This window comes from Phocoena phocoena, chromosome 15 (assembly GCF_963924675.1).
Source record: "Phocoena phocoena chromosome 15, mPhoPho1.1, whole genome shotgun sequence".
NCBI classification, from domain to species: Eukaryota; Metazoa; Chordata; class Mammalia; order Artiodactyla; family Phocoenidae; genus Phocoena; species Phocoena phocoena.
In genome coordinates, this window is record NC_089233.1 from 50859136 (window position 1) to 50931224 (window position 72089).

At 38.0% G+C, this 72089-nt stretch overlaps 1 protein-coding gene across 1 annotated transcript; it reads right to left on the reverse strand.

Moving 5' to 3' along the window:
* Positions 1-19785: 19785 nt before the first annotated feature.
* Positions 19786-37490, reverse strand: ANKEF1 (ankyrin repeat and EF-hand domain containing 1). Its single transcript, XM_065893078.1, has 9 exons — positions 37145-37490; positions 31760-31959; positions 30833-30982; positions 29691-29814; positions 25565-26387; positions 23442-23668; positions 22101-22264; positions 20784-20921; positions 19786-19944 (listed from the first exon to the last, which is right to left on the reverse strand). The coding sequence occupies exons 1-9, from the start codon at positions 37488-37490 to the stop codon at positions 19786-19788; spliced, it is 2331 nt and encodes a 776-aa protein (XP_065749150.1).
* Positions 37491-72089: the final 34599 nt, after the last annotated feature.

A 72089-nucleotide genomic window follows, 5' to 3' on the forward strand; every position in this document is an offset into this window, starting at 1 on the left:
AACAAAACCCAAATTCAGCAGAAGGAAAGAAATCATAAAATCAGAGCAGAAATAAATGAAATAGAAACAAAGAAAACAATAGCAAAGATCAATAAAACTAAAAGCTGGTTCTTTGAGAAGATAAACAAAATAGATAAACCATTAGCCAGATTCATCAAGAAAAAGAGGGAGAGGACTAAAATCAATAAAATTAGAAATGAAAAAGGAGAAGTTACAACAGACACTGCAGAAATATAAAGCATCCTAAGAGACTACTGCAAGCAACTCTATGCCAATAAAATGGACAACCTGGAAGAAATGGACAAATTCCTAGAAAGGTATAAGCTTCCAAGACTGAATCAGGAAGAAATAGAAAATATGAACAGACCAATCACAAGTAATGAAATTGAAACTGTGATGAAAAATCTTCCAACAAACAAAAGTCCAGAACCACATGGCTTCATGGCTGAATTCTATCAAACATTTAGAGAAGAGCTAACACCCATCCTTCTCAAACTCTTCCAAAAAATTACAGGTGAAGGAACACTCCCAAACTCATTCTATGAGGCCACCATCCCCCTGATACCAAAACCGGAAAAAGATACTACAAAAAAAGAAAATTACAGACCAATATCACTGATGAATATAGATGCATAAATCCTCAACAAAATAGAAGCAAACAGATTCCAGCAACACAGTAAAAGTATCATACACCATGATCAAGTGGGATTTATCTCAGGGGTGCAAGGATTCTTCAATATACACAAATAACTTAATGTGATTCACCGTATTAACAAATTGAAGAATAAAAACCATATGATCATCTCAATAGGTGCAGAAAAACCTTTTGACAAAATTCAACACCCATTTATGATAAAAACTATCCAGAAAGTGGGCATAGAGGGAATCTACCTCAACACAGTAAAGGCCATATATGACAAACCCACAGCCAACATCATTCTCAATGGTGAAAAACTGAAAGCATTTTCTCTAAGATCAGGAACAAGACAAGGATGTCCACTCTCACCACTATTATTCAACATAGTTTTGGAAGTTCTAGCCACAGAAACCAGAGAAGAAAAAAAATAAAAGGAATACAAATTGGAAAAGAAGAAGTAAGACTGTCACTGTGTGCAGATGACATGATACGATACATAGAGAATCCTAAAGATGCCACCAGAAAACTTCTAGAGCTAATCAATGAATTTGGTAAAGTAGCAGGATACAAAATTAATGCAGAGAAATCTGCATTCCTATACATGGAAGACGAAAAATCTGAAAGAGAAATTAAGGATACACTCCCATTTACCACTGCAATAAAAGGAATGAAATACTTAGGAATAAATCTACCTAGGGAGACAAAAGTCCTATATGCAGAAAACTATAAGACACTGATGAAAGAAATTAAAGATGATACCAACAGATGGAGAGATATACCATGTTCTTGGAATCAAAGAATCAATTTTGTGAAAATGACTATACTACCCAAAGCAATCTACAGGTTCAATGCAATCCCTCTCAAATTACCAATGGCATATTTTACAGAACTAGAACAAAAAATCTTAAATCTTGTATGGAGCCACAAAAGACCCCAATAGCCAAAGCAGTCTCGAGGGAAAAAAGTGGAGCTGGAGGAAACAAACTCCCTGACTTCAGACTATACTACAAAGCTACAGTAATCAAGACAATATAGTATTGGCACAAAAACAGAAACATAGATCAATGGAACAAGATAGAAAGCCCAGAGTTAAAACCACACACCTATGGCTAAGTAATCTATGAAAAAGGAGGCAAGGATATACAATGGAGAAAAGACAGTCTCTTCAATAAATGATGCTGGGAAAACTGGACAGCTGCATGTAAAAGAATGAAATTAGAACACCCCTAACACCATACACAATAATAAACTCATAATGTATTAGAGATCTAAATGTAAGACTGGACACTATAGAACTCTTAGAGGAAAACATAGGAAGAACACTTTTTGACATAAATCACAGCAAGATCTTTTTTGATCCACCTCCTAGAGTAATGGAAATAAAAACAAAAATAAACAAATGGGACCCAATGAAACTTAAAAGCTTTTGCACAGCAAAGGGAACCATAAACAAGACCAAAAGACAACCCTCAGAATGGGAGAAAATAATTGCAAATGAATCAACAGACAAAGGATTAATCTCCAAAATATATAAACAGCTCATGCAGCTCAATATTAAAGAAACAAACAATCCAACCCCAAAATGGGCAGAAGACCTAAATAGACATTTCTCCAAAGAAGACATACAGTTGGCCAAGAAGCACATGAAAAGCTGCTCAACATCACTAATTATTAGAGAAATGCACATCAAAACTACAATGAGGTATCACCTCACACCAGTTAGAATGGGCATCATCAGAAAATCTACAAACAACAAATGCTGGAGCGGGTGTGGAGAAAGGGAACCCTCTTGCACTTTTGGTGGGAATGAAAATTGATATAGCCACTATAGAGGACAGTATGGAGATTCCTTAAAAAAACTAAAAATAGAATTACCATATGATCCAGCAATCCCACTACTGGACATATACACAGAGAAAACCATAATTCAAAAAGACACATGCGGATAAGTGACCTGGAAGGTAAAATAGTGGAAATAACTACTGCAGAGCAGAATAAAGAAAAAAGAATGAAAAGAACTGAGGACAGTCTCAGAGACCTCTGGGACAACATTAAACGCACCAACATTCGAATTATAGGGGTTCCAGAAGAAGAAGAGAAAAAGAAAGGGACGGAGAAAATATTTGAAGAGATTATAGTTGAAAACTTCCCTAATATGGGAAAGGAAAGAGTTAATCAAGTCCAGGAAGCACAGAGAGTCCCATACAGGACAAATCCAAGGAGAAATACGCCAAGACACATATAAATCAAACTGTCAAAAATTAAATACAAAGAAAGCATATTAAAAGCAGCAAGGGAAAAACAACAAATAACAAACAAGGGAATCCCCATAAGGTTAACAGCTGATCTCTCAGCAGAAACCCTACAAGCCAGAAGGGAGTGGCAGGACATACTGAAAGTGATGGTGGAGAAAAACCTGCAACCAAGATTACTCTACCCAGCAAGGATCTCATTCAGATTTGATGGAGAAATTAAAACATTTACAGACAAGCAAAAGCTGAGAGAGTTCAACACCACCAAACCAGCTTTACAACAAATGCTAAAGGAACTTCTCTAGACAAGAAACACAAGAGAAGGAAAAGACCTATAATAACGAACCCAAAACAATTTAGAAAATGGGAATAGGAACATACATATCGATAATTACCTTAAATATAAATGGACTAAATGCTCCCATCAAAAGACACAGATTGGCTGAATGGATACAAAAACAAGACCCTTATATATGCTGTCTACAAGAGACCCACTTCAGACCTAGAGACACATACAGATTGAACGTAAGGGGATGGAAAAAGATATTCCATGCAAATGGAAACCAAAAGAAAGCTGGAGTAGCAATTCTAATATCAGACAAAATAGACTTTAAAATAAGGACTATTAAAAGAGACAAAGAAGGACACTACATAATGACCAAGGGATCAATCCAAGAAGAAGATATAACAATTGTAAATATTTATGGACCCAACATAGGAGCACCTCAATACATAAGGCAAATACTAACAGCCATAAAAGGGGAAATCGACAGTAACACATTCATAGTAGGGGACATTAACACCCCACTTTCACCCATGGACAGATCATCCAAAATGAAAATAAATAAGGAAACACAAGCTTTAAATGATACATTAAACAAGATGGACTTAATTGATATTTATAGGACACTCCATCCAAAAACAACAGAATACACATTTTTCTTAAGTGCTCATGGAACATTCTCCAGGATAGATCATATCTTGTGTCAAGCCTTGGTAAATTTAAGAATCTTGAAATTTTATCAAGTATCTTTTCTGACCACCACACCATGAGACTAAATATCAATTACAGGAAAAGATCTGTAAAAAATACAAACACATGGAGGCTAAACAATACACTACTTAATAAGGAAGTGATCACTGAAGAAATCAAAGAGGAAATTTAAAAAATACCTAGAAACAAATAACAATGGAGACACAACGACCCAAAACATATGGGATGCAGTAAAAGCAGTTCTAAGGGGGAAGTTTATAGCAATACAAGCCCACCTTAAGAAGCAGGAAACATCTCGAATAAACAACCTAACCTTGCACCTCAAGCAATTAGAGAAAGAAGAACAAAAAAACCCCAAAGCTAGCAGAAGGAAAGAAATCATAAAAATCAGATCAGAAATAAATGAAAAAGAAATGAAGGAAACAAGAGCAAAGATCAATAAAACTAAAAGGTGGTTCTTTGAGAAGATAAACAAAATAGATAAACCACTAGCCAGACCCATCAAGAAAAAAAGGGAGAAGACTCAAATCAATAGAATTAGAAATGAAAAAGGAGAAGTAACAACTGACACTGCAGAAATAAAAAAGATCATGAGAGATTACTACAAGCAACTCTATGCCAATAAAAGGGACAATCTGGAAGAAATGGACAAATTCTTAGATATGCACAACCTGCCAAGACTGAATCAAGAAGAAATGGAAAATATGAACAGACCAATCACAAGCACTGAAATTGAAACTGTGATTAAAAACCTTCCAACAAACAAAAGCCCAGGACCAGATGGCTTCACAGGCGAATTCTATCAAACATTTAGAGAAGAGCTAACACCTATCCTTCTCAAACTCTTCCAAAATATAGCAGAGGGAGGAACACTCCCAAATTCCTTCTACGAGGCCACCATCACCTTGATACCAAAACCAGACAAGGATGTCACAAAGAAAGAAAGCTACAGGCCAATATCACTGATGAACATAGATGCAAAAATCCTCAACAAAATACTAGCAAACAGAATCCAACAGCACATTAAAAGGATCATACACCATGACCAAGTGGGGTTTATTCCAGGAATGCAAGGATTCTTCAATATACGCAAATCTATCCATGTGATAAACCATATTAACAAATTGAAGGAGAAAAACCATATGATCATCTCAATAGATGCAGAGAAAGCTTTTGACAAAATTCAACACCCATTTATGATAAAAACCCTGCAGAAAGTAGGCATAGAGGGAACTTTCCTCAACATAATAAAGGTCATATATGACAAGCCCACAGCAAACCTCATCCTCAATGGTGAAAAACTGAAAGCATTTCCACTAAGATCAGGAACAAGACAAGGTTGCCCACTCTCACCTCTCACCACTATTATTCAACATAGTTTTGGAAGTTTTAGCCACAGCAATCAGAGAAGAAAAGGAATCCAAATCGGAAAAGAAGAAGTAAAGCTGTCACTGTTTGCAGATGACATGATACTATACGTAGAGAATCCTAAAGATGCTACCAGAAAACTACTAGAGCTAATCAATGAATTTGGTAAAGTAGCAGGATACAAAATCAATGCACAGAAATTTCTGGCATTCCTATATACTAATGATGAAAAATCTGAAAGTGAAATCAAGAAAACATTCCTATTTACCATTGCAACAAAAATAATAAAATATCTAGGAAGAAACCTACCTAAGGAGACAAAAGACCTGTATGCAGAAAATTATAAGACATTGATGAAAGAAATTAAAGATGATACAAATAGATGGAGAGATATACCATGTTCTTGGATTGGAAGAATCAACATTGTGAAAATGACTCTACTACCCAAAGCAATCTATAGATTCAATGCAATCCCTATCAAACTACCACTGGCATTTTTCACAGAACTAGAACAAAAAATTTTGCAATTTGTATGGAAACACAAAAGACCCCGAATAGCCAAAGCAATCTTGAGAATGAAAAAAGGAGCTGGAGGAATCAGGCTCCCTGACTTCAGGCTATACTACAAAGCTACAGTAATCAAGACAGTATGGTACTGGCACAAAAACAGAAAGATAGATAAATGGAACAGGATAGAAAGCCCAGAGACAAACCCATGCACATATGGACACCTTATCTTTGATAAAGGTGGTAGGAATGTACAGTGGAGAAAGGACAGCCTCTTCAATAAGTGGTGCTGGGAAAACTGGACAGGTACATGTAAAAGTATGAGATTAGATCACTCCCTAACACCATACAGAAAATAAGCTCAAAATGAACTAAAGACCTAAATGTAAGGTCAGAAACTATCAAACTCTTAGAGGAAAACATAGGCAGAACACTCTATGACATAAATCATAGCAAGATCCTTTCTGACCCACCTCCTAGAGTAATGGAAATAAAAACAAAAATAAACAAATGGGACCTAATGAAACTTCAAAGCTTTTGCACAGCAAAGGAAACCATAAACAAGACCAAAAGACAACCCTCAGAATGGGAGAAAATATTTGCAAATGAAGCAACTGACAAAGGATTAATCTCCAAAATTTACAAGCAGCTCATGCAGCTCAATAACAAAAAAACAAACAACCCAATCCAAAAATGGGCAGAAGACCTAAATAGACATTTCTTCAAAGAAGATATACAGACTGCCAACAAACACATGAAAGAATGCTCAACATCATTAATCATTAGAGAAATGCAAATCAAAACTACAATGAGATATCATCTCACACCAGTCAGAATGGCCATCATCAAGAAATCTAGAAACAATAAATGCAAGAGGGTGTGGAGAAAAGGGAACACTCTTGCACCATTGGTGGGAATGTGAATTGGTTCAGCCACTTTGGAGAACAGTATGGAGGTTCCTTAAAATACTACAAATAGAACTACCATATGACCCAGCAATCCCACTACTGGGCATATACCCTGAGAAAACCAAAATTCAAAAAGAGTCATGTACCAAAATGTTCATTGCAGCTCTATTTACAATAGCCCGGAGACGGAAACAACCTAAGTGCCCATCATCAGATGAATGGATAAAGAAGATGTGGCACATATATACAATGGAGTGTTACTCAGCCATAAAAAGAAATGAAATTGAGCTATTTGTAATGAGGTGGATAGACCTAGAGTCTGTCATACAGAGTGAAGTAAGTCAGAACGAAAAAGAAAAATACCGTATGCTAACACATATATATGGAATTTAAGGGAAAAAAATGTCATGAAGAACCTACGGGAAAACAGGAATAAAGACGCAGACCTACTGGAGAACGGACTTGAGGATATGGGGAGGGGGAAGGGTGAGCTGTGACAGGTTGAGAGAGAGTCATGGACATATACACACTAACAAACGTAGTAAGGTAGATAGCTACTGGGAAGCAGCTGCATGGCACAGGGATACTGGCTCGGTGCTTTGTGACAGCCTGGAGGGGTGGGATAGGGAGGGTGGGAGGGAGGGAGACACAAGAGGGAAGACATATGGGAACATATGTATATGTATAACTGATTCACTTTGTTATAAAGCAGAAACTAACACACCATTGTAAAGCAATTATACCCCAATAAACATGTTAAAAAAAAAATAAATAAATAAAAATAAATAAAACTATACCACATTATGAAAAAAAATTAAAACTGAGGAATTTTTATATGGGAAAAAAAAAAGACACATGCACCCTAATGTTCATTGCAGCACTATTTACAATAGCCAGGTCATGGAAGCAACCTAAATGTCCATTGACAGATGAATAGATAAAGGATATATAGTACATATATACAATGGAATATTACTCAGTCATAAGAAGGAACGAATTTGGGTCATTTGTAGAGATGTGGATGGATCTAGAGACTGTCATACAGAGTGAAGTAAGTCAGAAAGAGAAAAACTAATATCATATATTAATGCATATATGTGGAACCTAGAAAAATGATACATATGAACTGGTTTGCAGGGTGGAAATTGAGACACAGATGTAGAGAACAAACATATGGACACCAAGGGGGGAAAGCAGCGGGGGAGTGATGGTGGTGGTGTGATGAATTGGGCAATTGTGATTAACATGTATACACTGATGTGTATAAAATTGATGATTAATAAGAACCTGGTGTGTATATATATATATATACAGAAGCAGTATTCTAAAAAATTCAATGAAGACTTAAAAAAACGGTCCATATCAAAAAAATCTAAAAATAAAGTAACATAAAATTCAAAAAAAAAAAATCCCCTTGCCCATTTCCCACTGTTAGGATCTGATTTAATTAACCTGGGGTAGGGACTGTCTGAGAATATTTTACAAAGCTCCTCAGATGGTTCTAACAGTAGCCTAGGTTGAGAACCACAGACCTAGGAAATAGTTAAAAAGTGTCCCAAGACAAGGTTATTACCAAAAAGTTCAATTTATTAGATTAGGAAAATGGGAAAACTGTAACATTGCTATATCAAAAAGAACAAAAAAAGATAAATTGTAATAAAGCATTTGATTCCTTAACCTACCAAATTTGGTTTCTGGCCCACAATTTTGCCAAGGTCTACAAGTACTGCCACATTGCCAAATCCATCCTATCACTGGTTCTCAATATTGTACACAGGAATACTCTGGAAATCTTTTAAAATCTAGACTTAAAGATACGCAAGCCCAATTAAATCAGAATCTTTTTGGGTGGACACCAAATAATCCAATAAATCAAAAACTCCGTTTTATTAGACATTCACCAGTTGATTCCAAAATGCCGCCAAGGTTAAGAATGACTGTACTACTTTCTTTTCAGTCACTATTGTACTAAACTTCTCAGCAACTTCTGACACCAGCTTCTTCCTCCTCCTTGGGAAACTATTATCTTGGCTTCTGTGACTCCACATTTTCCCATTTTCCTCTTTCTTCCAACTTCTCTAACCATTCCCCCCTCAGCCCTCATTCTCATGTGTCAGTTTCTCTTCTAGATTTCTACATTATGAAAATCTTCAGACTTCAGCTCTTGAGGCAGTGTCATCATCCTTGTCTAGTTGATATAATTTATTCCTATGATTCTAAATACCATCATTAAGCCAAAATCCCCCCAATTTATATCTGTAGCCCAGATTAATTTTTTTCAGCTTATTTATCCTCTTGGATGTTTTACAGGCATCTTTAAGTAAATGTTTTCAAAACTGGACTCTTGACCTCAGATGTGCTCCTCTTTAATACCTTCCTTACTTTCACTATATAATGTGATCTCCCCATTTTTACAGGCCAGAAATCTGGGAGGTGTTCTCAATTCTGCTCTCCTCAAACTCCACCCACAAATCCAGACCTTTATCACATCTCATCAAGTGTACCTCCAAATATACTTCAAATACACCTTCTCCTCTATGTGTACACAACTAAGTTAGTCATTTCTTGTTGCATCGTACATGGTCCTAAAACTTAGTGTCTTAAAACAATGATGAGCACTTAATACCTAATATAGTTTTTTTTAACATCTTTATTGGAGTATAATTGCTTTACAATGTTGTGTTAGTTTCTGCTGTATAACAAAGTGAATCAGCTATATTGTATACATATATCTCCATAGCCCTGCCCTCTTTTGCCTCCCTCCCACCTCCCTATCCCACCCCTCTAGGTGGATACAAAGACCGAGCTGATCTCCTTGTGCTATGCAGCTGCTTCCCACTAGCCATCTATTTTACATTTGGTGGTGTATATATGTCAATACTACTCTCTCACTTTGTCCCAGCTTACCCTTCCCCCTGCCTGTGTCCTCAAGTCTATTCCCTGTGTCTGCATCTTTATTACTGTCCTGCCCCTAGGTTAATCAGAACCAATTTCTTTTTTTTTTGGATTCCATATATATGTTAGCATACAGTATTTGTTTTTCTCTTTCTGACTTCACTCTGTATGACAGACTCTAGGTCCATCCACTTCACTACAAATTATTCAGTTTCATTTCTTTTTATGGCTGAGTAATATTCCATTGTATATATGTGCCACATCATCTTTATCCTTTCATCTGTCGATGGACACTTAGGTTGCTTCCACGTCCTGGCTATTGTAAATAGTGTTGCAATGAAAAATGTGGTACACGTCTCATTTTGAATTATGGTTTTCTCAGGGTATATGCCCAGTAGTGGGATTGCTGAGTCATATGGTAGTTCTATTTTTAGTTTTTTAAGGAACCTCCATACTGTTCTCTACAGTGGCTGTATCAATTTACATTCCCACCAATGGTGCAGGAGGGTTCCCTTTCCTCCACACCCTCTCCAGGACTTATCGTTTGTAGATTTTTTTGATGATGACCATTCTGACCGGTGTGAGGTGATACCTCATTGTAGTTTTGATTTGTATTTCTCTAATGGTTAGTGATGTTGAGCATCCTTTCATGTGTTTGTTAGCAATCTGTATATCTTCTTTGGAGAAATATGTTTAGGTCTTCTGTCCATTTTTGGATTGGGTTTTTTGTGTTTTTTGATAATGAGCTGCATGAGCTGCTTGTAAATTTTGGAGATTAATCCTTTGTCAGTTGCTTCATTTGCAAATATTTTCTCCCATTCTGAGGGTTGTCTTTTGGTCTTATTTATGGTTTCCTTTGCTGTGCAAAATCTTTTACGTTTCCTTAGGTCCCATTTGGTTTTTTTTGTTTTTATTTCCATTTCTCTAGGAGGTGGGTCAAAAGGATCTTGCTTTGATTTATGTCATAGAGTGTTCTTCCTATGTTTTCCTCTAAGAGTCTTATAGTGTCTGGCCTTACATTTAGGTCTTTAATCCATTTCAAATTTATTTTATTTTGTCAGCTGTACATCCCATCTTACCCTCTGAAAAGAAAAACTCTTGTAAGGTCATTTGCAAAGAGCTTTTTGAGACTACTTCCTTCTTGTTTATTTACCAGTCATTCAGAAGAAGTGAAGGGATTGTGATTTTTATACATCTTGGGGTCTGGAGTGGAGTTGAGACTCAACTAGGAGAGCAATGGGGTAAGGGAGCCCCTCTATGGGTGGGTACTGATTAGAAGCTTCACACAACTAGCTATGTTTTGAGTGGCAAAATGGAAAGCTAATATAGTTCAGTAAAAAGAAACAAAGAAACACTCTAAAGAAGAGATGCAGCAACTCAGGGGTATAAGAGTCAGGGATGAATTAGCACAAGAGCAAACTTCTCTTTACATGTGACTAGGCACTAAAAGAGCACGTGCATAATTTTTAGTCTGTATAATGACTAATTTTTAAATAATTTAAGTTTAGATGATGTTATATTTTCAGCATAGCAGGAAAATCCCTGGAGGGGTTGGTAAAGCAATCATATGGATTTGGGGAAGTGATGGTCTTCTATTTGATTCTGCTGATTCCTCCACCATCCTAGGAATTTCCTTGACTTTGGTAACACGACAGTTCCTGGTACTTCTCAATATCCTTTGCAGGGCTTTCCTTTTAGTGTTAGGACTCTTAATGTAATAGGGAAGAATAAATCTGACTCTATATCAGATCTGTTTCTTTTACTTTAACCTTTGTATTCCACTGCTTTTGCTACAAGTTAAGAATGTTGCCTATAGCCTAAAATATAAAGGAGAGCCCATTCTCAAGGCTCTGACCTTTAAGGCTATAACACTTTTCCATCCAAATAGAGATTAAAAAGTTGCAGAACAGAAAGTAACATTTGTCTTGTGGGAGGTTTACAGGGACATCATGACCTGACCTACGTGGACAGCTGCAAGAATAAAGGATTCCTACACCAAGAAGTTTGCAAAAGGCAATCATGCTCGTCTCTCACCTTGCCTTTAACACTGCCTTGCTGAAACCCTTTGGGAAGTTTGGGGGTTTCTGGGGCATGAGCCACCTGCTCTCCTCTCACGGACCTGCACTGAACCTTTCTCTGCTCCAAACTCCAGTCTTTAATATTGTTTGGCCTCACTGTGTGTCGGGCACAGGAACATGCATTCAGCAACATTAACACAAACCAATTTAATAAAAAAGAGAATGTGACAGGTCCTAAAACTTAGAATTTCAAGGGGTAGACTGAGCAAGCCTGGATCTGAGACGTGAGAACAGTTCTCTCTCCCTCTGCTGTGCTTGCTGGCACTCTCCTCTGGCTCTTTGCTCTCTCAGCTCTGCTTTCGTTTGTGTGAACTCCAACTGTAACAGGGAAGAGCCAACCCTGACTACATGTTGGATCTGTTTCTTTTACTTTAACCTTTGCTTCCCGGTTGCTTTTGTTCACTAAAAGATACTGTCTATACATAATGGCCTGCCTCAGGGAGCCCTGCCCCTCAGTCTGAATGTTAAACCAAAGTGCCTTTGTTCAGGGAAACATCTGGACCCTGTCCACCTGTGGATGGCTACAAAAAAGAAGAAATTAACACATCCCCTCCCTGAGGCTGGCCATTCCAGGGGACATTGGTAAAACTTATGGCCTTTTTACTTTACTTCCTCATCTCCTCCCCCTCTCTGTGCTATAAAAGAAACTGGCATCCAAACCCTGATAAGATGGTTATTTAGAGACATTAGTCTGCCATCTTCTCAGTCTGCCGGCTTTCCAAATAAAGTCGTATTCCTTGCCTCAACACCTCGTCTCCAATTTATTGGCCTGTCGTGCGGTGAGCAGAGTGAGCTTGGACTTGGTAACACAACCTCAGCTGGAATGTCCCCACAAGGTAGCGAAACTGTCCACCAGCAGCTCCAGGCTTACATCCTGCTGGAATCCCAAGTAAAAAGTGAATCTCTTCTCCAGTTGGTCTGGTAAAAACCCTACTTGATTTCTCAGTGAAACTGGCTTTGGCCTCTTCCCCTGCCAAAATTTCTATTTAAGGTTCCAGTCACACTGCCTTTTTTCAGTCTTTGCTGAATTGGGTCTTTCCTGCAAAATGCTGTTCTTTCTACCAGACTCTTTCCTTCCGTAAGGGCCAACTTAATTTCTTCCTCATTCTTCAGATCTCACATAAAATGCTATTTCATCAGTGTGACTTTTCTGATTCCAGAGCACATACTATAAGTTTACATATTGTGTAAGGAAAGGGTTAACCTTGCAGCTATACTGGGTAGCACTGTGCTTACCTCCTGGGATGTCTAGAAGTCTGGTCAAGGGAAGGTTGAAATATACTAACTCCAACTTCATAATGTTCTGTTTAAAGTTCAAAATTCCCCTAGAGGCAACATGTATTAGTTTGTCTACACTTTTTAGGGATGTGTAGATTGATAGTTTGTACCTGATTTAACAGGTTACACAGCCTGGGTTTTTATATAGCCAGTGGTATAAAAAAGCCCTCAATAAATGTGTGCCTGGGCTCACCGTTATCTTGTTAGTGTATAATCTAAAGATGAAGTGTACCCTGTCCTGAGCAACTAAGAAAGGACATAGAGAGTTATGCCTAGAAGTCTTAGACCAAAATATGATAGCCTGTGCTCTCTGTCCTGCCATATCCTTTGCTTGTATGAGAAACTTCCTTAAGTATATCCTGTGGAATTCTGTGAGTCTTGTGATAATCTCCAATTATCCAAACTTGTGTAATTGTCACTTATGTATTTTGTGATTATTCTATTAAAATATGTTTCTCCGGGCTTCCCTGGTGGCGCAGTGGTTGAGAGTCCCCCTGCCGATGCAGGGGACACGGGTTCGTGCCCCGGTCTGGGAAGATCCCACATGCTGCGGAGCGGCTGGGCCCGTGAGCCATGGCCGCTGAGCCTGCGCGTCCAGAGCCTGTGCTCCGCAACGGGAGAGGCCACAACAGCGAGAGGCCCGCGTACCGCAAAAAAAAAAAAAAAAAAAAAAAACCAGAAAAATAAAATATGTCTCTCCTACCAACTGAAAGCTCCAGGAAGGCAGGGGTCATGCCTCATTTTGCATTTCATCTTCTCCTGACATGCCGTAGTGCTTGATACATGGTAAATTAAGATCCAACCAGGGAAGCAGAAACCATTCTGAGTTCTCACGAAAGGGAAGTTAATGCAAAGATTTGGTGGCACAGGTGATAGAAGAGGCCAAGGAGTCAACCAGGACACTGTGAGGTGGTCCAGATATTTACAAAAAAAAAGGAAGCTGGTACCATCCCTAGGCTAGAGGGACAGAAGGAGGAGGTGGTGCCACCAGAGCTCAGAGGCCAGGGTCACACAGTGGAAGTTGGAACCAGGGCAGGATATTCGGGTGGGAACTGGAGCTATGGGGGAGACAGACACAGCTACTGCCTGGGATGCAGCCTGAGGCAAAGAGGGAAAAGGAGAACTAGCCTGGCTTCTCTTCTCCTTCCTTTCCACTCCTTTCTCTTACCAGTGTCTGCCATTGTCCCAATACAGCTGGAAGCCAGATGACACCGAAACAATCTGTCTAGGTCACACTCCGGGGCGGGGCGGGTGGGCACCACAGGGGAAGAGAGAGGAACAGCTCCAGGATTATCATTATCAGTGCTCAATAAATATACACTGAATGAATGAATAAAACCAAACTGTGTGCAGAACAAGCATTGCCGGTTGATTCAAAATTCTAGTGCTACCAGCCTTGAGGGGTCTAAATTTATAACAAAAATGCATGTGTGACATAGACCAGAGGTCCCTACCCAGGGGAGAATCTGGAGAGACACAGTCAGTCGGCCTGGCTGTTGTCACTTAGTGATGAGTCTGTTGCTGATCAATCCTCCTCCTGGCTGACTCTTTCTTTAGCTGTGCAACTGATCGCGGAGACACAGCAGTGAGCAGTCCTGAAGACAGATCTTAGTTCCCTGCCCAGGAATTGAACCTGGGTAGCCTGGATGAAAACCAGGAATTCTAGCCGCCAGACCACCAGGGGCTAGAGGCTAGGAGCAAAGTGGCCCTGGCTCTTTCTCCCATTTGAAAGCAAGAATGTGTCAAGGAGGCAAAAACTGTAAAAACAGGCACAAAGTTTATTATGAGATGTAGCACAACATATGGGAGAGCACACAGAGAAACATTTAAGACAGAAGCAAGGCAGAAATACACACCCAGAGATAAAGGGTGTGGGCATCCTCCCGAATGAGGAGGACTGCAGTAAAGAGGTGATTTAAATCTCTTATATAGGACAGTCCTTCTGGGTCTTTGTTTACGTTTGGTCAATTATCTCATTTCCTTTTTCGCACCTGACTGGTCCTAGAACCCTCCCCAAGATGCATGTGCAAATTTTTGCTAACATGGATCCCGCCATAGAGGGCTGTGGGTGCATGTCCACACTGATTATTAGGTGGGGTCCCCTTCCTTTTTGACCCCCAAGTAGCCTTCCTGCGCATGTGCAGACAGGGAAGTCTTCCTTGATCTCAGGAGCGGACACCTTACCTCTTTACTTTAGCAGAGCTCAGCTTCTGCCACTAGCTTTGTCCTTGGAGTGTCTGAGTGAGAACAAAGCTTCAATTTCACTCCATTTGACAAACACCAGCTGGCCGGCCCAGGGGCCCATCTGTCTCCTACCTCACAATATATTATAGCTTTAGCTTGGGATGAATTACTGATAAGTATTTTTCAGTAATCCTTTGCCTATTGGTCATTTCATTTGTTCTGTGTTGATTTCAGTATTTACTTTTTATGAGGTGAGGGAATACTTACTTTACTTCCAACTCTCTTAGGAGGAGACCACACTGGAGCCTGCCTGTCCCAATAACAAAGAGCATAATAATCTCCCAAATGTAAAGAAATACATGGATATTTCAAATCATCTTGTAAAAAACTAAACTTATGGAAATTAAATCATCTTTTGTGTATTAGTTTTTCAAAGTCTTACTATTTGCTGAAGATAAAAAGGAAAGGCCATTATTCTAAATTCTGAATAAAACACATACACCACACAATACTCAACTATTTATCTAGGATAAAAAAATCTCCAGTGACTCCCAGAATGTTAACAGAATATTCAGTTATTCCTTATTGCCCAGATAAAATTCATGATATAGTAACAATTACCTAAGGATCCAAGAATGTTGGCATGAGTTCATTTGATCTGCACAAATGCCCCATCTACCTTCATTTGTAAATTTCCCCCAGGATCCATTGTTAAATAAACACAATTTCAGGAAAAAATATACCCTCTACAAATATTTGGAAAATAATAATGCAGTACAGTTGACTATTTACTTCAAATTTATGCCTGTTTGTAGAAGCCATCTGAATTCTCCCTTCTCTCTTTTCATACTACCTTCCTTAAAAACAGACTATAGGCTGAGTGGTTCTCTTGGGCACCTTCATGCTACAGAGTGAATTTGCTAAGTTGTGAATTTAATAAAAATTGCTAAGCTAACTGCACTGGAGCTGATTCATTTGTACCAATTAGACATGACCTTATCCTGAGCATGAGGTTGAACATGTCTCTCCTGTTTAAAATTTTCAGTGATTGATAATGCTCAATTCAAGTTTGAAGAAACAGATGCTGCCAGTGGGATTTGTGAATTGCTTTCTCTTTTTAAGTATCTGCTGAATTGGTTCTCATTGCTGTTCTTTCTTGTTCTTTGTAATTAAGAATAATTTAGACAAGTTTGGAAGTTTGTAAAAGTTACATTCTTTTTAAGAAGAAAGCATGTTATACAAAATGAACCTCAAGGCATTACCACCTAAAACTTTGCACACAAAACATGTCATTTGTACCAGATGCTACAGTGCTACACATTTCCATTAACAGCCGGAGTAGCCACTGCTCAGCTGCTGAGGTTGGTGGTTGCTTTGGGCTCAGAGTTACCTTCTCCTCTGGAGGATTGCCCTTGGCTGATTGGAGTCACCTTGTCAGTGAGCAAGGTGAAAACCTTGAAGTTTCTAACAGCCAACCTCCTTCCTCCTGAGCAGGGCAACCTCTGTGCTACAATTCATCTTCCAGAGCCGATTCCCCATGCAATCAGGCTGGGGCTAACTTTCTCTTTCTTAGGTCCTCCTCCTGCTTTATTCTGCTTCCATCATCCCTTACAAGTTTCTCCTGGGAACACTCCCTCAAAAAAATACTTACACAAGAGTCTCCATCTCCCTATTTCTAGGGAGCTCAACCTAAGACACTATTTTCATTACCTAACTATTTAGACTCTATAAGAAATTGGTTAGGCTCTGCAGACCCCCCCAAAAAAAAAACACAATTGAACATTTGTTTCACTATCCACCAGAATGACTATGACTAAGGATTAGTAACTATTTCCATAGCAAATGCACACTGTTCATCTTTCTCTGATGCTCAAAAGCTACATAAAATGTTTATAGGTTTAAATCACTTCAACTGACAGTCTGAAAGTGAATCCTTTATACTCTTCTGATTGTCTAGGTCTGGGTCCTCATCCCTGTGCCTCCTTTTGGTTTACTTCGCAGCCCAAGACTGAAAGAAGTTTAAAAACAAATCACTTATGGAGCACGGACTATGCAAAGGCACAAAACTAGAAACCTTATAGATGTTATTCCATTTGATTTTCACGACAGTTTATTAAGGGGCATATTATTACCCCTACTTTATAGATGATGAAATTGAGACTCAGAGACAGTTTGTAACTTGATCCATAGATGTGCAGCTGGTAAATGGCAGAGTGAGGATTCTAATCTACTGACTACAAAACCACACTTTTAACCCGCTCACCCAAGTGTTCATTTAAAGATCAGTATAGAGGAGGGTATAAAGAAGAGTCTTTCCTTCTCAAGTTCAGCTCCTGTATATACATTCTTAAAGCACACACTGTTGGTGCCCACCCAGAGCCCTGGGGTTCCTTTTCCCATATGGCACACCCACCCATGCAGCAAGCTGCTGCATGCTTTCCAGCCAGTAGTTCCCAACGTGACCCAATTCACTGAATTGCCATTGAGCACTGGAATAGCCTTACTGGTACCCTCTCTAGCCTGTAGTCTGTAACTGATTGACCTGGGACTCCAGAAGCCCAGAGCCTTTGCCTGGTGCTCCACAGCTCCCCACAGGTTGGATGGAAGCTGGGGTTTCACCAGAAAGCTCCCCTGTGCTTGGCTTCTCTTCCCTTCCCTGGCCTGCTTCCCTCACCTGGTCTCCCTGGGACCATTTCCTTAACACATCACTTGCACCTGACTTCTTGGCTCAGCGTCTCCTTCTGAGAGAATCTTAACTAAGTCAATATATATAAGGGAATAAAAGAGGCAAATACTAATAAAATAACTTTGGTATGCTGGACTTCTGGGTTGACTTGTATTTTTTGTCTTCTGTTGTTTGTTTTTTATTGTAAATTAATACATATTCAATGTAGAAAATAAAACAGATGAGCAAAATAAGATAACAGTCAATTCATAATTCTAAAATCCAGAAAAATTACTATTTATGTGTGTTGCATATCTACAAGTCTGAAATTACTATTCATACTATTTATAATATTTTTTAACTTAACATTTTTAAGTTTGACAGACTGTCTTTTTATGCCAGTAAAATGCCCTCTACAAAATATTTTTTATGCTTATATAGGATTCTGTACAATAATTTTGTGGGAGGGGGCCAAGCTCCCAGGTGATGTTGATGCTGTTGATCAATGGACCACTCTTTGAATAGCACTAATGGCCTTATGGGGCATCAAAGAACTTTGGCTTTGCTCTGTTTGAGTTTAGAGTTAAACCCCAAATAAACTTAGTCACTTGAATGTCCCCTCACACAATTCTCATTCAAGCATGTTGTTGAGTCATTCAAATGAATATAAACACTTGATATATATGAGAGAGAATAGGATTTGACATTAACACTTTCTCTCAGTTTATGTTTGCAGATGGTTGAGGGTGATCACAGAACAGCACTATCTATGAAACTGGCATTGAGAATGTGTTGTATTCACCGGGTGATAGCAGAGAATTGTAGACTCTGAAAATCTCCCATTGCAGACTCATTTTCCTTGCTCCGAATGAAACCATGGATAGTCATCTTCCCTCACGTTCAAGAAATAAAGAGTCCTCTAGTTACTTAAGGAAACAAAATGCCTTGTCCTCAGGAGCTAGCTTGAAGGGGCTTCCACTGGCCAAATCAGGAACAATTTGAGCGCCAAAATAAATAATGGTAGTAAATGATTATAACCCATTAAGCGAAAAAGAAAACCGTGAGTCCATACTGATTACATAACCAATACACAAACTAATGGTGAAGAAGAGAAAGCTCTGACCAGCAATACAAAACCAACTAAGAAATGTAGAAAGAATGATGAGATTAGAAAACAATTTTATGGCAACCATCACTGTAATAATTTTTTCAGGCAAAAGTCATCCATGAGTGTTAAAATTAGAGGGTGAAAGTCATGGGAGTAACAGGAAATTTACGTAGTTTCAAAGGATGTATCCATGAGATTTTTATTAAGTACAAAAGGAAAAAGAGTAACTTTACAGAGGAGAAGCCAAGTCCGTACCACTTTTAATCAAGGGATGCACGTTGACAAAGTTTACATCCCATAGCAACATCATGTGCCTCCCGATGTGATGTACTGAAAAGGGCACACTATCATGTCGGTGGTCTTCCTGCCTAAGACGCATCACCTGAATCTATTCTTGAGGAAATGTAAGACAAATCAGGCCCAATTAACAACCATTTTACAAAATAACTAGCCTGTCTTCTAATATACCAATGCCATAAAAAAAACAAAATCTAATCCTTATCACTTATGATGTGTGAGAACAAAACTGCTTTCTTAATGGATTAAAAACGACTTCTCTTCCCTAATATCAAATTGTGTTCATCCATTTCCACTAAAATGATACCTTTAACAAACATAATGGTGTAAATCTTGTAAATTCTTTGACAATGACACTATGCTTATAACAAAAAATGCCATTTATTCTACTATATTCTTGAGGAAAATTGGGAGATTTATGCAGAATAACATGCAAATTCATTGCAAAATAAAACACACCTTCTCTAGACAGCTCAGAATATTTATAGCTGTTAGAGCAAAAACAAATATTTGGTTACTTGTGGATTGTTTCGGCTTTAATGGAAATATCTACTTTATCCAACGTTTGGTCCCTGGGCCTCAAAATGTTTATCCCAAGAAGCAACTGCTGTGATTTAGGACTTGAAGGCAGCTTTCAATGCTTGTGCTTTCTCTGTGATGTGCTTCTGAAAGGGCATCATGAAGTCATCAAAATCAACCTCGTACGAGAACCGCTCCCGGCGCAGTTCCCTCTTCCTGATCAGCTCTGCTGTGGTGGCTTTGGGACTCCAGATCTTAAATGAACAACCACATCCAGAGCAGGGGTGAATATGATGGCCAATAAACATGCCAATATCCAGACAATCTTCAAGATGGTTAATGTAAACTATCAAATTTATTTCTAAATCTCTTTTATCTCTTACACAACATTTTTGGTTATGTGGGCATCGCTGTTTCTGATGGTGACTGTTTGGACAACTGAAATGCTCTTCAGTTACCTCTCTGATGACCCTTAGGCCAGCTGCTGATCATTTTTAGGATGTCAAAACCAGGAAGCAATGGAGTTAATAGATAGTTTGGGTTTACTGCCTTTATTCTTATGGGGAAGTCAAAAGTATTTTCACAGTAGAGGGCAGAAGGAGCCAGTGGTCTCTTATTCAGCATGGCTTGATGCACATTGTCAAGACCACTCTTATTCTCCAAAGACATCTTCACCTTTTTAATTGTAGATGTTTAAGGAAGCCACTGAATAAATCCAGTCTTGATTAGTATGAAACTCCCAAGTGAGATGGTGATAGTGTGTAAAAAGAGGAAGGGTTGGGCTCTAAGGTGTACCCAGAGAAAGTATCTATAGAACTCAGTGACTACATGGCTATAAGGAATGGCACTAACTGAAGAAGACTTCAATTGTTCAAGGAAAATTAAAATGTTAATACAGAAAAGAGTAATACCAGATATTGGAAGCTATACAAGTTGGACTTACTTAGTCAGAAGTAGTAGGACCTAGAAAAAGGACACCTCCAAATAATAACTAGAAAAGATAAGGACATTTGTTTGGGTGCTCTGCATAAAAAGTATTTGAAAAATGACATCATGAGTTTATACCATGTTATGATCTTTCTAAAGTACTTACCCTCTGTGGAATAAATGTGATATCCTCTTTCTTGGTATAACCACTGGTAATCAATGAATTGAGGTAAGCCACATTATCCTTATGCACCTTCTTTTTCTCCACTATGGTTGGTACAGTATACATTGATGAAAGTGGCATCTGGAAACAAGACCAAAAAAAACCTGTCAATTGCAAAAACCTATATATACTTCCTAACATTATTTGCTGTTCTGTATCTTACTCTGAAGTCAGAAAAAACTAAAAATGCTACTATACAAATTATAATTTGAAATGAAATAGAATATCATTATAATTTTGAGCGAGGAGAGATCATTCGTTTGCCTTGTTTGACTTTATTTAATTAGTATTAGTGACAGATCACACAAGTCTTTCAGATATCCATCCTTGACCTGTGGCCATTATTAATCAGAAGAGTGTATTCCTACCAAAATGATAATGGTGCATGTATCAGGAGCTTTAGCTGATCAATCCTCCTTCACCTCTGGCCATCCTTACTCTCTTCCTCCATGCTTACTACTCTCTATTGTCTGCCTATCATCCCTTCAACTCTATCTACTTCCTACCACCTACATTTCTCTAACCCTTTCTAATTTGATAGCGTTAAAGATTTTCCTTCCTGAATTTCACCCCCTATCCTATGTCAGCCAAGGATGTCTAGGGATCCATCTGCTTCCCTGAAAGAAGCTTCCAGTCTAGAAATGTACTTAAAGCTTCCTGCTAATGAATGACAAATTCTTGGTGTCTCAGAAATCCCCATAAACAACAACCTCAATCTTCTGCTGCTAATTTAGAGGCACCCAAATCATTCCAGATTACCAGGGACAATTTGACACCTTTAAAACCTTCTAGAGTTGTTTTGCAGGATATCCAAGTTACATATCCCTGGGTTCATAGTAATTATTAAAATTCTTTGGGAGTGGGGTGGTAAGGTGGGTAGTGAAAGATTATGAAACCAAAATGAAGGAAAATCATGCTTTACTTCATTTCTCATAAGGGTTACCCTTCTTCCCTTTTGGGGCCATCCCATCAAATCTGTATAATTCAGGTCTGAGTGTATACATATCCAATACCAGTTACTTTTCCAACATTCTACTGGTATTTATTTGAACCAACTGGTTTTTGTGTGGGTTCTGTTTGCAATGAGTACTTTTTAGGCTTTTCAGTAACAGGAAATTTCTTGCTAGATATTTCTTTAAAACTATTGCATAATGGTGCTGAAAACATGGACTGCATATTATTTGCCCATGTCCTGTAACAATACGTAAATGGTGCCGCAGCCCCACCAGTTACTAATGGGAGGTCAACTGCTTTTCATACCTCTTCTTTCTTAATCTCAGGGCCTTCAGTCTTCACTTTAAGCAGTGGCTTGCCTTTTGTTTTTTGATTTTCTGCTTGTTTTGGCAAGTTATCCAGCTTTTCCTTAATCAAACCAATTATTCTATAGTCAGCATAAGCCTTTGCAACATCCATGGCACTATGCCCTGTTTAAAACATAAATTCAGAGTTTCGTTAAACAGATTAATAATAAACCATGTAGCAAAATCTCAGCACATCAGCTCTAAGCATGCAGTACCAAGGGTGATTACTGAAGTGAATGGTATGTATAAAGTCACAGAGCTGGATCAGATACTCTCTAAGGTGGCCCCAGCTCTAAAATCTCATCATTTAGAGTGCCATTTACCAGCAAAACCATTTCTTCTTGTTAATTATTTTGAGAATGTTTCTTAAAAAGTTGATAGGAAATAGTGGTAGATTACATTTTGAATATCTGAGTGCTGGTTCTCTCCCCACAGTGCACACATTCCTTTGTGTGTGACAATTTTACATTGTCCTCCCCTTCCCATGATGGAAGGAGGTGTATTCAAAAAGGCCTAGGAAACTGGAGGTCTCAAGTGCTCTATGCAGATTGCTGGGTATTATGACACCTGTAACGTCCTCAGGCAGGCCTAACAATATTACCTGTGACTCAGAGGCAGCCTGAAGCAGCCAGAGATAAAGTTCCTTCAGATCCAAAGGAAGCAATGGGTTCCACTCTAAGAAAATAACACCTCCACATATTTACATGGGATATTTATGACATAAGGTAGGCTTCCCATTTACTTCCTAGAAAGAGCCTCAATTCAGGAATGATTTGTCCAACTTTAGAAGGAATCCAAAGTCTACAGAGGCTTCAAACTATGCCGATTATTAGGAATTGACTGTTAAGACAAAGTGATGACTCATGATGTGATCTGCAGACTGGTGTCAGCCTACAAACTAATGGTTATGCAGCCACAGTGAAATAAATACAGGGATTAAGAGTAAATGTTTAGAAATTTTTATAGCAATTTTATGTCATTTGAATCGAATGATAAAAAAAAGTTTGGACTTGTATTTTATGGGCTTTTTCCTCTTCATTTTTCTAGTAAATCATTTTCATTGTATTTTGCAAAAGTCTCCATCCACAATGGATCACCAACATAAAGAACTGGTTCTTTTACACCAATGATTTGAGAAGCACTGTGTATACGATAAAGTTCCATAACATTTACTCAGGTTTGCTTTTGCAGCAGTGACTCAAGGGAAAATGTGGTCCTACAAGAATAGGTTTAAACGGGTTTGGAATCTAACATAAATCCTCCTTTTCTAACCCTAATCACCCATAATGAGAACACATGCCTTTTCTATTCTCCAGCTGGAATTTAGCACCAATATCAAGTAGGTATTTTACAGTATCCAGTCTACAGCTCTCAATGGCTCTACTTAAGGGAGTTGAGTTGTTGATTGAAAGGGCATCTACCACGGCTCCAGATTTAACAAGAAGCTCAACAATATCCTGTTGGCCGGCATGGCATGCAAAATGAAGCGGAGTCCACAGAAAATTATCTGTTGCATTGACGTTAGCCCTGTAAAATGAGGTAGATGCATGAGCTAAAAATATGGGTTATTCCAAGCACTAGAGGATAAAAATGGTAAGGAAGATATCATAGTTTTATCAGGTTTTTCAACTGAAAACCAAGGAAGGTTTGGGTCAAGTTAAATTCTGTGCCATAGTTTTTCTTGACCTGTGTCCTTCATTTTATAACAGTCTTAACTTTGTGTATATATACATTTTGTTTAGTTTAAAAGGTGCTTAGACCCTAAGGGTTACAATTGTAACCCTTAGATCCTTAGGTTACAATTGTAACCTAAGGGCTACATTTTTGCATCATTAAAATCAGGGAAAAACTGGATCCGATGAAAGATCAAAGCTAACAGGAAACAGAAAAGTTATATTATTTCATTTTGTATCTACTTTCTCTGTATGTTATGAATTTTTAAATGCACCTTCATTATTAAAATTTTAAGCATTATAATGTATCAAAATTTTGTATCAAAACATGATACAAATGAACTTATTTACAAAACAGAAACAGACTCATAGACTTCCAAAACAAACTTGTGGTTGCCAAAGGGGAAAGGTGAGGGGGTGGGATGAATTGGGAGTTTGTGATTAACATATACACACTACTATATTTAAAATAAATAATGAACAAGAACCTACTGTATAGCACAGGGAACTCTACTCAATATTCTGTAATAATCTATACATGAAAAGAATCTGAAAAAGAATGGATACGTATACGTATAACTGAATCACTTTGCTATACACCTGAAACTAGAACAACGTTTTAAATCAACTATACTCCAATGTTAAATGAAAAAAGAAAATTAATTCTTTTGATTTTATTGAAAGCAATATATCATCCAGAAACTATGAAAAGATAAAATAAAATTTTAGTCCTATTTAAAAATTCTCTGCCCAACACTTCACATTGTCATTAGTTGCTTTATACTCCCTCTCTATAATAAACACATTTAAATCCTTCTTTGAAGGTAAACATTATAGTAATAATAACAATAATACCTTTTATCAAGTCTGCAATTACTGGGCTACTAAGTGCTTTACATATTTTAACTCATTTAATCTTCAACAAATCCTGTGAGCTGAGTTCCATTAGAACCCCATTATAAAAATGAGAAAACTGAGGCACAAAAAGGTTAAGAAAGTTACCCCAGGTTATTCAGCAATGGTAAAAAGAAGGACTTAAGCCTGAGAAATTGCTTTAGATTTAAAAGTTAAACTAAATGTCATGCTTTGTTATTTTAAAGATATTTACAAATGAACCAGGGAAAAGGGAATGAAATGGTGTTTAGTCATTATGGCTACCATCAAATTGCTTGAATTTGTTGGGATCCCCTCCAAAAAAAAAAAAAAGAAAGAAAGAAAGAAAAAAGAGACAGATTTAAAAATGACTCCATGTAAAGTGAGTACGTTCTAGAGATCTGCTCTACAATATTATAATCACTATAGCGATTATAGTTAGCAATATTGTACCCTACACTTAAAATTTAAGAGGGTAGATCTCATGCTGTCTGTTCTTACCACAATAAAAAAAGATTCTGTTTTTAATTTAAAATAAAATAAAAAGCAACTCCACATCGTCTAGGTAAAGCTCTGAGACCAAATTAAATTGTCTTGGGAGGCCAGGGATACCTAATCAGAAGGCTTTGTTTACCCTCAGAGAGAAAACTTCTTGGCCTTCACTTTGTGCATAGTTGTTATTGGCAAACGGTCTTTGTGTACACACACTCCTATGTTCCATTAGCCTGGTTCCCAGTATAAGATCTATTTGTGATCTGGACTTCAGGAATGAAGCCCTTTCTTGCACTACTTAAATTCTGGAGCTGAATGTGTCTTAGCCTTCCTTGAAATGTGAAGGCTCCCAAAAATCTAAATTTCACTCAACCAAAAGGCATACCCTTTTTCAAGAAGAAACTTGACCGCATCTATGTTTCCACTGGCACATGCAGTCATTAGGGGTGTCTTGTAATAATTATCCTTCATATCCACAGGTATTCCTGATTCAAACGCCTTTTTCAGAGATGCCAGGTCTCCCGCCTTGGTGATAAAATTAATGTTTGAAAAGACCTTCCCTGGATCATCAATGTACCAAGCAGAGTCATCCTGAATGGGATGTTCGGGTGGATGATCTCGGTTAAAGCGATTGCAATCAGTTACATGCTTGTAGGTTTCAATCATATAACAAGGAGGCCCACCTTCGCTCTGGCGTGGAAACACGTGGTCAGGGATGATGCAGATTGGGAGGGGTAAAACAAACTTGCCTTTTTTGGCTTTTTTGGCCATCCCTTTTTTATTTTTCTTAGGCCCATAGGATCCCAGGACATAAGACTTGCTTAAGTATTTGGTTCCTTTAAAGAAATCGTTAATGTTGACCCCTCCGCCCCGGACCTTTTCGTGAAGTTGAGCTATGGTAGCTATCTGTTCCGAGCTCATAAAATCTTGCCTCTCCTCCAGCGCCAGCACAAAGTCTTCCTTGGTGACTGTCCCATCGCCCCTGTCCACAAACGAAAGGGCTTCCCGAAGGAAAGTCTCATGTTCTATGGACCAATCGTGAAGTTTCAGGTACAATTGTGGATTCGGATTTTTGGCTCCTGGCCGGGCCAGTTTATTAGCGATTTGCTCCGCCCGCCGTATTTCTCTGATGGCTGCTTTAAAGCCGCCTTCCTTAGCCAAGGCCCTGGGCGTTTTATGGTCCAAATTCTTCCATTTCAGATCACATCCTAAAACAGGAAGCATCATGATTATGAATGGTGCCAAGGCATCTGCATGACTCCACAATGACATGCATCCAACGGTTTTTAAAATTTCTAGTGATTAATCAAAAGTTGCTCCCCAAATTACTTGTATATAGAGGTAAGCACATTTAGCTCTTATAACTACAAAATTAAGCTATGATTTTTTTTTTTTCCGTGAGCTTTACTTTGGTGAATTCTGAGGGAGATATGTTTCCAATTGATAGTATCTTTTCCCAAAGGATTAGGACATTAATCCCTATAGATATTTGAAACAAATATCATATCGGGATACTTGCTAAAGAGGCTTCCTGACTAGCAGGAAAGAGTAAGGGTGACATTTGAATTTGGAAGGAAGCTGGATTCAAACAGCTTAAATAGGACCTTAGGAACTCAGGATGCTAACTGACACCTGCTTCTTTTGAACAATTATGACTAAATCTGTGTAAAATCTTAAACTATGCTTTAACTGTATTCTACATGAAGTTAGTGTAATTTATATTGACCTGCTGTTTTGCAGTAAGGTCATGTGAACAGCCTAACAGAAGAAAAAGTAATTTGTTCATCAAACCTGAAAGAATAAGAACTGTGCAATTAGGCATTAAAATCCGTTTTCCTTTTTGGGCCCTTACTTAAAATGATGGGACCAACATTATATGTAAGCATTCTCCAAAGAAATAAACTTTTCTGAATGCATCAAGGAGTCTACTTAATGCTATCAAGAAGGCTGTGTTGTCTGTAATAAATGTCTGGAGACACTAAAAACCCATTATAAGTCAGACTATGAAGATGCTCTTTCTAGTGTTTTGAATCTAGAAGGCTCTTCTGTTGCTTTGCAAGCATCACATAATCAAAAAAGATTCTCTAACCTCAGTATCTCTAGCATCCAAAATGTAAAGGTCGCCGAATGCAAAAATAAAACCCGTCCCTCCAACACTTTATAGTTTTATTCCTTATCAAAAAGAAAATTAATTACCAGTATTTTTCAACGTTAGCACTTCCTATGGCATTGTCAAAAATTAAAATTTTATATGAAGGCTGATAATTTTACTAGTGATAGAAAAACTCAAAAAGAGCATTGGAACAATAAAGATTCTAAAATTTTTATATTGGACAGTTTGAAGAATAGTGACTTATTGGGAAAGGGACCTGAGACTGGTCTCAACAGTATAATTCCACAGCATAATAATTCCATAGTATAATTCCGTAGTCATCTTGAGTATGCTGTTTTTAATTTAGCTTTTTCGCTTATTCAGGGTGTCTGGGGGTTTATCTACCATCCCCCAATCCGCTCCTATATTCAGCCCAGCACTAAGGATCAAAGGGTTTTAAAGCGGCTTTATCTTGCCTTCTTCTGCTCCCAGTTTCCTCCCTGTTAGAAATTTTGTGTGGATAAAAGACGCCAACATCCCAGCTTAAAGATATGAAGGCATTTTCTTCTCTCTTTGATTTTGTCTCCTCTTTTATCATTAGTAAATAAAGATCCATTCATTCCCTTTGTGATTTATGTGCCTCTGTGGCTGAGATACTCAACTTTCAGCTGACTGCTGTCAAAAGGCCCAGGAGAAGGAGAACCCTGCACGGGGGCTTCAGGAGAACTATTCCAAACTCCCCTCCTCTCCCCTGGATCTGGCCTCACACTGCCTACAGGGAGTTGTAAATTACTCTAGGGACAACAAGATCAGGGACAAAAGAGGAGCTTACTGAGGAAGGTAGTTTAATGTGGGAAAGGAATCCAGCCCTCACATTTAAGAATAAAAGAGGCTACACTCAGGGAGTTTACTCAGAAATGAGCATTTCGTGACCAATGGTTTCTTGCTGCTCTGATTGCCTTAGATAAGCAATTGCCTGGTATGGAAATAGGTCACCCACATAGGATCTGGTGGTTGTACTTCCAAACATGCTACAGAACTCAGAACATTTTCAGACATTTATTTCAGAAACACAGCCTAGTCTTGTGAGCCAGCCAGGAGGATGAAACTTTTCTGCATCACCAGGCAAGGCCTTTGGCAGGCTCTGGCTCTTTACTTCTCAATTTGCTTTCTCTGACTTTATCCCAGGAGTACATAAATGGTAGAGTATATATTGGGTGATGTTTGTCCCAGTAAGAAAGGAATCAGCATGTTAAAGTTGAAGAAGCTTGTCTCAATCTGGGCAGATCTTTAGTTTCTAGAAATACACAATGTTAAAAATGAAGTGTCAGAATAATCTGCTGATGGTAACAGCTTTGAAAATAAGACTGATGAGACAGTTGATGACGGCAAAAATTGCAGTTGATATATTTTCCTTTATCTGCTTTGTATTTTAGGGGAATGGGGAAAGAATGTGAGCTTTGTATAACGTGAAAAAAGTCAAAGTGGATCAGTTATTACACCACTAGTTACGCAGGCATGTTAGTCTTATTTATAATGTTAGTGGTTACAGTATAGGCTCTCTCAGGTCCCAGCGACTTCAAAATTTCTGTTCCTCTGTAGAAGACAGGAAAATAAAAGCACTTTCTCTGCTCTATTATAGAGTTGTTGAACTTTAAGTTTCTGCCCATTTCTCATAAACTGGAAAAAAAAAACACACTACCATAACATTCAGCAGAATGCAGCTCCCTCTCTAACAAAGAGTTAATAACTTTGAATGTACATTTAATTAGCATGTAATTAACACCAAATAGATCCAAATCTTTAAACTTAATTGGCTAATATTACTATTTTAAGGAATACATTAAGCTATACATAACATAGTTTATATTCCTAAGTTAATAATTATTTGAAAGCTACAGAAAAATCTAAAATAATAAATATTACTTATATTCCAAATGTTCCATGAAATTTTTCATTTTATTTCATGTGTTTCTCCCCAAAATATTTCCCCTATAATTCAAAATTACCCAGAAATGTTATCTATGCACTTGACATGATAGTACATTTTTAAAAATAAAATAATTAAGAATGCAAACTAAAAGACATGGTGTCTAGTGTTTGTCTTTTTTTAGATTGATATTTACATTTTTAAAATAGGAATTTAATAACTATAAGCATCTTAATAATTGGTTGACTCATAAACCATTCTCTTTAGATTTTTAATAATAACCTAAAAATACTTGAGAAATGAATTTTTATCACCTTCAAGGCCAGATTCATGATTTAACAGAAGGTAAATAAGAAAAAAAGTTTAATTTTCTTTCTACATATATGTGTGAGATAAGCAACTGACATTTGACAGGCTGAAATTCTCTGCTCATCTACAGTGAGGGAAAATTATAAATTCTTTAGGCATGAAATTGGTAGACCATTTTACCTCGCTGAGATATATATTTACAGCAATCTGCAAAACCACCCATAGCAGCATAATGAAGTGGTGTGTTGCCATTCATTGCAATCAGCCCCATGTCTCCGTCGTAGGCAAAGAGAAGCTTCAATATCTGCAAAATAAATAGTGGATATTGTAGAGGAATAGGAATGTACATTTACTGAATGAAAACTGGGACCTAGACCTGTGCTATCCAGAGTGTCAATCTGAATTAAATTAAAATCAATTAAACAGAAAACAAATTTTAAAAATTCAGTTCCTTACTTCCACTAGCCACAGTTCAAGTACTCAAAAACCACATGTGTAGTGTATTGTACCACATTGTACAGCACAGATACAGAACAATTCCATCACTGCCAGAAGTTCTATCAAACAACATTGATCTAGCGTATAGAAAACTCTATACTCAGCTGGGGAACTACTGTTCTGAAGTAAATTTAGGCAATTTTAGAAAGCGTCAGACTATGGCAAGCATCATCAGGGGAGCAAATTCTTTACCAAACAGATGTGACTTCTACTGTGATATATACTTTTATTGCAGGGAAGAGACCCTATGACAAAAGTAAAGATAATTATGTTAAAACTCAGAAAAGCTCAGTAAAGAAATTTTAGATATAATTCAGAATTTTAAAAAATAAGATAGCATTGATTTCTATTTTGTTTCTGCAATATCACTGTACCTATGAGATAATCCTTTGCTGATATATCCAGATAATAAGAATACTTAGAGTTAAAAATTTAGATGAGTCATTAGATGCCTCAAACATCAGGGAGATGAGTATATTGGCATTGTTCTCCCCACTGTGAAAATTCTAATGTGTAATGGAGTCATAAAATGGAGTAATCCCAGTTGGCAAAACCTTTAAGCTGTCATAATTAAAAATATAGAAAAACATTATTAGCAATATTAAAAGAATAAGTTAGAAAGCAGATAAAACTGAATAAAGAGCTAAAATATATTTTGAAGGTTAATATTTGGTTTAAAATATAGTTTTAGAATTATTTCAGAAAATCAAGGTGATAACTCAGAAAAAATCCTATCAGTGTAACCTACATGATATTTTAAGATGTTGAGAAAAAGAAGAGAATATTTTTAGCAACAAAATTTAAAGCAAAGAGTAGATTATTACATCAAAAAAGCCTCCTTTGGCAGCAAAGTGTGCGGCGTGATGTCTGTCATTGTCAAATGCATTCACGTCACCTCCTCTTTCCAATATCCCTCGAACTAGTTCTACCACTCCTTCTCTTGATGCTTCCATTAAAGCCGTGCGACCTGTGGACTGGACGTGAAACAGATCAGATGCTGTTTATCCCTGTCATACTAAATAACATATTCCGTATAAATATGGTCTAAATCTATTTGGCCTTAGAGTCACACTGACACGTTCAGTTCTGTACAGTTTTATTGGTTTCACGTAACAAATAGGAAAAATGAAGCCAGTAAAATGGGTCAGTGTCCAAAATGTAGAATTCTAAAATCAGAGTCAAGGTCACACCAAAAGTCCCTGTAAGAACATCATGCTGAAAAATGCAGTTTCTTGCAAAGAAAGTAGAGCAATAAGGGAGAAAAGAGGGTAAAACACATGCTAAAATTAGGCTATAGGTGTTTTCCAATGAGAAGAAAATCTATTTTTATTGTTGGGAAATGACAATTAAAAGATAAGAAAACTGAACAAAATTAGCCAAATGAGGAGAGGGAGCAAAATGATTAAGGGGAACAGCAGAACTACATATTTTCTTTTGAAGAAGATAAATTTTTATTAGGCATCAGTAATATCTTTCCTACTTCCTGTAAAGATCTTTTAACATTATACATAATAAATACCAATTTTCCAAACATAATTCAGAAATAGATTGTAGAATCATGGCCATGCCATATAAAGATGATGAAAGTATATCATCTTAAAGTATTTTGAACAGAAATGAACAGTCTAAACTAACAGGATAATTTTATCATATTCAAGTGAAAAAAATACACTAATAGAGATTATTAGTGTATTGAAATTTTTTTCTATAATTGAAAAAAGGAATATTTAGAATCACAGGAATAGTCATACTGAGTTGACAGCATTTGGATTGGCTCCTTTTTCCAACAATGTCAGGCACACATCTTTAACATCATGTGCTTCTTCACAAGCTCTAAGGAATATTGGCTTTCCGTCATAGGTACAATTGTTGACATCTGCACCATGTTCCAAGGCAATCAGTGCACAGCGATGATGCCTCTTTGTAGGTAAAATGCAGTAAAACAAAATACCTGTAGAAAAATAGAATCCCCAAAGAATACTTAATTAGTAGTCTCTCTATATTTGGATCACATAGAAAGGAACAAACAATAATTTACAAATTCATAATTAGCTAGCTGAAGGTGATAGAGCAAAGATGTTTATGCCTTGGTTTTCCCTCTGAAATCAACTGAAACACCAAGACAGAGATACCAGAAAAGAAATCCAACCTCTTATAAGAGCCAGAAAACAATCATAACCAAAATGTGATAAGATTTTGTTTGGGAAGAATTTGAGTGCTGGGATGTGAGCTCCGGTTGACCCTGGGTATTTGGCATCCTGCAGTCTATACTCCATTGTCCCTTCTTGGAATATACAGGGGTGTGTGTGCCAGAGGACTATTGGTGGATCCCTGGATCCCCTCTGAAACTGCAGAGTGGCAAAGGAGATGGTACATAATGATGAAATGTGCAGACCAGCCATGTTTATAGGAAGCAGGCTGTCTGTACAGTAGCAGTGAGAAGAAAAACTAGATGGCAAGGGGCTCTGACATTTTGGCAAATTATTTTGTTTACTGAAGAGAGAAAAATGATAAATCCTCATACCCAGCACCTGTGACATACATACCCTCAACATAACCCATGTCAAAAATGTACTACAGACCTGGGGTATTGTTTATATTACCCTGGTAAGAAAGTCAGGTAAACAGCAGTCAAACTCCAAACTGACTTTGTAATGACTTGACTCTAAAAAGAGGCTTCATTCAAAGAGGAACAATAATCAACAAGAAACCAGCATGTGACCTATGAAAAAATATACTGAAAGAAAGGTAAGGAAAGAAACTTGATGACAAACACTAGGCAAAAATTATATACTCAAAAAATTATATGACATGAAAATTATTGACTGACCCATTTCCATAACAAAGAAATCAAATATATTTTTTTCTGAAACAAAAGTGCAAAGCTAGACTGAACCTATAATAAGTACTTCTAGGACAATAAAAGATAAGTAGAAGGAAAAGATGAATTTGAGCAAGCAGAGCTTAAAAAAAGAAATGGTAGAGAAAAGTATTATCAAACCACTAAAGAAATGAAAGTGGTTCACATTGGAAGCAGGAAAAAGGAGAGCAGACATTGCCAAAACCATGGTCAGGAACATGGAAGAAAAACTTGAAAGAACTTGAATGAAAAATGTAACTGAAATGATGCAAGAGTTTAAATGTTCTAGAGAGGCAAAGAATATTTAACATGTATGTAATTGGTATGTAAAAATAAATGAACAAATGGAACAGAAAGAAATGGAGAGATATAAGAGAAGAAAACTCTCTTGAAGGAAAAACCTAGATCTGACAGAGTATACTGAGTCTCAGGAAAAATTGATTAACAACAAGCCATAAGATGGTGTCTAGGTAAAGCTAGGTAAGAAAGTGTCCTGTGAGCATCCAGTTAAAAATTCAAGTCATTTCTAAAGAGAAAAAGTCAAGCTGGCTGCAAGACTTTGGTACAGCAACATTCAGTGCTAGAAAATAACCAAAGGAGCTCTACAATGTCACTTGGAAAAGAAAACAGGGAATTTTTAATACTCAGTCAAGCTATTGTTCATATATAAAAGTGATGGACAATAAGTTTAAAGATGCAAGAAATCAAAAGATATAAGCCCAAAGGAGTGAGCTAAACTACTTGATGACAATAATGAGTCCAACAGGGGATCAACAGAGAATATGTGACTAAAAGACCCATGATAGATGCTGAATCCCTTCAACCATTGAACCAAAGTTCAATCACCTTAGGAATTCTAGATACAGAAAATAATATTGTAATTCACAGTAATGTAGAAATAACAATGTAGTTTAACAAAACTTGGAGGGAAGAAGAGACAGTGTAAGCATTTGATTTTCTTTATCTTTTACTGCTGGAGTTTGAGATATTATTTAAAACAGATAAAGAGATAGATGTTTATTATTTAAAGGTATGAAAAGAATCACTGAAAGAACTAAAATGATTTTAATGTACTAAAATTAGGTACTGGAAGGGAGGTAAAGGAGGTGAGAGGAAGGGTTCTTGTACCAATCTCATCTTTCATAGAGAAATATTAATGAATACTGTTTAAAGTGCTAATTCAATAAACAGAGTTTTAAGTATATGTAATGTTGTCCAGTTAGCCATTAAAAGAACTAAAAACATACCATTAATTTTAGAAAATGTGAGAAGGAAAATATACACACACAGCAAAACAAAACACAGAACACATGGACCATAGAGGAAAATATTTTTATACATATTTGTGTATTTATATAAATTAAATATATTATGCTTTCATAATATAAAATAAGTGACAGTTCTGACGCCAAACCTATGGAGCATCTAGATAAATGTAAATTGGATAAACTCTACCATTAAAATAAAAAGACAATGTATGTGAAAATCGAAACCAAAATATATCTCATATAAACATGCATCTAAATTAGAGTTACTCAAACAGTTAAAAATAGAAAGATGGTCAACGACATGGTTGAAAATATAAAATCAAAGACAGAGAAGTCATAGTAGGCAAGAGTGAACTAAAACAGCAATAAATGATAACAACAGCAAAATCTAGAAAATAGTGCCAGTTGAGGTTGAATTCATTACAAAGACCTTAAGGAACTTATGAAATGGCTACTTTATAATGATGGCATGTACAACGCACAGTGAAAGTCTATCCATGCTGACTATTTAAGCCACAAAGGACACAAATCAACATTCCAAGATCGAAGCAAAAACAAAAGAGAAAAAAATGTATACACAATAGAACTAGCATATTGAATTGAGGACTGGGGATGCATTCCTATAAATGGGAGAACCAATGGAATGGGTGTTACAAGGAACGATTCCAGCTTTACCCTTAAAGAAAATAATTCCAGACACTGTAACTAATTTCCTAAGAAAACAAATAATTTTTTGGCTTAGAGTGTTACCTTCTCCATATTCTGCAAAATTGTTCAAATAGAAAGTACAGGTTAGACCTAGAGTACATCCCTCATCCTTCTAAAGCTCCATTATTTTAACCATTTAAATGTTTGCTCATCCTTTTGAAACAATGTACAGTGAGTCAAATGTCAATCACCAGAAAATAGGATGTTAAGGGCAGAGAGACTACAGTGGAATAAACCAAGGAGTTTGGCCAGTGGCAGCCCTTGAGCTGAGGGATGTGCAAGGTAAGCTAGGTTCACTGATGGGAAGACAAGGCCCTCTGTGCAGTAGGCATACCATGAACCACAATCAAGGCTGGAGGGAGCAGTACTAACAAGGTCACGTGTGAAACAAGATTTTGTATTTATTTCAAGTTTCATTTTATATTTTTAATTATTTCTATTTGATTTGTCAGGTTGTTTTTATCATACTTTGGTCTTCCAGAACCTTGGTAGGTTTAATATTAATTTGAATGAGTATAGATAACCTCATGGCTGTTGCATTTGCTACAGATACTCATTTGACCTTGCTTCCAATTTTACCTTGATTGTTTACATTTTATAATTTTAGTTTAGTTTTTTTTTTTTAAATGTATTTATTTATGGCTGTGTTGGGTCTTTGTTTCTGTGCGAGGGCTTTCTCCTGTTGTGGCAAGCGGGGGCCACTCTTCATAGCGGTGCGCGGGCCTCTCACTATCGCGGCCTCTCTTGTTGCGGAGCACAGGCTCCAGACGCGCAGGCTCAGTAGTTGTGGCTCATGGGCCTAGTTGCTCCACAGCATGTGGGATCTTCCTGGACCAGGGCTCGAACCCGTGTCCCCTGCATTGGCAGGCAGATTCTCAACCACTGCACCACCAGGGAGGCCCTAATTTTAGTTTTTTATGCTATAAAATGTCTCAGACTGCTTTCTTTGTGATTTGTATCTCTGTTTCAAACTCAAGAAGGTAAACTTTTCTTTGTTACCGTTCTTCTGAATGTACTGAAGTTTCCATGAAAATCCAGGTATACAAGATGTCATTTAAAAAACTATCTCATGGTCAAATAAATATGGAAAATGTCACTTGTTTTGGTCGGTATGACAAATGTAGAATAAACATGTCTAAATTTGTTTTATCCAATGTTTCTCTAATAAATTTGGCAGTGGAATGAACCAATTTTGCATGTAGCACTTATCAATATCCCACTGATTCGGTGGCCCGTGACACACACTTTGGGAAATGATATTCTATAGAGCGTTGAGAGTTTTTTTTTCAGAATATAACATTTTAAAACACATTTGACTCCTGAGTACATCTGAAGTGTATTTTGTTATGTGGTGCCATTAAGTAATTAAATAATTCTTCCTTTTCTTTGTCCTCTCCTCTTGTTATAAGCAAGTCACTTTTTAAATACCATGTCCACAGAGAGTTAAGAAGCAGACTCTGCTCCTGTCAGAAAACATTAATTAACATTATAAAATGGGACTCATTTCTCTAATGTGGGACTGATGTTAATGGCTTTGTACTTGAAGCAACTCTTTGGAACAACTGATTAAATCTACCAATTTATATTAAGCCTGGAGGTAGTTTTCTTAGTGATTTTCATGAGGCTGTGTCACCTCCTGTCAGAACCTTGAGTTATTTGGATAAGAAGCTCCCAGATCATGGTCTTGAAATGGGATTTGAGAGGGGAGGAGTGAGAAAGTGGGGCTATCTCACCTAAATAATCATGGAAATGCCATATCTCAAATTTTAAGTCATATTTTCAAATACATTTTTAAATGACACTAGAAAGTTGGAGTTCATGTCAGAATCCACTTTTGTCCCTCAAATTCCTAAATGCAACTACTTTCTACATTAGACTGCTCTTGAGAGCAAAACCTATATCTAGTATTACTCGAGGTTCTAAAATGTAAAAAAGAAGAGATGCTCTCCTTCATCTTTAGCTCTAAATGAGACTTTATATTTTACAATGGGTGATTGTGATTATGGAAATATTAACATGTGTCATGTTGAAAGTTCTCCACGTTAAAAAAAAAAAAACAGATTGACTAATTCTAATATTATTTTTCAATGAGAAAGTTCTCAGAACTGGCTTCCCTAAGAAATACCTGCATCATTTTCAAATCATGGGGAAATAGTGTCCTTTGGTATAAGAGTGAGAATCTAGACTTTCACTACCATGTACCATAAATAACTCACTTCTAAAGTTGGAAAGCAAAAAATGCATTTTGTTGATTTCTGGCTACAAAGTGAATTGCTGGATAAAATGCTGGGAGTTCTTACCTTTTCCTTCATTATTGACAATAGTCATATCGGCCTTTGCCTTGGCTAATATTTCCATTGACAATTCGTGGCCCAGTTCTGCAGCCCTCATAGCTGGAGTACAGCCCATCTTATCTTGCACATCAGGGTGAGCACCGAGGCTCAGGAGAAAGCTGACCATATCGATGTCATTGGAAACTGAGGCTAAGTGCAGAGCACTGTTTCCATTGACGGGGTCTGTGAAATTGATGAGTTCAGGGTATCCGAGCCTAGTCAGCTTCTCTATCTGCTTCTTGTCTTTGTTCCGAACACACTGGAGAACTTTGTAGATCTGCAGGTTCTCAAGTCTTTTATCTGCTAAAGCCATATTTGACCAGCTTCTTGAAAATGCCTTTGTGGACCAAAACAAAAATTACAGCAACAAAAATCAAAGCAAAAACATATAACTCAAAGTTAATTTTGTCTTCTTAACTGTGACTAAATAATAATAATAATAATAAATAAATAAATATATATATATATATATATTTTTTTTTTTTTTTTTCAGTACGCGGGCCTCTCACTGTTGTGGCCTCTCCTGTTGCGGAGCACAGGCTCCGGACGCGCAGGCTCAGCGGCCATGGCTCACGGGCCTAGCTGCTCCATGGCATGTGGGATCTTCCCAGACCAGGGCATGAACCCGTGTCCCCTGCATTGGCAGGCAGACTCTCAACCACTGCACCACCAGGGAAGCCCGATAATAATATTTTAAGCCTTCCCTAAGAAGAGATGCTGTTTCTTATGAAACGTTATTACCATAATTTATTGCAACTAATTCATGAAAGCAGAAATTACATATAAATACAAAAATATTCAGCTAGCATAACGTTAAAATATTTCAAAACAAATCTTCCATCATAATTAACACTAGACTTGCTATGCAGTTTTCTTATTATTTCATTTAATCTTCCCTCCTTGACACAGCTTTACCATTTACCCATGAAGAAGGTGAAGCTAATTAAATTGCCAAGCTCCCCACTATAATGATCTGTACCAGCATGTTCCTCACAATGTAGAGACCACACAGATTTCAGTAGCTTAAAAATGTTATAAAGAATGTGTAGAATTTTGAGGTGCTTATAAACAGGAATCTATTGAGCCCTGGGAAATACCAAAGATGTGATGGATGATTCCTGTGCCATCTTAACGTGGGAACTATGTAGGTAAATGGTTCAGAGATAACTGTAAATTTTCATAAATAATCCCACTAAGTTGCAATGAGCATTCTAATATGTAATTTTATCTCATTGTTTATTCAGTTCAAAAAAACAATATTTTGAGTCAAGTAGTAGACCACGTTAGATACGCCCAGCTTGTGTTTCTTCACGTTTTCTGGGAACAGAACCTCGTTAACATATTGGGAATCCATTCCAGAGAGTACAGAGGTGCTATCCTAGGCCAAATCATTGCCATTGCCTTGTAATTTGTCTCACTGCTTCCACAAAAACCCTCTACAGCCCATTCTCTATTCAGTCCCCAGAAAAATCTTTGTAAAATGTAGATTAGATAAGATCAGACCAGCTTCCACCCCCAACATTTTAGTATTACTATTTTTAAACATAAAGAAAGTTGAACACCCATATATCCCCACCACTGAGATTCTACCATTCATGCTTTTTTTACCATTCATGCTTTATTTGTATTATCACACATCTATCCATCCCTCTATCTATCCATTAATCTATCTTATTTTTTGATCCATTTCAAAGTAAATTGCAGACATATTCCAGCATACATATCCTTAACTGTAGTTCAATATTTGTTTACAGTTCTTTTTCTCTTCTTGGTCTTCTGAACATATAATGTACAAGAATTACGTGTACTATTTCTATATATAGCCATTGATAAATGCATACAACTTTGTAAACTAAACCCTTATCAAGATACAGAGCATTACCTTCACACCTGAAAGTTCTCTCCAAACTATCTTTTAAAAGTATTTCAGTAGCTTTCCATTGTAATCAGAAAAAATCCAAACCCCTCGGGGTGATCTCTTAAGGACACTTTCTCTGCCCCTCTGACCTCACTTCACTCCAGTCTCCCTCGATTTAGTGATCTCCAGCCACACACATTGGCCTTCTTTCTGGTTATGGTTCATTCCTGACTCTGGAACTTCTTGTTCCCTCTGCCTGGAGTGCTCTTTGCTCAGAATTTCTGTTGGTTGGCATTCTCGCAACTCAAATTGCAGCCACCATGTTACATCATCCCTTTGTTTTATTTTTTTCACGATGAAGTGAAACATTCTATATATAACATTTCTAGAAATCTGTAAATATAGATATATTCGATTTATGTATTGTGTGTCTCCCTCACTAGTATATGGTCTTCATGGAATAGAAGCTTTATATTTTAATTACTATTATCTCTCCATCACACAGAACCTGACTTCTATGTAGCATTCAATAAATATTTGCTCAATAAATGATGACTGAAAGTTAAAAGATTGAGGAATGGAAGAAATCAAAGAAGAGGCCTAAGTTTCTGTCTTGAGCAACCTGTGTCTGAGATGGTGAGCCCAGGATGGGGTCCAGATTGGTCAGGGAGTGAGCTAAGATTTGAGCATGCAGAGTTAGAATTCACAAGGCAATGGTGTACATTATTCAGGGAAAGATCTGAGCCTGGTGGGTGGGGAGTTATGAGGTTTTTGGCAGTTTCAGTAAGCCCCAGACTGCGTGAGGACTGTTAATTCTTTGTGCCTCCTCCTTTGCTGCAGAACATCAGCCATCACGTGGCTTGTGGCTTCAATGTTCTGTTTGCTGTAGCCCCTCTCTTCCCTTCTAATCTGTTTACAATGGGTGATGGACTGGGAACTGGATAAGGCAACTTGTTAGAACCATGTGTGTAAAATAGGCTCCCAGTAAGTCCTGAGCTGCCTCAGAACTTATCCAGTTGGCCTTTGCAGCTTGGCTTGGTGACATTCATTTTAGCTGGAGATTATGGTTTGTTGTATTATTATTAGCCTTATTCTGGTTAGATGCTGGGTTGTCTTACCACATACATACATCATATACAGAATAGGATAAGATGCACCCCAAAAGCTTATTGCTTATGCTGAGTTGATACAAACTCATTTGTGAGGACACACTTCCTAATCAGAGGCTTCAATGTTGCCTCTGAGAGCACCCACCCTTACAAAGAACCAGCAGCATATGGCATTGTCCCATTCAGCTACAAGGATGAATTCAGTAGCCCATAGGTCAGTTTTACAGCTTGCGTTCCTCTTGGCTAACGCTTCGAGTTGCTGAGGAGAGAGCAAGGCCTTGTGCAGTGTCCTTCACGACCAACTGCCAAGACTGACCCCGTTGGAGGAAATGACAGAAGTCCTGCCCTCCAGTCCTGGGTTCCTTGTAAACTGTACAGCCTCTCTGATCCTCAGGAGGGTCACCACACATACACACATCTCAGAATGCATGCGTAGCCCTGGGGCACCTTGGCATACCCCACGTAACCATCCATAAGCACAATCTCAAAAGATAGTGCAATAGAACAGGATTCCTTGAATTGAAGTTCATGTTTGGAGTCTGGATACTCTGAAATTATATGAAAATCTACAGGGTGTGTGTGTCCAGATGCATTTTTCCATTGTAGGGAGAGATCCATAGAGCTCATTAACTTTTCAAAGGAGCCTGTGAGGCAATGGTGGTTGGTCAGAAAGAGGAAAGGTACAGCGGAAAGAGTGCAGGATTGGAAGTGGGGAGATCTGTTGCCGCCCATTGTTTTCCCTCCTCTGCATCATTATTTATACAAAGGAGTTAGATAAACCTGGACAGGTCATCTACCTAGTTCATGCCTCAGTCTCTTCATCTGTGAAATGGGGATAAGAAGAGTGCATCCTTCATGGGGCTGTGTGAAGCAGAAATGAGATCAGCTTTGTAAAGTGTTTAGACAAGTCTCTCAACACAGGCTCACCATGAATAAATCAAACATCTATGGGTTTCAGCTCATCCATAAGCCAAGGTTTAGATGTCGGGGATTCTTTACTGTTCCGTTCAATTTTAAGGCTCAGAAAAATCGGGAAGGGAAGGTGGGTAAAATGTCACTTCAAGGGAAAATCCAGGTGGCCGGGACCACGGTGCCGAGCTCACCTCTTAGTCGCCAGGACGATCAGAGCCGAGGACGTCCGGGCACAGACGCACCTGAGGGGGCCGGTTCTGGTTCTCTGCCGCCTGGCGCGGGTCCCAGCCACGACCTCGGGCTCCCAGAGCCCGGCTTGGGCGCCCGGAAGTGAATAGTGTCCCTTTGGGCAGAGCAGGCGAGCAGGCGCGCGGGGCAGCAGGGAAGGGTGTGTGTGTGTATCCATGGGCCGCGTATCCGCGAGGGCGAGCGAGCGGCCAGGTGAGCGCAGGGGGCGGGGTGGGAGCCGGCGACACCCGCCGATTGTGAGTTTTGGCCACGCCAGCAAGGCCCCGCTGCCAGGACAACGGCCCAGGTGCTCAGCTGGTGGGGCGGGGCGAGGCCCGTCTCCGCCCACCGCCTGCCGCCCGCCGCCCCTCCCGCCAGGTGGCCTGGTCTCGGCCTGGTCGCCCGGCCCGGCTAGGATGCTGGAGGAGGGCTCAGCACTCCCAGAACGGATGGCAGGGGCGCTGCGCCCATTGCTGGGGTCTCCAGGAGTCCTCCCTTCCTTCATCCTCTTCTCCTACCTCCTGCCCTCATTCAAAAAATAACTTGATCAAAAAGGTAAAGCTCATATAGTGTTAATTAATTAAGTAAGCAGTAAGGTTAAATGAAAATACAATAAAATGCAAAGTAAATCTACTTGTCAGAGACAACTGCAGTAGATTCTTGTAAACTTTCTTTCTCATAGATCCCAGAAATTTTCTTTGCATACTCCAGGATGTATATATACTTAAAAAGATTTATACACAAATGGGACCAAATATATCATGGAGATAGCTTTATTTCAGGGCCTACAAAGACGCCCTAACATCCCTATCCCCAAACACATGCACACTTTTTTGGAGGCAAATTCTGAAAGCTTTTATCTGTTTATGTGAGTATAAAATATGTATGCTTTTAAAAACAATATGTAATAGCTTCTAATTAAAAGCAGTAGTTCCTTACCCAATCTGTCCTGTATTTTACATTTCATTTAAAAATATGATTAAGGACTATTCCATGAACACAAAAGAGTAAACTATATAACACTTGGAAAGTATGAAGAAACAAAGCATACCATGGCTAAGGAAAAAGAAGTCTGCCTCTACAGCCTGGGTTTTCTTCCCTATACTGAATCTTTCCTTTCCTGGGCTCAGAGATAACCACTATTGTGAATTTTGTATTTATCATCCCCCTGCCTTTTAAAAATGTGTTGCTTTATATGAAATCTTCCCCAAATAATATGTATTTAGTATTGCATGTTTTCAGAGTTTATAAAAATGGTATAGAACTGTGTGTTATTGTTTTGATGACTTTTTTTATTTCAACATCTTATTTTCAAAATGTATATTTGTTGATATACTTAATTATAGCTCATTTATCTTAACAGCTGTAAACTATTCCATTGTACCACCATTCTATTTCCCTTTTAAATCAGTTCTACTATTGATGGGCATTTAGGCTGTCTCCAATATTTGTTATTAAAAACTATGCTGTTTGGGCTTCCTTGGTGGCACAGTGATAAAGAATCTGCCTGCCAAATGCAGGGCTCATGGATTCGATCCCTGGTCCAGGAAGATCCCACATGCCACAGAGCAACTAAGCTCGCGAGCCACAAGTACTGAAGCCCGTGCACTGAGGGTCTGTGCTCCACAACAAGAGGAGCCACCGCAATGAGAAGTACACACACTGCTACGAAGAGTAGCCTCCACTCGCCGCAACAGGCAGCAATAAAGACACAACACAGCCAAAAATAAATAAAATTAAAAAACAATGCTGTTATTATGTTTGTACCTGTCTTTAGATTCACAAGTTCAAGAGCTTCTCTAAGGTATAAACCTAGGAGTGAAATTTCTGGGTCATAGGTTACTTATGATGTCAGGGTAAAGTCAACTTGTTTTCCAGGTATGTATAGCAATTTAGACTCCCGTCAGCAGTATGTGTCTTAGCCAAAACTTGGTTTTATCACACTTTAAAATTTTTGCCAATCTATTTCCTGATTTTATTCTGTATGCTCTGATTACTAATTGTTAGTCTAAAAGCTTGATTGCATGTAGATAGTTGAATGTAACATTATCGGAAAGCTACACTCTTCACCCTCAAGTACTCACCACACAACTCAGATTATTTTAATAGATTCAGGGCAACACTTCTTGAACTACTGCTTTTCAGTGTAGGGAAAGCCTCACATTTGGGTTTAGCTTGTTGACCTAGTGGGGTTTGGCAAAGAAGAGGAAGTCACTCCGGTTACTTGGGTCTCAGTTTGTAAAACTAGAATAAAATAAACTACGCTTACAAGCTATAAAGGAACTAGGTGTAACAATGAATAATATTGGGAACTTCCTGGCAGTTCAGTAGCTAGGACTCTTTCACAGCCAAGGGCGCGGGTTCAATCCCTGGCCAGGGAACTAAGATCCCACAACCTGTGAGGCATGGCCAAACATTAAAAAAAAAGAATGATCCCATCTTTGCTCTGGTGGACAAATGTGATTGATTCTTGGGGAATGCTTCTATAGATGAATAGTTCAAACTCTGTATTAGAGGTCATCAATGGATTTTTACAGCAATAGTCTTCCTCATTCTGGAGACAAAGTTGATGTGATGGCAGCATTGTTTAACTCTGGAGAAGGTTCCGAAAGTTATTTGAGGATCTGGTAGATTTGGGAAGAAACACACCTAGAAGACCAAGGGAATAGATTGATTATGTATAAACTATGCTTGAATTTATCAGAACTATTGGTACAAATACTTTGAGTAGAAGTTGGTAAACATTTGTTAGTTGATTGAGACCTTGGAGATAGACAAAGCAGTCTGACTCACACTCCTAACATGTTTTAGGGAAAATTTTCCCCTGAAAGGGTAATGTCTGAGTTTCATAAAAATTCTCTTTGATTTTATGAGTAGGTAGCTGAAAAGTAGTTGGCAATAGAAAATTATGCGTGATTTTAACCTTTTTGTAGCCTTGGGAGGCTAGTTACACTGAGCAACAACATAAATATCATCTTCCTCTAATGAGGGGACAGGCATAACAAGGGTAAAATTTTAGAAATCCCACAGATTAGTAAATAGACACAACCTTTCCCCTCTTTCACGAGAGGTCTTAAAAACAGAAAAGTTCTTAACTTGAACTTTATCTCTTGCCCTTAGCATTTGGCAGTAGAGTTGTCAGAACTTGGGCAACATAAAGAAAAAAATGGGAGGAAAGGGCGTTAATAGTCCTACTGCTTAAAATAAAGCTAATGGAGACACGACAGAAAAGTTTATAGAGTTTTTACTGTTGGGGAAGAAGAGATTTTCCTCCACCCTTCTGGGTTCTTCTGGTTGGCCTAAGAATTAAATTGACTGAGACTAATTATCAGGAGAAAATCAAACAAAATTTAATAACATGTATACAGGAGAGAGACCCAGGAGAACTTAATAACTTGTCGACAAGGCAGGAGCCCTCACCTTAAATGCCATCTTCAGCCGAAGACAAAAAAGGTGTGGGGGGTAGTGGCTTGGAACTTCACAGGGGAGGAAGGCAGTTCACATGGAGATGAAAAAGCAAATATTTGGTAAACAAATGTTTACCAAAACACTGGGCCATGCAAAGAGAGTGGACACATAATGGACTCTGATCTCTAGGCCTTGTTGAGTTTCCCTCGCTACACCCAGCCCATATTCCCTGGTGATAGCTCTATTCCAAGAACAGGCCCTTCATTGAAATTCTTCAGGTAGCGAAGCGGGAGGTCAAAAGAAAGATGTCCTGACTCTTTTGGGCCTTGATTGTTTTCAGCTCAAAATAATCTGAATGACAGAAAGACATTTTGGGGTGGCAAAATTTGCTCCTCCATGCCCCATAGAGTTAACAGAAGATGGTAACTAATAGACATTCCTTAGCTTGTCTTACAAAACAACAGATAAGGGAATGACTTGTTAAAAACCGTTTGCTTAATTAAGCTCTCTGTGGTTACTTTCTTTCTTTTTTTCTCTTTAATTGCATACTTTCCCAGTTTCACATCACCCAGATGTTTTACTGGAGCTTGGATCTTGCCCAGTGCGAGCCGGGGCTAGTCAGGATCACCAGCCCTAAAACTGGCCCTGGGCAGGTGTCTGATGATGGCTTATTGACATCAGACAGTGGGAAATCTCCACCCTCTGACCATGCTAAATGCCTTCATTTTGAATATACAGAAACAGGTAACCCAGACCGATTACCTCACCTTTTTCTCTACTTCCAAGCACCTTTCCCTATGCCTAAGACCACCCTACTTATCCCATAAATATCCCAAACCCCTGGGCTTTGAGAAGACGGATCTGAGACTAGCTCTCGGGTCTCCTCGTTTGGCTGCCTTGTGAATAAACTCCTTCTCGGTCACAAACCTCCATGTCTCAGCCTTTGGCTTGCTGTGCATCTAGCAAAGAGACCTGGTTTGGTAACACACCTACATTCCCAATACAAACTAGGAGACAGACTGATGCATGGGCTAAACACTCTACCAAAAATCTAACTTGTGCTTCCATCTATATCTCATATTAAATAAAATTTTATCTCTAAATTACAACTATGCAAAGGGATTATATATTTAGCACTTCTTACACAGTCTCAGGTTTTCTGCAAAATGCTTGGTAAATAAAAGTGATTCTACTGAGTTACATCACACATCTTTATTAAAACTGTCATTAAAATCCAATCATATTGCATTAGCTACCAGAGTGCTTAAATTCTTATTTACTGGCCTGAAAAGCAGGCCATAGAGTAGTTGTTCCATAGCAGCAACTATATTAATTAAATTAAATGTGAAATTAATTGAAATATGAATGAATTAGTAACCTGTATGGCATGCTAGAGGGTGATGGTACATTTAATTGGAAATAAAATTCATTGAATCATTGTGGATTTTTTCATAATGAAAAGACCACCCCCCCCACCCAGATGGAGAATGGTGACCTCATGCTGACCACAAGCACGTAGATCCCAGACTGGTTGGAACCAGAAAGTTGATGATTAAGGTTCCTGAACATCACTCTGTTACCTCACCACCAACCAATCAGAAGAAAGTCCATGAACTGCCACCTTTACCCCAAATGTTGCCTTTAAAAACCTTTCCCTGAAAGCTACTGGGGAGTTTGGATCTTTTGATCATGAACTGCCCATTCTCCTTTCTTGGTACGCTGCAAATAAACACTGTACTTTCCTTCACCACAGTCTGGTGTCAGTAGATTGGCCTTGCTGTGAGGCAGACAAATGGACTCAACTTTGGCCTGGTAATGCTTCCATTAAGGACTTAGATTGACTCATTTATATTGTAGCAGTTAGAAAACAATCCCTGAATTGAAGGAATGTTGAGCAAGTCTTCCTTTAGAATACAAGCAGTTTGTGGATAAATGTGTTTAAATATATCAGAGCCTGCACTTTTCTCTGGGTTAAAGTCTAAGATCATGTAAGGAAATGATAGTGAATCTGAAATAAACACCTCAGAAATTCTCTTGATCCAGGGTGAAAAAAGAAGAACAAAGGGTATTACTTACCCCTCACTTCTATAAGGGTTAAGTGGTAACCCACTAACAGTTGCCCACCAACAGTGCACTCTGGGAGGAATTCAGGATGAAAAACAGGACAAGTCACTCTGTGCTTTGGACAAGCAGTCCTCTTAGATAGTTCAATGTATATCTCAGGAAGAATTATGATGAACTCAGATTCTTGCATCTTCCCATACATAGAAAAGCACTAAAATCATTAACTCAAGATATCTTTTCTTTGTGATTAGCAGTAATCTTTCACCAAGTTGTATGCTTGACTGCACGTATTCCCTAGTCACACATCATATATAAACTGACTTTTCCCCTGCCTCTTCTGAGCAGTTTCTTCAGGACTGAGTGTCTGTCTCCTAGGCTATAGTCCTCAGTAAGACCCTGAGTAAAACTTAAAACTCACAACTCTTATGCTGTACATTTTACTTTGACATCAGCATATTTTCATTATTTGTAGGCTACTGTTATATTATTTAGATCTTATTGCTGGAGGGAAAGAAAACTTTCCTCTAGCTTTCTAAGTTCTTCTAGCTGGTCTAAGAATTAAATTAACATGATATAGATTAACAGGAGAATATCAGATTTAATTTAATACATACAGGAATTGCACATACACGAGAGGGTCAGAGACCCCACATATATCAGAGGGTCAGAAACAGAAGCATAAAATGGTCTATATACCATCCAGAGGTAAGGAATGGGATAGGGGTCTGGGGCTTCTAAGGACAGAAGGTTGTTTCACAGGATGATAAGAAGAAGAGCAGATGTTTGGTAATTAGACATTTGCCCTGCCATATAGATGGGGCCACTTAGGTAAAATGTTTCTGTAATAACTCTTTCCTAGGAAAAATACCCTGCTTAAATTCTTCTAGGTGGTTAAAAGAGGGGTAGTAGTTTCTCTTAAACCCTCAGGATCTTGATTCCTTTTAGCTCAAAATAATCCTCATGCAAAAGTGACACATTTTAGGGGAGGTTCATTCTGAACCCCTACACCATGAATTTGGTTATTTTTAAATTTACTGTATCAGTCTAATTTTTATAATATATTAAATTTCTTGTATAAGTGTATTTTTATCATTTGTCTTATATTTCTAGTAATTTTTGCTTTATGTATTTAGCTGCCATACTGTTTGTGCATATAAATTTATGACATAACCGATTCCTAACTTTTGCCTTTTATTGTTAAATAGTGTCTCTCCTTTTCTTAGGTAGTGTTCATAACCTTTCTTTCCTCCTGGTCCAATAATCATTTCTTTTTGTTTGCTATACCTCAATCTCTTATCTTTAAACTTTCATTATAAATTTGTTTATTCTGCTATGACCTCTTTTTTCTTTATTTTTCTGGTTTGCTCAAATTCCTCCTTGCTAACTTGGGAAATCTGATGAACTTTTCTATCCCATTAATAATCACATTCCATTTTCAGGCACTAATAATCTATTTTTTTTATTTTATAAAAATAACCTTTCTCCACCTATCTCCAGATGCTCTGTTCTCCCAATGTTTTCCCCAATCTAAAAAGAACACTTTCACTTCCCCATTCTACTTTTCCACCCCTAGATGACATCTTGGGCATGATCTTATATCCCTCCAACCTTCTTGGAGGGATCTTACATCCCTCCAAGCCCAATGGCAACTCTTGTGTTTGGCCAAGATAATTTAGAATTTCTAATTCCAGACAATTATTATACTATACTGGAAGTATAAATATTCTATGTCAATGCATATAACACAATCCTAAGAAATCAATCTTTTTTTTCATGGAAAGGCCAGTTTCATGTTGTGGTTATGAGTTTGGGCACTGGAGTCAGATTATCTGAGCTTGTGTCTCAGTTCCCCTGGCTGCTAACCTAATGTGTGATATTGTGATTTATAGTATGAAATATCTTTGGTCTTCATCCCCATTTCTGGCACAGAGCTCCTGAAACTCTTGGAATTCCCAAGAGATGAGAGCAACAAAGACGTCTTTTGTTATATTTATGAGGTGACTTTTGGACCCCACCTAAGGATGGGGGCTGGTTTCCAGGAGAACCAACCTTGTGATTAGCAGGTTGGAAATTCTAGTCCCAACCTCCTACCTCCAGGGAGGGAAGAGGGGTTGGAGGGTGAATCAATCACCAATGGCCAATTAATTAATCAATTATGACTATGTAATAAAGCCTCCATAAAACCCCCAAAAGATGGGATTTAGAGAGCTTCCAAGTTGAACCAGAAAATTTCCATGTGCCATTGTGCAGGGCCCCAAATTCCAGAAAAACAAAAACTCCTTTGTCAGGACCTCGGGACTTAACCCTGTGTATTTCTTCATCTGGCTATTGATAAATATCCTTTAATATCATTTGTAATAAACCAGTAGTCTAGTGAGCAGACAGTTTTCCTGAGTCTTTTGAGCCATTCTAGCAAATTAATCAAACCCAAGGAAGGGATTATGGGAACCTCCAATGTATAGTAGGTTGGTTAGAAGGCCAGATGACAAACTGGACTTGCTATTGGCGTCTGAAGTGGAGGGCAATCTTGTGGGAATGAGCCCTCTATCCTGATGCTAACTTGAGTAGATAGTGTCAGAATTGTGTTGAATTGTAGGACACCCAGCTGGATTCTGAGAACTGCTTGGTAGTGTGGGGAAATCAACGCCCCGCCACACACACACAATGGAGTCAGAACCTTTACCGTGTAAGCTTGGTCAAGTTAAATTTCTTTTTTGTGCCTCAGTGAAAAAAATAATAGCATTGTGGTGGTTTAAAGTGTCCACACGTTCTTTGACCCTCCCTTCAAAATAGTAGAGCTTACTTCCCCTTTCACAGATCCAGGATTTGGTCTTACTTCTAATGACTAGAATAAAGTGACTGTGACAGCGTGTGACATCAGATAAGGTCATAAAAGACATTGTGGTTTCTGAATCTCTCCTCTTCAGAATGTTCATTCTAGGGCAAGTCAGCTGCTATGTTACAAGGATACTCGGGCAGTCCCGGGGCAAGGCCCATGTGGCAAAGACTTGAGGCCTCCAACCAACAGCCTTGTGAGTAAGTCATCTAGAAAGTGGATCCTTCAGTTCCAGTTAAAACTTCAGATGTCTGAAGCCCTGGCAGCAGATATCAGGCTTTTTCCTGTGTCAAGATCATCCCCCAGCCTAGGTGACCAATGGCCAGGCTTAATGGAGACTTTGCCATAACATGCTTGATGTGTTCCTCTCCCACCCCCAGAAATGCCACAGGAAGTATAAACAAGAGATAGTGGAGAGAAAAATGTACTAAAGTTGGCAGAGTTTGGGCAAATCAGAGTTTGGTGCCTGAATATTTCCTACATTCAAGCAGGTCAGACAGGGTGGACAGAGGCCTGAACATAAAACTTTTGAAGTTGTATGCCGAACCATATGAATGATACCTGCTTCTCATTTGGACATTTCTAAAGGCAAGAGGATCCTTGACAGATCTGAGCCAATAGGACATGGTGGGATAAAAATGTAAGCAAAATCTTCCACCCTCCCTTCATTCCTTAAGCTCTCAGAGGACAGCAAGTAAGACCCCACAAGTTTCTCTATTTCCAAAGGAGAGATCTCTGAGGTTAGCTGAGGGGCAGTTGTGAGCCAGCCTGGTGGTAGAGCAATGGAACAGTGGGACACACCTCCTAAAGGGAGTGTGCATAAATTGTGGGCTCTGCAGAGAAACACACCTGAGATATGGCAAAAAGGTAGGGGTGTGTCTAGAAAAATATGTCCACCAGCTATGCTGAAACCATCACATCAATAATTATTAAAAGTCAAATTCTCCCGACCTGCCCAGCAGCTGATGATCCCAATGGAAGACAGCTTTTTCCACCAGGGAACCATCAGTCACCATCACTTATCCAAGCAGCTTTTCTTTCCTCCCTTTCCTCTCTTCTTCCCACCAGCACACCCCAGTGATGGACAATGTGCTAATACTGACAATACTTGGATTTCTGACTACTTATGACTGCTATCATAACAGGATTAGGTAGAAAATCCCAGATTAGACTAGATTATTGAATAAGAAAACATTTAATTTATCCATCACCAAGCAAGAATGAGGGCTTTGCCAAGAATATGATTGGTTATGGAAAGGGTTACCATGTGTAGTGGTTTGGTTTACACCTTGTGTTCAGGCTTCATTGTTAGGAGATGCTGCAACTATGTTCTGGCCACAAGGGAGCAAGCTTCAGGACAAAAGCCAACTAGCTAAGTCTAGCAGAGCAATTTCCAAAAACTTGGAGCTTTAATAAACTTGAACTAACTTGGACCTGCCCTACTTCTGACTTCAAACTAAGTGAGAAAATACTTTCCTGTATTTTTAAGCTATTTTGAGATGACAAAAACATGCTGACACAGCATCCTGACAACATCCTTTTGATACTCAAATTTCATCAATATTTGACACATTTATCAAATAAATCTTGATGTCTATCCTTCTATGCAAGGTAAATATAGTCTGAATATCCATCCAGAAATTATAGCTGGTCTGCAACATATAATTATTGTATGACCTATATTTATTAATAGTTATTCTTTCTCAACTTTCTTCTACAGTTCCATATATAGGCAGAGTAAATCTACACTGTTATGTTGATTAGACAAAACATCAGGAAGTTACTGTTAATTGTACCTTTATTTCAATTATGGAAAAAAACCAAACCTTTCTCTCCTATTTAACATTCCCTAGATAAGCAGTTGAAGTAAACTAGTATGATTCTAAAGTGATTTGTGCACTAGATAGACCAGAGTATAGGTATGTACCTCCAAAAAATATAGGCACAATTGTTCTAGAAATTAGATCTTCATTAAATAAAAAAGTTAAATGATTAACTTCAAGCTGATTAGATATTTTTATTAATTACATCCTTAGCCAATGCTTCTTTTCACAGCTGCAACAATTAAAATATAATACATATTCAAATCAGTAATTGAATTAGTTACACCCTCAGCTCAGTGAAGACTTTTGAATAAATAGAATTCAAGTACCATATTTTCATGCTTCATAACACTTGCTGTATCTTAGTTTAATGACTGCCATGTCTTGTACTGTAAGAAGATTTTATTTTGAGTTTATTTTACACTATTCACAGGCTCATATACATGGGTTACAGGCTGTATCTAGATATGACCACGGACTGGGAGTTTGTTAACTACACTTGAGATGAGAAATTCTCCAGAGACACAGTCTGATTGGTGTTGCATACTTTCATATTTTCTACCTGTCCAGCTTTGCAAGGAAGATCCATGAGGTTGTTTTCCTTTCATATGACCAAGCAGTAAAATGATTACTGCATTGAGAATTTTGTTTTCCTGTGCTAAGTTCTTAAAATAACTCATGTTCAAAAAAGTGAAGGAAGACTTTTTATAAAACAGTTTGGAAAGAAAACTTACTGCTTTTTATCTTGCTATTCTCAATAGTTTAATGATTTTAGAGTGCCCTTGAGACAATTTAGGAACATTATTTAGGAAATAAAGCACAAGTAATAAATTCATATTGTGTTAAACTGAACATTTTTTTTCTTGAATTCCCTTTGAAATTGTCCTTGTGCATCTATGATACAGAAAGAATCCAATAGAGTAATATAATGGGGCCATATGAATTTGTGTTCTAGTTCCTGTCAATTGCATCTTTGTTTGAATCACATTTAGAAGAGATCCAGCCATGATACAAAACCAAAACAGCAGATAAGGGTGATGATAGACAATAATAAGAGTTAGATCTTGGTCTTCATTTTGCCCTGGGCAATTAGAAGAATGAATATGGATAATGGAAGTGGATATTGAACCCAAATTCATTTAACTTTCATTGGCATCACAGCAATTCATTCTTCATTCACTTTTTTCCAGGGAGTTTTGAATAATTGAACAATTTTAAACACAATTTTCTACTGAAAGGGATATTTTATTGACTAATTTAACAAATCATTAGCAAGCACATACTTGTTATATGCCACTGTTCTAGATGCTGTGATTGCTTTTGCTAATAGTTCACAGCTGCCCCTTCTCCTGAGACTGCCCTGAGCCAGTGGACCGCATATACCAGGAGATTCCTGAGAGGTTATAATCCACCACTCACCCATCAAATGGGCGTAGACGTGAACAACTCTGTGGTGCTCTTCACACTCCAGAGCTGCTCCTGTGATTAGGCTGAGACTAGATTTCAGCTGTATTCTCATGCTTCGCGTCCTTCCCTGGCACTCTTCTCCCTTCCTCAGTCTCTTACAAGTATCCTCTGAGAGCACTCCCTCAATAAATTACTTGAACGAGAATCCCTGGCTAATGCTCTGTTTCTAGGAAACCTGAAGTAAGACATAAGGCATCAGTCAAATTGCCAAGTACTCCTAGGTCAATGATACCATAGGAAGACAAGTATTATTATTATTATTATTTATATATTCAGTTAACTGACTTCATTTATCATATAACTAATGTGTCATGGGTATATCATCAATCCTATAGGTACATTGAGAAAAGCAAGCAATAGAATCTCTTCCATGATAGAATGATATCAGAGAAAGAAATCATCTTTACAGTTTTCTGAAAATAGATTTTATTTTTCAAAGGCAAGAATTGTTAGCAAAATCTTGAAATGTTTGCTGTATGGTAAATTGTTAGTAACTTGGACTGAGGGAGAAAGCTAACCTGAATTGCTAGGAAGGAAAGATAAGTATTATTAAATGCCTCCAGTTTGAAGGCTTTTTACCAGAATATTCACTTCATCTTTGAAAAGCATCATGTTAGTAGTTTTACATGCTAATACAGTAATTTACACATTGATTTTTATAAAATTATTAGTGTGAAATTGGGGGAAAAGAAAATGACTACTAAATATACAGAAAAGTGTTAATTTGGGGAAGACATATGTAAATAAATACCCTTTTAACTAACTTCAAAGGACTCTCAGTATAATTTTTTAAACTGCATTTTGTTTAATTTGTTTCATTAACTATTGTTTGCTAAAAGGACATTGCAAGTAGAGAGAATATATTATGACTATAAGTGCTGTGTTGAATTTGATCTGTAGCTGTATAAAAATGTCAGACCTCAGCACCTTCATTCTGAATCATGCTTTATACTCTTCATAAGTGACTAATTCTGTAATACATTGTTCATAAAATTAAATGGTATATTTGGACATGAAAGAAATTCAGAATTTTCGAATGTTGAGCTAAAAGAGTAAGATGCTAGAGAAATCTAGTCCATTTTCTACATTATTCAGTTGAGGAAATTGCAAGTTAGAAAGATAAAGTGAGTTATTGAAAGTCATGGAGGTAATTGGTGTTCATATCTAAAACCAGAAGGCAGAACAGGGTGTAGTAAACATATTCATTATAAGGTATAACTGTTGTAATTGTTGTTATTATTGGAAAAAAGAATGAAAAATACAATAGAGATGAAATGAAGAATTAATAATTATCAATATAATTCTTTCACATAATTATATTATAATCACATATAATGTTTCACATAATTCAGGGAAAAGTCAACACTGTAGTTTCCTCCTAAATTAAATGGATATTTAATATGAGTTTTTCATTGCATAGAAATTAAAACAAAACTCTATTTATATTAACTAGTTGCTTCCTCTTATTTAAAACATTTAATTCACTCAGTTAAGTAGTATCTTTGGACCTGCCTCTGTTTCCTGTAAACTATGCTCTTCAAGTCACTTCTTATTGGAGAGCTGGCAGCTTTGGGGGACAGAATTTGGCAGTGTTGTATGGAATATTATTTGGGTTGAGTTTATTGAATAGAGTAGCACTTCTCAAACTGTCAGAGTACGTAAGAATCATCTGGAGACCTTGTGAAAAAGGCAGATTTTATAATGCAAGGCCACAAAATGAAATTAACAATTCAATCTACAATAGCATCAGAAAGAATAATACATTTGGGAAAAATTTAACAAAAAAAGTGCAAGGTTTGTAACTGAAAAGTACAAAACATTGTCAACAGAAATTAAAAACCTAAATAAATGATAAGAAAGCCCATGTTCATGGATTGGAAGATTTAACATCATTAAGACGGCAGCGCTCCCTAAACTGATTTAGAGGTTCAACACGATCCTTATCAAAATCCCAGCCACGTTTTTCCCAGAAATTGACAACTCATCCGTAAATGCATATGGAAATGCAAGGGACATGGATTAGCCAAAATAATACTGAAAAAGAACAGAGTTGGAGAACTGTTTCAAAACTTACTACAAAGCTACAGTAAATGAAAGAGTATGGTACTGGCATAAGGATAGACAAATAGATAAATAGAATAAAACTGAAAGTCCAGAAATAAACCAATACATTTATGGTCAAATGATTTTTAACAAGGTTGCCAAGATAATTCAAGGGGAGACAGAATAGTCTTTTCAATAAATGATACTGGGACAGCTGGATATCTATATACAAAAGAATGTCTTCTACCTCACATCTTACACATAAAGTTAATTCAAAATGGATCAAAGAACTAAATATAAGAGGTAAAACTACAAAACTTTTAGCAAAAGTTTTAACTGTCACAGGAGCCCAGGAAAGAGTCTATGAGTATCAGCCCTCTGAAATGTGCAGCTTAGAACAGGGGAAGGAGAGAAACAGAGTTGTGGGAAAATAGACCCAAGACTGACATGAGACCATAAGGGAAGTGTAACTTTGTAATTTATCATCATACGTGCCAAGGAATAACAAAAATAACAAAACCAGGAAAGCCTGGTTGAAAAGCTATTACCCCTTTTGCTTCCCAACATGCCTGAACATTAGAATCACCAAGAAGGTTTCTAAAATCCTCTGCCAGGCTGCACCTCAGACTAATTACATCAGAAACTCTAAGGGTGAGACTGAAGCATCAGTGAGTTTTTTTAATTACTCAGGAGATTTCAATATACAGCCAAGGTTAAGAACTATTACTTTACAAAAAGGGATTGGACAGGTAATGTTTTATGTAGCTTACTATTAGAAATTATAATAGAGAGCTTCACTTTTCTTCTTTTTTTATTTTATTATTTTAATTTTGTCTGTACTGGGTCTTTTATTTTGAATTTTATTTAATTTATTTTTTTATACAGCATGTTCTTATTAGTTATCTATTTTATACATATTAGTGTATACATGTCAATCCCAAACTCTCAATTCATCTCACCACCACCAGCACCCTACCACTTTCCCCCTTTGGTGTCCTTATGTTTGTTCTCTACATCTGTGTCTCTATTTCTGCCCTGCAAACAGGTACCTCTGTAGAATTTTTCTAGGTTCCACATATATGAGTTAATATACAATATTTGTTTTTCTCTTTCTGACTTACTTCACTCTGTATGACAGTCTCTAGATCCATCCACGTCTCTACAAATGACCAAATTTCATTCCGTTTTATGGCTGAGTAATATTCGATTGTATATATGTACCATATCTTCTTTATCCATTCGTCTGTTGATGGGCATTTAGGTTGCTTCCATGACCTGGCTATTGTAAATAGTGCTACAATGAACATTGGGGTGCATGAGTCTTTTTGAATTATGGTTTTCTCTGGGTATATGCCTAGTAGTGGGATTGCTGGGTCATATGGTAATTCTATTTTTAGTTTTTTAAGGAACCTCCATACTATTCTTCATAGTGGCTGTATCCATTTACATTCCCATCAACAGTGCAAGATGATTCCCTTTTCTCTACACCCTCTCCAGCATTTGTTGTTTGTAGATTTTCTGATAATGTCCATTCTAACTGGTGTGAGGTGATACCTCATTGTAGTTTTGATTTGCATTTCTCTAATAATTAGTGACGTTGAGCAGATTTTCATGTGCTTCTTGGCCAACTGTATGTCTTCTTTTTTTTTTTTTAACCGGTACGTGGAGCCTCTCACTGTTGTGGCCTCTCCCGTTAAGGAGCACAGGCTCCAGACACGCAGGCTCAGCAGCCGTGGCTCACGGGCCCAGCCGCTCCGCAGCATGTGGGATCTTCCCGGACCAGGGCACGAACCCGTGTCCCCTGCATCGGCAGGCGGACTCTCAACCACTGCGCCACCAGGGAAGCCCTGTATATCTTCTTTGAAGAAATGTCTATTTACGTCTTCTGTCCATTTTCGGATTGGGTTGTTTGTTTGTTAAATATTGAGCTGCATGAGCTGTTTATATATTTTGGAGATTAATTCTTTGTCTGTTGATTCATTTGCAAATATTTTCTCCCATTCTGAGGGTTGTCTTTTCGTCTTGTTCATAGTTTCCTTTGCTTTGCAAAAGCTTTGAAGTTTCATTAGGTTCCATTTGTTTATTTTTCTTTTTATATCCATTAGGAGGTGGATCAAAAAATATCTTGCTGTGATTTACGTCAAAGATTGTTCTTCCTATGTTTTCCTCTAAGAGTTTTATAGTGTCCAGTCTTACATTTAGGTCTCTAGTCCAGTTTGAGTTTATTTTTGTGTATGGTGTTAGGGAGTGTTCTATTTTTATTCTTTTGCATGTAGCTGTCCAGTTTTCCCAGCACCACTTACTGAAGAGACTGTCTTTTCTCCATTGTATATCCGTCTGTCCTTTGTCATAGATTAGTTGACCATAGGTGCATGGGTTTATCTCTGGGCTTTCTATCCTGTTCCATTGAACAATATTTCTGTTTTTGTGTGAGTACCATACTGTCTTTATTAACGTAGCTTTGTAGTACAGTCTGAAGTCAGGAAGTCTGATTCCTCCAGCTCTGTTCTTTACCCTCAAGAGTGCTTTGGGTATTCAGGGTCTTCTGTATCTGCATACAAATTTTAATATTTTTTTGTTCTAGTTCTGTAAAAAATGCCATTGGTAATTTAATAGGGATTGCATTGAATCTGTAGATTTTTTGGGTACTACAGTCATTATCACAATATTGATTCTTCCAATCCAAGAACATGGTATATCTCTCCATCTGCTTGCATCATTTTTAATTTCTTTCATCAGTGTCTTATAATTTTCTGCATACAGGTCTTTTGTCTCCCTAGGTAGGTTTATTCCTAGGTATTTTATTATTTTTGTTGCAATGGTAAATGGGAGTGGTTCCTTAATTTCTCTTTCAAATTTTTCATCATTAGTGTATAGGAATGCAAGAGATTTCTTTGCATTAATTTTGTATCCTGCAACTTTACCAAATTCATTGATTAGCTCTAGTAGTTTTCTAGTGGCATCTTTAGGATTCTCTATGTATAGTATAATGTCATCTGCAAACAATGACAGTTTACTTCTTCTTTTCCAATTTGTATTTCTTTTTCTTCTCTGATTGCCATGGCTAGGACTTCCAAAACTATGTTGAGTAAGAGTGGTGAGAGTGGACATCCTTGTATTGTTCCTGATCTTAGAGGAAATACTTTCAGTTTTTCACCATTGAAAATGATGTTTGTTGTGGGTTTGTCATATAAGGCCTTTATTATGTTGAGGTAGGTTCCCACTATGCCCACTTTCTGGATACTTTTTTCGTAAATGGGTGTTGAATTTTGTCAAAAGTTTTCCTGCATCTATTGAGATGATCATATGGTTTTTCTCCTTCAATTTGTTAATATGGTGAATCACATTGATTGACTTGCATGTATTGAAGAATCCTTGCATCCCTGGGAATAATCCCACTTGATCATGGTGTATGATACTTTTAATGTGGATCTGTTTGCAAGTATTTTGTTGAGGATTTTTGCATCTATATTCATCAGTGATATTGGTCTCTAATTTTCTTTTTTTATAGTATCTTTGTCTAGTTTTGGTTTCAGGGTGATGTTGGCCTCAAAGAATGAGTTTGGAAGTATTCCTTCATCTGCAATTTTTTGGAAGAGTTTGAGAAGGATGGGTGTTAGCTCTTCTCTAAATGTTTGATAGAATTCACCTGTGAAGCCATCTGGTCCTGGACTTTTGTTTGTAGGAAGATTTTTTTTGTTTGTTTTTTTGATAAATTTGTTTATTTAGTTAGTTTTGGGTGCATTAGGTCTTCGTTGCTGCACACGGGCTTTCTCTTGTTATGGTGAGTGGGGGCTGTTCTTCGTTGCGGTTTGCGGGCTTCTCATTGCAGTGACTTCTCTTGTTGCAGAGCATGGGCTCTAGGAGCATGGGCTTCAGTAGTTGTGGCACGCGGGCTCCGTAGTTGTAGTTCACAGGCTCTAGAGAGCAGGCTCAGTAGTTGTGGTGCATGGGCTTAGTTGCTCCACGGCATGTGGGATCTTCCTGGACCAGGGATCGAACCCATGTCCCCTGCATTGGCAGGCGGATTCTTAACCTCTGTGCCACGAGGGAAGTCCTGTTGGAAGATTTTTTTTTTTTTTTTTGGCGGTATGCGGGCCTCTCACTGCTGTGGCCTCTCCCGTTGCGGAGCACAGGCTCTGGACGTGCAGGCTCAGCGGCCATGGCTCACAGGCCCAGCCGCTCCACGGCACGTGGGATCTTCCCTGACTGGGGCACGAACCCGCATCCCCTGCATCGGCAGGCGGACTCTCAACCACTGCACCACCAGGGAAGGCCCTGTTGGAAGATTTTTAATCACAGTTTCAATTTCAGTACTTTTGATTGGTCTGCTCATATTTTCTATTTCTTCCTGGTTCAGTCTTGGAAGGTTATACCTTTCTAAGAATTTGTCTATATCTTCCAGGTTGTCCATTTTATTGGCATAGAGTTGCTTGTAGTAGTCTCTTAGGATGCTTTGTATTTCTGCGGTATCTGCTTTAACTTCTCCTTTTTAATTTCTAATTTTATTGATTCGAGTCCTCTCCCCCTTTTCTTGATGGGTCTGGCTAATGGTTTATCAATTGTGTTTATCTTCTCAAAGAAGCAGCTTTTAATTTTATTGATCTTTGCTATTGTTTTCTTTGTTTGTATTTCATTTATTTTTGCCCTGATCTTTATGATTTCTTTCCTTCTACTAACTTTGGCGTTTGTTTGTTCTTCTTCTGGTTCTTTAGGTGTAAGTTTAGATTGTTTATTTTAGATTTTTCTTGTTTCTTGAGGTAGGCTTGTATTGCTATAAACATCCCTTTTAGAACTTCTTTTGCTGCATCACTTAAGTTTTGGATCATCATGTTTTCATTGTAATTTGTCCCTAGGTATTTTTTGATTTCATCTTTGCTACCTTCAGTGATCTCTTGGTGATTTAGTAGCACATTGTTTAGCCTCCATGTGTTTGTGTTTCTTACATATTTTTCCCTGTAACTGATTTCTAATCTCATAGCACTGTGGTCAGGAAAGATGTTTGATACGATTTCAATTTTCTTAAATTTACTGAGGCTTGATTTTTGACTGAAGATGTGCTCTCTCCTGGAGAATGTTCTGTGTGCACTTCAGAAGAAAGTGTAATCTGCTCTTTTTGGATGCAATGTCCTGTAAATATAAATTAAATCTCTCTGGTCTATTGTGTCATCTAAAGCTTGTGTTTCCTTAGTAATTTTCTGTTTGGATGTTATGTCCATTTGTGTAAGTGAGGTGTTAAACTCCCCCACTATTATTGTGTTACTGTAGATTTCCACTTTTATAGCTGTTAGCAGTTGCCTTATGTACTGAGGTGCTCCTAAGTTGGGTGCATATATATTTATAATTGTTATATCTCCTTCTTGGATTGATCCCTTGATCATTATGTAGTGTCTTTCATTGTCTCATGTAACATTCTTTAATTTTTATTTATATATTTTCTGAACACCTATATTAGAGTATATTTGCTTTACAATGGTGTGTCAGTTTCTACTTTATAACCAAGTGAATCAGTTATACATATACGTAAGTCCCCATATCTCTTCCCTCTTGCATCTCCCTGCCTCCCACCCTCCATATCCCACACCTCTAGGTGGTCACAAAGAACAGAGCTGATCTCTCTATACTATGCGGCTGCTTCCCACTAGCTATCTATTTTACCTTTGGCAGTGTATATATGTCCATGCCACTCCATCCCAGACAACCTGTACCCCTCCCCGTATCCTGAAGTCCATTCCTAGTAGGTCTGCATCTTTAGTCTTGTCTTGCCCCTAGGTTCTTCTGACCATTTGTTTTTCTTTTTATAGATTCCATACATATGTGTTAGCATACGGTATTTGTTTTTCTCCTTCTGACTTACTTCAATCTGTATGACAGTCTGTCAGTCCATCCACCTCACTACAAATAACTCAGTTTCATTCCATTTTATGGCTGATTAATATTCCATTGTATATATGTGCCACATCTTCTTTATCCATTCATCTGTTGATGGACACTTCGGTTACTTCCATGTCCTAGCTATTGTAAATAGAGGTGCAATGAACCTTTTGGTACATGACTCTTTTTTTTTTTAATTAATTAATTATTTTTTACATCTTTATTGGAATATAATTGTTTTACAATGGTGTGCTAGTTTCTGCTTTATAACAAAGTGAATCAGTTATACATATGCATATGTTCCCATATCTCTTCCCTCTTGCATTTCCCTCCCTCCCACTCTCCCTATTCCACCCCTCTAGGTGGTCACAAAGCACGGAGCTGATCTCCCTGTGCTATGTGGCTGCTTCCCACTAGCTATCTATTTTATGTTTGGTAGTGTATATATGTCCATGCCACTCTCTCGCTTTGTCACAGCTTACCCTACCCCCTACCCATATCCTCAAGTCCATTCTTTAGTAGGTCTGTGTCTTTATTCCTGTCTTACCCCTAGGTTCTTCATGACTTTTTTTTTCTTAAATTCCATATATATGTATTAGCATATGTCATTTGTCTTTCTCTTTCTGACTTATTTCACTCTGTAGGACAGTCTCTAGGTCCATCCACCTCATTACAAGTAGCTCAATTTCATTTCATTTTATGGCTGAGTAATATTCCATTGTATATATGTGCCACATCTTCTTTATCCATTCATCCGATAATGGACACTTAGGTTGTTTCCAACTCTTGGTTATTGTAAATAGAGCTGCAATGAACATTTTGGTACATGACTCTTTTTGAATTATGGTTTTCTCAGGGTATATGCCCAGTAGTGGGATTGCTGGGTAATATGGTAGCTCTACTTGTAGTTTTTTAAGGAACCTCCATAGTGTTCTCCATAGTGGCTGCACCAATTCACATTCCCACCAGCAGTGCAAGAGTGTTCCCTTTTCTCCACACCCTCTCCAGCAGTTACTGTTTCTAGATTTTTTAAGGATGGCCATTCTGACTGCTGTGAGATGATACCTCATTGTAGCTTTGATTTGCATTTCTCTGATGATTAATGATGTTGAACATTCTTTCATGTGTTTGTTGGCAGTCTGTATATCTTCTTTGGAGAAATGTCTATTTAGGTCATCTGCCCATTTTTGGATTGGTTTGTTTGTTGTTTTGTTATTGAGCTGCATGAGCTGCTTGTAAATTTTGGAGATTAATCCTTCATCAGTTGCTTCATTTGCAAATATTTTCTCCCATTCTGAGGGTTGCCTTTTGGTCTTGTTTATGGTTTCCTTTGCTGTGCAAAAGCTTTGAAGTTTCATTAGGTCCCGTTTGTTTATTTTTGTTTTTTATTTCCATTTGTCTGGGAGGTGGGTCAAAAAGGATCTTGCTGTGATTTATGTCATAGAGTATTCTGCCTATGTTTTCCTCTAAGAATTTGATGGTTTCTGGCATTACATTTAGGTTTTTAATCCATTTTGAGCTTATTTTTGTGTATGGTGTTAGGGAGTGATTTAATATCATCATTTTACATGTACCTGTCCAGTTTTCCCAGCACCACTTATTGAAGGGGCTGTCCTTTCTCCACTGTACATTCCTGCCACCTTTATCAAAGATAAGCTGTCCATATGTGCATGGGTTTATCTCTGGGCTTTCTATCCTGTTCCATTGATCTATATTTCTGTTTTTGTGCCAGTACCATACTGTCTAGATTACTGTAGTTTTGTAGTATAGTCTGAAGTCAGGAAGCCTGATTCCTCCAGCTCCGTTTTTCGTTCTCAAGATTGCTTTGGCTATTCGGGGTCTTTTGTGTTTCCATAAAAATTGTGAAATTGTTTGTTCTAGCTCTGTAAAAAATGCCAGTGGTAGTTTGATAGGGATTGCATTGAATCTGTAGATTGCTTTGGGTAGTAGAGTCATTTTCACAATGTTGATTCTTCCAATCCAAGAACATGGTATATCTCTCCATCTATTTGTATCATCTTTAATTTCTTTCACTAGTGTCTTATAGTTTTCTGCATAGAGGTCTTTTGTCTCCTTAGGTAGGTTTATTCCTAGATATTATATTCTTTTCTGTTGCAATGGTCAATGGTAGTGTTTTCTTGATTTCACTTTCAGATTTTTCATCATTAGAGTATTGGAATGCCAGAGATTTTTGTGCATTAATTTTGTATCATACTACTTTACCAAATTCATTGATTAGCTCTAGTAGTTTTCTGGTAGCATCTTAGGACTCTCTATGTATAGTATCATGTCATCTGCAAACAGTGACAACTTTAGTTCTTCTTTTCCAATTTGGATTCCTTTTATTTCTTTTTCTTCTCTGATTGCTGTGGTTAAAACTTCCAAAACTATGTTGAATTATACTGGTGAGAGTGGGCAACCTTGTCTTGTTCCTGATCTTAGTGGAAATTGTTTCAGTTTCTCACCATTCAGGATGACGTTGGCTGTGGGTTTGTCATTATGGCCTTTATTATGTTGAGGAAAGTTCCCTCTATGCCTACTTTCTGCAGGGTTTTTATCATAAATGGGTGTTGAATTTTGTCAGAAGCATTCTCTGCATCTATTGATATGATCATATGGTTTTTTTTTTTGTTTGTTTGTTTGTTTTGTGGTACATGGGCCTTTCACTGCTGTGGCCTCTCCAGTTGTAGAACACAGGCTCTGGACACGCAGGCTCAGTGGCCATGTCTCACGGGCCCAGCTGCTCTGTGGCTGTGGGATCTTCCCGGACCGGGGCACAAACTGTGTCCCCTGAATCGGGAGATGGACTCTCAACCTCTGTGCCACCAGGGAAGCCCGATCATATGGTTTTTCTCCTTCAATTTGTTAATCTGGTGTATCACCTTGATTGACTTGCATATATTGAAGAATCCTTGCATTCCTGGGATAAACCCCACTTAATCATAATGTTTGATCCTTTTAATGTGTTGTGGATTCTGTTTGCTAGTATTTTGTTGATGATTTTTGCATCTATGTTCACCAGTGATATTGGCCTGTAGTTTTCTTTCTTTGTGACACCTTTTTCTGGTTTTGATATCAGAGTGATGGTGGCCTCGTAGAATGAGTTTGGGAGTGTACCTCTCTCTGCTATATTTTGGAAGAGTTTGAGAAGGCTAGGTGTTAGCTCTTCTCTAAATGTTTGGTAGAATTTGCCTGTGAAGCCATCTGGTCCTGGGGTTTTGTTTGTTGGAAGATTTTTAATCACAGTTTCAATATCAATGCTTGTGATTGGTGTGTTCATATTTTCTATTTCTTCCTGGTTCAGTCTTGAAAAGTTTTGCATTTCTAAGAATTTGTCCATTTCTTCCAGGTTGTCCATTTTATTGGCATAGAGTTACTTGTAATAATGTCTCATGATCCTTCGTATTTTTGCAGTGTCAATTGTTCCTTCTCCTTTTTAGTTTCTAATTCTATAGATTTGAGTCCTCTCCCTATTTTTCTTGATAAGTCTGGGTAATCGTTTATCAATTTTGTTTATTTTCTCAAAGAACCAGCTTTTTGTTTTATTGATCTTTGCTATTGTTTCCTTCATTTCTTTTTCATTTATTTCTGATATGATCTTTATGATTTCTTTCCTTCTGCTAACTTTGGGATTTTTTGTTCTTCTTTCTCTAATTGCTTTAGGTGTAAGGTTAGTTTGTTTATTTGGTGGGCTTGTTTCTTATGGTAGGCTTGTATAGCTATAATCTTCCCTCTTAGAACTGCTTTTGCTGCATTCCATAGGTTTTGTGTCATCATGTTTTCATTGTCATTTGTTTGTAGGTATTTTTCGATTTCCTCTTTGTTTTCTTCAGTGATCTCTTGGTTATTAGTAGTGTGTTGTTTAGCCTCCATATGTTTGTATTTCTTACAGATTTTTTTCTGTAATTGATATCTAATCTCATAGCGTTGTGGTCTGAAAAGATACTTGATACAATTTCAACTTTCTTAAATTTACCAAGGCTTGACTTGTGACTCAAGATATGATCTATTGTGGAGAATGTTCCATGAGCACTTGAGAAGAATGTGTATTCTGATGTTTTTGGATGGAATGTCCTATAAATATCAATTAAGCCCATCTTGTTTAATGTATCATTTAAAGCTTGTTTCCTTATTTATTATTTATTTTCATTTTGGATGATCTGTCCATTGGTGAACGTGGGGTGTTAAAGTCCCCGAGTATGATAGTGTTACTGTCGATTTCCCCTTTTATGGCTGTTGGTACTTGCCTTATGTATTGAGGTGCTCCTATGTTGGGTGCATAAATATATACCATTGTTATATCTTCTTCTTGGATTGATCACTTGATCATTACATAGTGTCCTTCTTTGTCTCTTGTAATAGTCTTTGTTTTAAAGTTTATTTTGTCTGATATGAGAATTGCTCCTCCAGCTTTCTTTTGATTTCCATTTGCATGGAATATCTTTTTCCATTCCCTCACTTTCAGTCTGTTTATGTCCCTAGATATGAAGTGGGTCTCTTGTAGACAGCATATATACATGTCTTAGTTTTGTGTCCATTCACCCAGTCTATGTCTTTTGGTTGGCACATTTAATCCATTTACATTTAAGGTAATTATCGATATGTATGTTCCTATTACCATTTTCTTAATCATTTGGGTTTTATTATTGTAGGTCTTTTCCCTCTCTAGTGTTTCCTGTGTAGAAAAGTTCCTTTAGCATTTGTTGTAAAGCTGGTTTGGTGGTGCTGAATTCTCTTAGCTTTTGCTTGTCTGTAAAGCTTTTACTTTCTCCATCAAATCTGAATGAGATCCTTGCTGGGTAGACTAATCTTGGTTGTAGGTCTTTCTCTTTCATCACTTTGAATATGTCTTGCCACTCCCTTCTGGCTTGCAGAGTTTCTGCTGAAAGATCAGCTGTTAACCTTATGGGGATTCCCTTATGTGTAACTTGGTGTTTTTCCCTTGCTGCTTTTAATATTTGTTCTTTGTATTTAATTTTTCATAGTTTGATTAATACGTGTCTTGGCATGTTTCTCCTTGGATTTTTCCTGTATGGGACTCTCTGTACTTCCTGGACTTGATTAACTATTTCCTTTCCGATATTAGGGAAGTTTTCAACTGTAATCTTTTCAAATATTTTCTCAGTCCCTTTCTTTTTCTCTTCTTCTTCTGGGACCCCTATAATTCGAATGTTGCTGCATTAAATGTTGTCCCAGAGGTCTCTGAGACTGTCCTCAATTCTTTTCATTCTTTACTCTGCTCTTCAGTAATCATTTCCAATATTTTATCTTCCAGGTCACTTATCTGTTCTTCTGCCTCAGTTATTCTGCTATTGATCCCTTCTAGAGAATTTTTAATTTCGTTTATTGTGTTCATCTCTCTTTGTTTGCTCTTTAGTTCTTCTAGGTCTTTGTTAAACATTTCTTGAATTTTCTCCGTTCTATTTCCAAGATTTTGGATCATCTTTACTATCATTTTCTGAATGCTTTTTCAGGTAGACTGCCTATTTCCTCTTCATTTGTTACGTTTGGTGGGTTTTTGCCTTGCTCCTTCATCTGCTGTGTGTTTCTCTGTCTTCTCATTTTGCTTAATTTACTGTGTTTGGGGTCTCCTTATAGCAGGCTGCAGGTTAGCAGTTTCCATTGTTTTTGGTGTCTGTCCCCAATGGCTAAGCTTGGTTCAGTGGGCTGTGTATGCTTCCTGGTGGAGGAGACTAGTGCCTTTGTTCTGGTGGATGAGGCTGGATCTTGTTTTTCTGGTGGGCAGGCCCACGTCTGGTGGTGTGTTTTGGTGTGTCTGTGGCCTTATTATGATTTTAGGCAGGCTCTCTGCTAATGGGTGGGGTTCTGTTTCTGTCTTGCTAGTTGTTTGGCATAGGGTGTCCATCACTGTAGCTTGCTGGTTGTTGAGTGGAGATGGGTCTTGGTGTTGAGATGGAGATCTCTGGGAGATTTTTGCCATTTGATATTACATGGTGCTGGGAGGTCTCTTGTGGACCAGTGTCCTGAAATTTGCTCTCCCACTTCATTGGCAGAGCCCTGACGGCTGGGTGGAGCACCAAGAGCCTGTACTCCACACGGCTCAGAATAAAAGGGAGAAAATAAAAAGAGAGAGAAAGAAGAAGATAAAATAAAGTAAAATAAAATAATATAAAGTTATTAAAATAAAAATTTAAAAACTATTAAGAAAAAATAATTTTTAAAGTAATAATAATAATAAAAAAATGGACAGACAGAACCCTAGGGCAAATGGTAAAAGCAAAGCTATATAGACAAAATCACACACAGAAGCATACACATACATGCTCCCAAAAAGAGGAAAAAGGGAAAAAATAATATATCTTGCTCTCAAAATCCACCTCCTCAGTTTGGGATGATTCATTGTCCATTCAGGTATTCCACAGATGCCAGTTACATCAAGTTGATTGTGAAGATTTAGTCCGCTGCTCCTGAGACTCCTGGGAGAAATTTCCCTTTCTCTTCTTTGTTCACACATCTCCCGGGGTTCTGCTTTGGATTTCGACCCACCTCTGCATGTAGGTCACCAGAGGGCATTTGTTCTTTGCTCAGACAGGAAGGGGTTAAAGGAGCAGCTGATTTGGGGTCTCTGGCTCACTCAGGCCAGGGGGAGGGAGGGGTACAGATGCGGCGCGAGCCTGTGGCGGCAGAGGCCAACCTGACGTTGCACCAGCCTGAGGCATGCTGTGTGTTCTCTCCGGGAACTTGTCCCTAGATCACAGAACCCTGGCAGTGGCAGGCTGCACAGGCTCCTGGGAGGGGAAGTGTGGATAGTGACCTGTGCTTGCACACAGGCTTCTTGGTGGCTACAGCAGCAGCCTTAGTGTCTCATGCCCGTCTCTGGGATCCACGCTGATAGCTGCACCTCGTGCCCAACTCTGAAGCTCCTTTAAGCAGCGCTCTTAATCCCCTCTCCTCGTGCACCAGGAAACAAAGGGGCAAGAAAAAGTCTCTTGCCTCTTCGGCAGTTCCAGACATTTTCCCGGACTCCCTCCCGGCTAGCTGTGGCACACTAGCCCCTTCAGGCTGTGTTCACACAGCCAACCCCAGTCCTCTCCCTGGGATCCGGCCAAAGCCTAAGCCTCAGCTCTCAGTGCCCACCTGCACCAGCGGGCGAGCAGACAAGCCTCTCAGGCTCGTGAGGGCTGTTCAGCATCGATCCTCTGTGTAGGAATCTCTCTGCTTTGCCCTCCGCACCCCTGTTGCTGCACTCTCCTCCGTGGCTCCAAAGCTCCTCCCTTCTGCCACCTGCAATTTCCCCCCACAAAGGAGCTTCCTAGTGTGTGGAAACCTTTCCTCCTTCACAGCTTCCTCCCAGTGGTGCAGGTCCGATCCCTATTCTTTTGTCGGTGTTTGTTCTTTTGTCCTACATAGGTACGTAGGGAGTTTCTTGCCTTTTGGGAGGTCTGAGGTCTTCTGCCAGTGTTTAGTAGATGTTCTGTAGGAGTTGTTCCATGTGTAGATGTATTTATGATGTATTTGTGGGGAGGAAGGTGGTCTCCGTGCCTTACTCTTCTGTCATCTTGAAGCTCCCTCTCCATTCTTTATTTTAAAGTCTATTTTATCTGATATGAGTATTGCTACTCCAGCTTTCCTTTTATTTCCATTTGTATGGAATATCATTTTCCATCCCCTCAATTTCAGTCTGTATGTATCCCTAGGTATGAAGTGGGTCTCTTGTAGACAACATATATAGGGGCCTTGTTTTTGTATCCATTCAGAAATCCTGTGTCTTTTGGTTGGAGCATTTAATCCATTCACGTTTAAGGTAATCATCAATATGTATGTTCCTATGACCATTTTCTTAATGGTTTTGGGTATTTTTTGTAGGTCCTTTTCGTCTCCTGTGTTTCCCACTTAGAGAATTTCCTTTAGCATTTGTTGTAGAGCTGGTTTTGTGGTACTGATTTATCTTAGCTTTTGCTTCTCTGTAAAGCTTTTGATTTCTCTGTCGAATCTGAATTAGATCCTTGCCAGGTAGAGTCATCTTGGTTGTAGGTTCTTCCCTTTCATCACTTTAAGTATATCATGCCACTCCCTCTGGTTTGTAGAGTTTCTGCTGAGAAATCAGCTGTTAACCTTATGGGAGTTCCCTTGTATGTTGTTTGTCATTTTTCCCTTGTTGCTTTCAATAATTTTTCTTTGTTTTTAGTTTTCATCAATTTGATTACTGTGTGTATCAGCATGTTTCTCCTTGGGTTTATCCTGCCTGGGATTCTCAGCACTTCCTAGACTTAGGTGGCTCTTTCCTTTCCCATGTTAGAGAAGTTTTCAACTATAATCTCTTCAAATATTTTCTCAGGTCCTTTCTCTCTCTCTTCTCCTTCTGGGACCCCTATAATGTGAACATTGCTGTGTTTAATGTTGTCCCAGAGGTCTCTTAGGCTGTTTTCATTTCTTTTCTTTTTTTTTTTTTCTTTATTCTGTTCCACAGTAGTGAATTTCACCACTCTCTTCCAGGTAACTTATCCATTCTTCTGCCTCAGTTATTCTGCTATTGATTCCTTCTAGTGTATTTTTCATTTCAGTTGTTGTATTGTTCATCTCTGTTTGTTTGTTCTTTAATTCTTCTAGGTCTTTGTTAAACATTTCTTGCATCTTCTCAATCTTTGCCTGTATTCTTTTTCTGAGGTCCTGGATCATCTTCACTATCATTATTCTGAATATTTATTATGGAAGTTTGCCTATCTCCACTTCATTTAGCTGTTTTTCTAGGATTTTATCTTTTTCCTTCATCTCGTACATAGCTCTCCGCATTTTGATCTTGTCTATCTTTCTGTGAATGTGGTTTTTGTTCCACAGGCTGCAGGATTGTAGTAATTCTTGCTTCTGCTGTTTGCTCTCTGGTAGATGAGGCTATCTAAGAGGCTTCTCAGAGGGCATTATTTTTCTATTAGCCTTGTATTATTACAGTAGCAAATAACTGGAGCAAGTGAAGAAAGGAAGGAAGTAGGACAGACAAGGAAATTTCATAAATAGGGTCATTTTACTGGTGCATATAATATTTTAGACAGACATCTAAAAGGAGAAAAAATATTGAGCTGGCTGTCTTGATCAGAGTGGGCAATTCAAAGGGAGAATCTGATTAAGGAGAAAGAAACCATTAGCAGCATTAGCTACTGGAAATAAGAGAAGTTAAAGTAATAAATCCAAGAGAAATTCGACAAATTAGCTGGGCACTACAGAGAGACCCACAATACAAGAAAAGAGGTAGAACCGCAGAAAGGATTGCATTCTTTTGATCATAAAAGTGAGAGTATTCAAGAGTGTAAAAGAAAAAACAGAAGTAGGATCCAGTCACCAGGCACAGTGCACAGTGCTGCTTCTGGTTGCCCAGGCAACAGGAGCCTGCTCCTCATGCTAATGATAGTATAATGAGGAAAAACACAGGCAAATGCAGCCAGAATAATTAGAGGTGGAGTCATACCTGGTCCAGGGAGCTTCCTTTAGGGAAGGCTAGGTAGGAATTTGGGTGGGATTAATGTGAGAGGTTGTGAAGGGGATGGATTTATGTGTGAAACCAGGAAGTCGAGGCTTCTGTAGTGCCTGATAATGAGGAACTAAGTTGGTGGCTACGTCTCCATGTTGTCTCTTGACGCACCTTGCAGTTCACCTGGGAATGGAGAATCCAGACAGCTGGGGCTCGGCAGCTGGCTCTCCTCTCAGGAAGTGCAAACACTGATTTTTGATGGAGGAAAAATCGTAATTTACAAAGTTCAACCTGCTCTGCTTGAAATATGCTAATATTGTTTTTTGTTTTGTTTTTAGTCAGTGGTCTTGCCTCCCTAGTTACTGAAAAATTTGTTTTGTGTTTAACACTTTAACATTAAAAATATTTTTAATATTGTGAAAGAACTATCTTTACAAATTGTCTCTGATATTTGAAGATACTTTCAAATATCTTTCATATATTAGGAAAAATATTAAAATATTTTACTTTTAAACAGTTGCTTTTTCAGTGGTTAAAGCAGAAATCAAAATGCTAAATGCTTTAGAGCAAGGTTACTCAAACTTTCCTGTGCACAACAATCACCTGGGGATTTGATACAGATTCTGCTGATCTGAGGTGAGGCTTAAGATTCTGCATTTCTAACCAGCTCCCAGGTAATGCCATTGCTACTTGTCAAGGACCTCTTGCTACTTTGAGTAGCAAGAATTTAACTCATTATGGTAGATACCAGGAAACAGAAATGGTAATTTGCTAGTTAAATGCTGACCCCCTCCAAAAAAAATGGTTCTGATGAACCTAGAGCAGGACAGGAATAAAGACATGGACGTAGAGAATGGACTTGAGGACACTGGGAGGGGGAAGGGTAAGCTGGGATGAAGTGAAAGAGTATCATTGACATATATACACTACCAAATGTAAAATAGATAGCTAGTGGGAAGCAGCCGCATAGCACAGGGAGATCAGCTCGGTGCTTTGTGACCACCTAGAGGGGTGGGGTAGGAAGGGTGGGAGGGAGACGCAAGAGGGTGGAGATATGGGGATATATGTGTACATATAGCTGATTCACTTTGTTATACAGCAGAAACTAACACAACATTGTAAAGCAATTATACTCCAATAAAGATGTTAAAAAAATTCTCCAAAAAACAATTTGCTGACCATATATAATATTTTTGCTCTGTGCATTTTCTTTTCATTTTTGGAAACAACTTTTGTCATATTTATTGTCTTCTTATAAATTACATAAGTAATGTGTGGTTATAAAACATTCAATAATTATAGAAATAGATTGAGTAAAAGTGAAAAATCCATATTCATTCTCCACCTTTCTCCTCCATCAACCTCTCTCCTCTGTGGATAATACTTTGGTATAATAAACACTTGTATATATAAATAAAAATAAACAAGAGTAGTATAATGCGTACCTTGGTATTTATTGAGCTTTTAAATGCATTTAGATACACAAACATGTGCAAATTCCACACATATAAAATATGAGAGAATCATATTGTATGGAATTTTCTCCTGCTTGCTTTTTAAAAAATTTATCAACTCCAAATTGACATCTTTCCATATCAGTATTCATTTAATTTTGCGGCTATTCCACTCTGACAATAATTCTTTATTATTTTTTAATTTATTATTCTTTATTATTTCCATTGGTCACTTTTAGAAATAGCAAGCATTTTTACATATATTTTTGTACATATGTGAGTATTTAATTTAGCTAATAGCTAAGTTAAAGTACATTTTAATCTTGGCAAATAATGACAAACTGACTTCCGTGAATGTTGGGTGGGAGGCTATTTCTCCACTTCCTTATTAAACACTGGAGATCAGAAC

Coding starts and splice junctions, on each gene's coding strand:
- ANKEF1 (XM_065893078.1), bottom strand. CDS start 37,490: ATGGCTTTAGCAGATAAAAGACTTGAGAACCTGCAGATCTACAAAGTT. Junction 29,815..30,832: donor CCAAAGGAGGCTTTTTTGAT/GTAATAATCTAC, acceptor TTTATTTTGCAG/ATATTGAAGCTTCTCTTTGC. Junction 19,945..20,783: donor TCACATTTATTCCACAGAGG/GTAAGTACTTTA, acceptor TGTTCATTTAAG/ATCTGGAGTCCCAAAGCCAC.